Source organism: Lithobates pipiens, unplaced genomic scaffold (genome assembly GCF_037356315.1).
Source record: "Lithobates pipiens isolate NorthernLeopardFrog02 unplaced genomic scaffold, aLitPip1_a1.2 Scaffold_1, whole genome shotgun sequence".
In the NCBI taxonomy this organism is placed as follows: domain Eukaryota; kingdom Metazoa; phylum Chordata; class Amphibia; order Anura; family Ranidae; genus Lithobates; species Lithobates pipiens.
The window spans coordinates 191,278,107-191,350,195 of record NW_027507685.1 but is presented as its reverse complement, the minus strand read 5'-3'; the positions used below and the strand labels follow the sequence as shown (position 1 = coordinate 191,350,195).

The window sequence follows — 72,089 nt, the reverse complement described above, 5'->3', positions numbered from 1 at the left end:
TATAGTTTCTACCCCATCTGGCAAGACTCTGGGCCTGGATGGCTTTACCCCTAAACTCTATAAACTTTTTGGCCCCTTCCTCACTCCCTTTCTAACTAAAATGTTTAATTCTTTGTCCAAGGCCTCCGTATTCCCTCCACAAACCATGGAAGCCTATATATATATATATATATATATATATATATATATATATATATATATATATATATATTATAATATAATCTATCATTCCAAAACCGGATAAGGACCTATCCCTATGCTCAAATTATAGGCCTATTTCCCCTGATAGGAGTTGACTTAAAAGTATTTGCCAAGGTACTCGCCAATAAACTGCAGCCCCTATTGCCCATCTTGATACACTTGGATTAGGTTGGGTTTTGAGTGGCGTGAGGTTAAATGCTTTGTCAAGCATGTGGTACCCAAATGGCTCGTGTTTTTTTCCACGCTTGATCTGCCTGAGGCAATGTTTGTAAATTACAATTTGCTGCACTTGTGCTAAAAAAATATAAATAAGACAAAAAGGCTCACGAAGTTGAGCTATGTGAAGAAGGTCACGGGATAACTGCTCCATAATCTTATGGAATAGAGTGGCTGATCTGTGCTCTTCCATGATGGCTGCCTCTGGGGGACATCCTGCCTCATTGGGGTTGTACTTTACTTCTCTGCTCTATCTTGCACCAGTGTTGCATCAGTGACCTCATCATCCGCATCACTGGAGCCAACTTGGCAATAAGCTGTGGCTTGGGGAACATGACTGCCAATTTGTTTATCAGTGTTCTCCTCTCTCTGTAAGCTGATGTTTCTACCTTCCTCAGTTTCAGAACCAACAACAAATTCAAGTAATGCCTGTGCATCATCAAGGAGCAAGTGCCTGATGCGGTTTTCAAATAATTCAGCTGACGCTTCCATGTTTGATGCTGGGACTATGGCAGGAGTAGCTGTGGACAAGGAGGCAAAATGAGCTGCACTGGCAGCTCCAGTGGATTGCACAGTAGCCTCTGCTTGGGTGACCGAGGATGGTTTAGTAAGCCAGTCCACCACCACCACCTCTGCATGCTGTGGCTGGATAGCATGGGCAACATCACTAAACAAAAAAAATGGTGCCCTATCTGACGGACGGACTACGTCCACCTTTGCCTGTGGACACATATCCTGCCCCTCCCCCAAACCCCCACAGTGACATGGGAATGTCTGCTTCTCCTTGTTGGCCCCTAGACATGTTGGGGTGCCTTATTACCGAAATGTAATAGAGATGGGGAAATGTGTAGTTAGATGCACTTTACTCAAAGGAAGGTGGTGTTTGGTGTATTTTAACTTAAGGACTGCTACTGACAGAAATGTAGAAAAAAAAACCCGGGGGCAGGCACTGGACAAAAAAAATAACGCGCAGCAACCAAAAAAAGCGGATGTATACAGCACTAAATGTAATGTAATGCAGTGGTAAACACTGCATTACACAGATACACGACACTATACTGACACTATAGTAGAACAGCATTGACATAGTGCAGTAAAACTGCCCTGACACACGACACTATACTGCATTAAAACTGCGCTGACATACTACAGTATATGGACACACTACAACTGTGCTGACATGCTACACTGAAGCTGCACTATCACTATGTTCACACTACACTCACAATAGAATCACTATAGCATACAATCTCTCTAGTAGCCCTGAAAAGGACCCTGCTATATCTTTTTACACTCCAACACAATGCAAATGGCTCCTCTGGGAAGGAACCTTTTTATAGTGTCTTGTTGGTCTATGAGCAATGTGCCATGATTGGGCAAAGTTGTCATGACTTTCTCCAATCATGGCTCTCTCATCTCTTCAGCCAATCAGGGCTTAGAATGTTCTGTGCTGTGTATTGTAGGGTGTTTGGCGTGCAGAAGAAACAGTTGAACGCCCTGCCAATTTGGGTGTTCGGTGAACAGCCAATGTTTGGGCTGAATTTTTGCTCTGCTCGAACTGTTTTCCCAACACTAAGTAACACATGGAATTCAGTGGTCAGAATTAAATAATGCTGAGGGGTCAGGGCTGGGTAATGCATACAGTTCAGGGGTTGGGAGTAAGTAACACAAATTTTTAAGTTCAGGACTAAGTAATGCACAGAGTTTAGGGGTTGGGATTAAGTAGCGCACAGAGTTCAGGGGTCTGAACTAGGTAGCGTACAAAGTTTAGGGGCCTGGGTAACGCACAAGGTTTGGGGGGGGGTCAGGACTAGCTAATGCATGGGGTTTAGGGGGTCAGGACTAGGTAACGCACAAGGTTTAGGGTGCCGGGACTTCTTAATGCACAGAGTTCATGTCTCATGATTAATACAGAAAGTTCAGGATTAAAGCGGGAGTCCACCGGGACTCCGCGTTTTTTTTTTTTTTTTTTTTTTTTTTAAAAGCCAGCAGCTACAAATACTGCAGCTGCTGACTTTTAAATAGTCACACTTACCTGTCCAGCGCGCCCGCGATGTCGGCACCCGAAGCCGATCGCTCGCTAGTCTGACGGGTCCTGCCGCCATCTTGGGTATGGGAATCAGGAAATGGAGCCTTTCGGCTTCATTTCCCGGTTCCCTACTGCGCATGCGCGAGCCGCGCGGCGCGAGCCGCGCGGCGCAATCCGGACGGTCCCCGCTGCCTCTGGGAGCTGTGCGTTTCCCAGCAGGCAGCGGGGCACTTGCTGAAGGGGGCGGGCGCTTGCGGAAAGGGGCGTAACGTACGCCCCTTTCCGCAGAGAGCTAGCCCGGAAGTGGGTGCAGTTACCTGGATTATCCAGGTAACTGCACCCCCCTGAAAGGTGCCGATCGTGGCACCGGAGGGGGGGGGGGGGGATTCCGATGAGCGGAGGTCCATTTTAGGGTGGACCTCCGCTTTAAGTAAAGCAAGGCAACAAATAATCCATATCCTTAGGTCCCATAAAAGTCTATACAAGCTGAGAGAATAGCCACTGGTTGGACCTTTTGATATCCACATGTTACACAATCAATCAACCCCGGATGCAGCCAAGGGCAGACACACCCCTTCCTTTCCTCCTGCTCCAGGCTAATTGCATAAATGTTTCTAAAATGGATTACCCCGTAGCTGTCTGGGCTAGGACACCTTTCTTGAAGCTGGATAGAAATCAGTGACCCATTCTTTTAACTGGAGACGCACAGTGCATGGCTGCCCAATCAGGGCACAGGGAATAACTGGTTGTTAAGGAGAAAGTCAATGATGTCATATGTGGGCGGTGCCACCAGGTAATATCACCAGGTGGCTCCGCCCCTTATCTAAGAACTGGCAGACGGCGGTAGCTTTTTTTCAACCCATGAATCCCCGTACGGGTAAAAACAGCCCTCACACGGCATGGATGCATACGCCCTGTGTGAAAGAGGCCTAAAATGACACAAACACTACAGCTTTGCTCACTGGAACACTGAGTGCACCAGGTAAATATGATAAACCGTTTTCTGTAAAAAAAAATTATATATATATATAATAAACCAGACCCTGGAAAAGGTCATAGTGAAATGGATATTTCTTCAGAACAGAAAAAGGTCGGAATCTGCAACAAAGTCCTTGAAACGTACATTCATCACCCAGAGGGGATTATTTTTTACATGTTGTTATTTCCCTGTTTTTTAGCTCTATTTTCTAGGCAATAATATTTACCATTTTTTGTTACCTGTTTTTTGTTTGTTAATATTTGTGTATCCTATAAATAAAACCCTCCTCTTTAATTTTTGTATGAAGCAAGCCCCATTATGTAAAAGCTAAAAAGAGCACAGTCATTTCAGGTATTTCCAAAAGTTTAGAGACGCATCACTCCTTGAACATTCCAAACAAACTGTTTGCAAAGCTGAAACCAAAGAGATTTACATTCTCTGGTTGGTTAAATAAAAGGATGGAGGAAGCCTGATATCTCTAATAAAAGTTGACACAAATACTCAACTGATTGTTCTCAAGATGAAATGCTCTCTTTAGAAAGAAACTATTTTGAAGGCTTTTAGTTGTTTAGAGTTGTTTATTCAGATGGGCACTGTCTAAATCAGGGGTGTCCAAACTTTTTTTCAAAGAGGGCCAGATTTGATGAAGTGAACATGTGTGAGGGCCGACCATTTTGCCTGACATTCTTTGAAAATTCAGTCTGTGTCCGTCCGAGCACTAATGCACTGCCCAACAAGAATTCTCTTGCCTTTGTCGCGCTTGTTCCTGACACACACACACTCGAATGCTCTGCACTTTAAGGTACCGTTGATTCTTAATGGTACCCCACACATTGAAAATGTTTTGGTGCAGTGCAATTTAAAAAAAAAAAAGCTTGGACTTCTTTCCCTGCATTTTTGTGGGTAGGGAAGCCCATTGAAATGAATGGGCTGCCTTACACGCAGCCACACAGATGTGTAACCAAAACCACATGGTTAAGCTGTTTTTACCACCCCCAACTTCTCTCCCTTTAGCTGAAGAGGGAGCAGATGGGGGTGCACCTATGCTGTGGCTGCAGCTGGAGGTATACCCAGGGTGAATGGGCCTGCAGTGCAACTACCCCGCAACTGTGTGGATTGCACAGTTGCGGTATAGTGATGCTGCATTTACGGGCTTAAAACAGGTGGTGAGGGGGCAACATAATGCCTCTTTACTGCCTTTCAAATGCCTCTGAAAAGCCATCTGTGTATGGGTTGCTTTTCAGAGGAGCAGCAGTCCTGGCTGCTATCACACACAAGCCCTACAAAAGCAGTTTTGATGGTACAAGAATGGGGGGAGGGGTCTGGATTAAGTGTAACACACACACACACACACACGCATACACATACATACATACAGACAACTGCATACATACAGACACATGCACACACAGACACAAGTATACAGAGACATGCACCTTGCATACAGACACATGCACACACATACAGGCACATATATACATGCACACACAGACACATGAATAAAGCCCTTTTAAAACGATCTAGCTTTTAGCACAGTACTCTACCTTTCCAGCTTCCTCATTCATCTGGGTACTGCACTGTAGGGGGAAGCAGAGAGCACAGCACACTCCCCTGCATTTTACTTTCACTTTTGAAGCCGATGGAGCTTCTCTGTGTCGGGATCATGTTCATCTGACAGCCCTGATCCCCCGGCACACGGGCCGTTCAAAACCGGAAAGAATAATCTAAAACAATATATCATTTCCATCTTCTCATTTGTATATACCATCTCTTACCTTACCCCCTTCTCTAACTCCCTTCCTCAATTCCCGTCGCTCCCCCCTCCACCCCCCCCCCCCCCCTTCCAAAGTGAGGAAAAAAATCCTCACTTTATTCAATCTCTGATACATGGAGCTCCCATTTTATAAATGTTTCCATAAACTCCTCCTTTCTATTTTGTACCGTATATATCTCAATCTTTCAGCCTCCTTTTATCCTATCTACTTCTTTTTTTCCATTCTGTCAAGGTTGGTCGTGTAGTCATTCTCCATAGTCTCGGTATTAATAGTTTTGCCGCATTTAATAGGTGGGGTCTTATACCCTCTTTGTATGTTTTAACTGATGTCATTGTCCCATGGAATAGAAAGTTTAAGGGCGTTGGTTCAGTTCTACCGGGGGTTAACTTCTCTACCCACGGGGCGATTTCCTGCCAGAAGCCCTTAATCAAAGGGCATGACCACCATATATGGAGAGGGTGCCCCTCTGCCCACACCCTCTCCAGCAATTAGCGACTACTGTTGGATAGATTTGTGCCATTTTCACTGGAGCTCAATACCACCTAGTTAGAAATTTATAGGACATTTCTTGAATTTGTGAGCTTATATATGTCTTATATGTAGATTCAATAAGATTTCTAGCTTGGTTCGGTGTGAAACTGCAATTTAGTTCCTGTTCCCATTCTATAATATAATATAGCTTTGTTTTTCTTAGTCCCGAGTACTAGTGTATGCATTTGTGATAATAGATAGGCGGCCCTGATTCAAATATAGTCAGCGTATTCATGGACCTTATCATAGCTTTAATTTTATTGTAAAAAACTACCATTTGGTGATACCTCCATTCGGCCATTGGTCTTGGTCCTAACTTCTGTACTAGTACTTCTAGTGGCAATAATGTACCATAAGGTGCAAATTTGTCCCATGACGTATCTCCATCCTTCCCCCATGGGCCCATTGATCCCTCATCTTCCCCCGGTATAAACCATGGGAACCCTGATTAAATTTGTCCCAGATTTTTAATGTGTTTTGGGTTAATGGTGACGTCCATTTTGAGAGCCCTCGATTTAACTTCGGAATCCAGGGTAGTCCTTTCAGTTTTCTTCCTGCCATTTTTTGTTCTAATGTTATCCAAATTTTATTGTGTTGGTCATGATGCCAGTTTAAAAAACGAACTAGGGCCATTGCCCTGTAGTATGACCTAACATCCGGTAGTCCCATACCACCTCCCGACCTCCCTTTGCATATAATTTGATATGCAAGTCTTGGTAGTTTATTATTCCAAACGAAAGAAACAAAGGCCCTCCTTATATTTTGGAAAAAACTCAATGGAAGTTAAATTGGCACTGTATATAAAGTGTAAATTATTTTGGGAAGTATGTTCATTTTTATTGCGTTCACCCTTCCGAACCAAGTTAGAAGCTGTCCTTTCCATCTATTCAGTTCCTCTATTACCCCTTCTATTAAGTTATTATAGTTCAAATCATACAAGAGGTTAAGGTCTGCTGAAATATGTATTCCCAAGTACTTCAAAGATTTTTTGTTCTATACAAAGGGGTAAGAGTTTTTTTGCAAAATCCTCATCATATCGGGGGGCACGCGACTTGGCAAGGTTACCGACTTTTCAAAGTTAATCTTAAAATTGGATAATGCTCCAAACTTAGTCATTTCTACCATTAATGCTGTCAAAGAGGTCTGTGGTGAAGACGGAACAATAAGTCATCCACGTATGCCGATACCTTATGTTCTTGTGTCCCTATAAATGTCCCTCGTATGTCTGAGTTCCTTATTTTACATAAGAAAAGTTCCAATATTATATCAAACAGTAGTGGGAACAGGGGACACCCCTGTCTCGTTCCATTATGTATCTGAAAGTATTTTGACAAGGTACCGTTTACTTTAACTCTGGCACTTGGAGCTGAATATAATGCCAATATCCAGCCCATCATATGCTCCCCCACCCTCATTAATTTCAAGACTTCAGTCATAAAACCCCAATTCACCCTGTCAAATGCCTTTTTGGCGTCCATTGAAATTATTACTTTAGATGTCTTATCCGGTCCATTTTCCATCTATGAAAGTATATTTAAGGCCCTTTATAGTGTTTTCTCTGGCTTCCCGGCCCTTCATGAAGCCTGTTTGATCAGGGTGGACTAGTCCCACGACATGGTCTTGTAGCCGCTGTGCCAAGATCTTTGCTAATACTTTGGTATCAGAGTTCAATAGGGATATTGGTCTATAATTGGAACAATATTGAGGGTCTTTCCCAGCTTTTAGGAGCACTGTAATATAGGCCAATAAGGCTTCAGAGGGTAGTGGATTTGATATGTTAATTGCATTGAAATAATTACACATTGGAGCACCCAGGACCGACACAAATCTCTTATAATATAAGTTTGTAAAACCGTCTGGCCCTGGGCTTTTCCCCATTGCCAAGTTCGCTATTACTCCATTCACCTCTTCACCTGTAATTGGCCTATTTATTTCCTCAGTTATTTCCATCGATAGTAATGGTAGTCCTGAAGGCATGATGTAATCTTTAATCTCACTCGCTCATTGTTCCTCGAGGGCGCTCGGTACACTAGACTGAATATTGTACAGAGATTCCTAAAATCTTTGAAACTCTGTCGCTATGGCTTGGGTTTCCATATTTTTCCTATTTTGTATTAAGTTGTGAACGTGCCTGGATTCCTGTTGTTTTTTTAAGCTGTCTAGCTAGCAGACGTCCACACTTATTACCCTGCTCATAGAACCGATGCACATTAAAATCTGGCCTTATTCTGAATTTTACAGTCCATGTTTTGTCAATCTTTCTCGTAAAATTGTCAATCTTTCAACATCTACTGAGTCTAGAGATCTTTTCTCTCTATATTGTTAATTAATTCCAACAAATCTGATTTCCTTCTGTTTTTCTTTTTTAATCCTGGACCCTAAAGCTATCAGGTCTCCTCTAATCACCGATTTGTGGGCTTCCCACACCGCCTGTTCAGAGGTTTCTCCGGGGACATTCAGTGCAAAATATGTTTTCATTTTAATTATTGCTTAGATTATATGGCTGTCATCCAACAAATTCTCATTTAACCGTCATGTTTGCTCTAGATGGTCTTTTGAAACGGGGTTTATGGTCATAGTTATGGGAGCGTGATCTGAGACTCTATCGTCCATTGTCTGATCCTTTCCAAGTAGAACTAGTCCACTAGAAAGAAATCTAAACGAGAGGTACATATTATGTACTCTGGAATAGTAACTGTAATCCCTAATTGCATTATGTGTAGCACGCCACCCATCTATCAGATGGAGGGATCTGTTTTAAATGCTTTATAGCTTTGAAAGATATGGGGGTTTTACCTGTCAAACTGTCCATATTTGGATTTAATACTAAATTAAAATACCCCCCCCCCCCCCCAAATCAAGAATCCCTCTCTATAGCCCTCCAGTAATTTCATAGTCTTTATCAGGAAGTTCACTGTTCCTGTGTTTGGCGCATAGATTGATGCAAAACAGTCATTCAGTCTTACTTTTACAAAAAGATAACGTCCTTCGGGGTCCACCTGAGAGGATACAACCTCTATTGGACATGAATTTAAGCCTCTTGCATTGTATGGTGTTACCTTAATGGATCCTGCCATAACTCTTTACATAACTCCATAAATATAATGATGGAATTAAGGGGGGCAGATGGAGGGAGAAGAAGAGGGAGAGAGAGAAAAAAAAAGGGGGGGAGTCCCAAATACCCACCCCTTCCCCCAACCCAGTGTTTCCATCTGGGTTATCTACCCATTGAGGGAGTCGTACAATAGGGGAGAAAACTCCCCTTCTCGATCTCTCCACCCTTCTGCATACTCGCAGAGTTTCAGTCCTATATATCGGACCTATCCTAATTGAGTGAATTATCTTTCCTACCCCCGCCCCTGCTGTCTCGGTACCCGGGTTTAATTTTAAAGATCATATGCTTCCTCTCTTCTCATATTTCTTCTATACTTAACTCTCCTATTCTCCCATCTCTTCCTTTAGAGGTTAGAAGTGTGAAAGGGTTAATCCTGTGTCTAGGGTGGTCCCTTCAACCTCTCAGACCTTAGATCCAATGTATTGTATAAATTCAGAGTACTCTGGAATCAATTCTCAAAGGACAAATAAAACCACACACACACACCATGGCGTCCTTCGAGAACTAATTGTATTGAGTTTTTACAAAGCAATTGATATAGTAAATTTCGCGTCACACACAATAAGACATGCGCAGTAGACATCAAGACGATTACAGCTGGTCAAGACAAAACGCTATTGTTCTTTGTTCTTCTAAGCTAGCTGAATTAATATAAGAAAAAGATAAGAGACGGTACATAATTTCTTCTGTAGCTAAAGGAATGCTGAGAAAATGTGTGAAAGTTATAGATAAGTGTGTGAGAACAAATGAGTTAGAAGTATCTCATGTTGAGACAGTTATCTGAGAAGTTAAAGGGGTGTTCAAACTGTACATATTGTATAATGGAAGTTTGTGAATATTAAGATGGCTGACAAAAACAAGATGGATGCTTAACATAACCTTTCAACCCCCTCCTAAGTCATGGAATGACTTTCTACAGATCCGCAGCCTCCTGAAATCTACGGTTCTTGCTACGTTTGTTATATTCATTTACATAAAGCTGCAGATATTGTGTATATGCGTGAGAAGGTTGGTCTGGTGTAGTACATTTGCTAATACAAAGTAGAATAAGCTTGAAAATCAGGTAGCCTATCAATCCTAACAATAGTACTATGATAATCATAATCACTATGTGCTTTAACCAATAAAAACATTCCACCTAAACCCAAACTAGAAAAGGGGTTCCATCCATAATTACCTATGTCCCTTGCTTGTTTCATTAATTCATTTACCTGTGTTCGGTGTTGACTAATAACATCATAGTAGTCTGGGATTTCCAGGCTGGTATTGTGAAACCATGTACAACATTCATAATCTTGGGTCATTTCGCATCAAACCTGTCAGAGCTGCACTCATGCTTTCAATAGCCAATTCGTGTAACTCTAGTTGTCTTCTAATTGCTTTGAGCTCGACATTGAGTAGTCCTATATCTTGGGAGTTTTTTTTCCATAACATCATTTATTAGACTAGTGTAGTTATTTAATTTGTCCATCATGGTTATGCCCCATCCTGTCCAGGATGGAAACCATGTCCATGACTTATCTGAAGTAGAAAACATAGGTGGGATTTCTCTCTTGTATTTATAAGTTAACCTATGTACTGGACTTGTAGTCACTTGTATGTTATGTTCCTGATTCTGGCCTAGGGCTGGCATGACTGGTACCAACTGTGCTAAATAACACCATCCTTTCACTCCTGCAGGGATCCATGGGTAACAAATTTTAGCACAGCATACGTATGTATTGTTTCCCAATGAAAAACTTCTTAGAGAACTACGTTGGGGCTCAGTTCCAGCCTCAAATGCAGCACTAACAAGTTTACTCACAAGTATCCCAGAGGTTGTGTTCCTGTATGTAGTAAGTTCACTAATGGTGTTGTTAAGGGATTGATTTTTGTAACTACACATATGACCTATGATAATGTTACTGGTGTGGAAGGGAATACCCTTTGAAATGTTAAATACAGACTTGGAACACATACCTATTCCGTTGGATGTATTGCCTAACTGAACACACCACTCAGGTTCATGTGTCTTTCCTAAAGTGTAAAACATAATACTCTGATTGCGGTACCCTTCCGAGACATTCTTAATACTTAAGACTAGAGAATTTTCCAATAATGACTTGAGGTTTAGAGGGACAGCTAAAAGTGGGATTTTAGCAGTTTCTGGGTGCAACTTACTACAAATCCAGCATTTTTCATATCCTGACTTTCTAGCATAAGCATATTTAAATTTTAACAGTAACATTTTTCCAGAAAAACTTGTTTCTTTGATCAATTCATTAGAGACATCTCTTTTACTGCGATTTCTGAGGTAAAGTCAGTATGGTTGGTGTGTATTTCGCTTTTACCACATATGAGTTTCAAGGCACCTAAGTCATCAGGATGAAAGATACAGTTAGTTATTATCCACACTGGGACAAAGATCAGAAGTAGAAACCTCACCAGAAGGCAAAAGGCTTTCCCAGAAGTCTGTGGTGAAATGAGTGACATCACTGTCCTTGTCTGTGCTTGTCTTTTGAGGACTTAAAACACCTGCTTCACCTCTTTTCAGCCTTTCTTGAATTCCTGGGCTTAGATCACCCTTCTTTACTCTGCTGGCATGGATCCAAGTAGGACTTTGCTCTGTAAGGATGGGGGGTCCTGGTGACGGCTACCACTTTGGTCACTGGTCCGAATGGAATCTCTTGCGGCTTTCGACCTTTCTGAAGCCTCTGGACCACAACTTGATCACCGACCTGGAACGGGTGGGTTGGTACCTGTGAAGAAGGAGAGGTGCGAGCAACTCTTCTTTCAACAATATCAAGAGTTTCAATCAGTTTTTTTACATATTCCTCCTGTATTTGTTCCAAATCACCTTTCTCTACCATCAAGGGATGATTAGCCCACGGTGTGGGGAATGGCCTACCCATGAGTACCTCAAAGGGGGAATAACCCGTCACACTGTGAGGGGTCATTCTGATTTCAGCTAATACAGCTGGGAGAACTTTTTTCCACTTGCCAAAATTCCCACCCGTAGCTTTCCTTATCCTGTCTTTAATTGTTCTATTCATTCTCTCTACAATTCCTGAACTCTGTGGATGGTAGGGGAGGTGAAATTTCCAGTCTATTTTTAGTACTTTTACAAGATCTTGGCAGATTTTAGCTGTGAAAGCTAGGCCATTGTCTGAATTTATTTGCAATGGACATCCCCATCTAGGAATAATTTCCTGTGTGAGGATCTTCACTACAGTTTGTGCGTTTTCATTGTTGGTGACAAAAATTTCTGGCCAGCGTGACATCATGTCCACTATAACCTAAAGGTATTGTTGTTTCTTTCCTTCTTTGGGCATATGTGTAAAGTCTATCTGTAAATGGGTAAACGGTGTTGTTGGGTACTCAAGATGTTCATGCTTTGATTTCTTTGGGTTTGTTGGATTGTTCCTAATGCAAGTGACACATCTCCTTACAAAAGCTTTGACTAGATTAGGTAATCCTGCAATGAAAAAATCTGCATCTAGAAGTTCACATGTGGCCTGCCATCCCTTGTGACCCAGTCCATGGTATTGCGCAATGAACAGGGGGGCGCTAGCAACAGGAATACACGGCTTCCCCTCTTTGCAGATTAATCCTGTTTTAGGATCCTTTTGTACCATCCCATCACAGTTCCATTGCGCAATATCATCAGGGGTGGCAAAAGCCTGTAGTTCCGTGAGCCAATGTGTCTCTTTCAGGGAATATGGCTGAGGTGTTGGCATGGGCATTTGAATGTTTGCCTTTTGTGTAGATGCAGCTTCTTTAGCTATTCTGTCAGCTAGTGCATTATCTTTGGCTATATCAGTCATTTGGCCTGTATGTGCCCTACAGTGCATGATAGCTAGTTTTGAAGGCAACTGAATTGCATCTAGTAATGCTGTGACTAGGTCAGAGTGTGAGATGCTCTTTCCATCTGCTGCCACATATCCTCTGCAAAGCCATATTACACCATGGTCCCAAACCACACCATGACCATACCTGGAATCAGTGTAAATGTTTACCTCTTTTCCTGCAAACAGCTGGCATGCACGGGTTAATGCCATCAATTCAGCAGCTTGTGCAGACTGATAGGGTATTGGATTGGCCTCGAGAACAGTATCCGGCAGTTGGACAACAGCATATCTTGCATGATAGACATTATCACTTGGTCTGCTGCAAGAGCCAGCAACAAAAACTGTTTGTGCAGTAGGAATTGGTACTGAAAGCATATCTGCTCTAGGTGAAGTGTCCTGATGTATTGATTGCGTACAGTCATGAGGTGGTGGTAAGTCATCCTGTTCTCCTTTAAGACCTAATAAGGCATTCAAAATTGGAGCTGGGACAGAGTTTTTGAACTTTTTATTTTCAGGTTTGGATTGGACAGGAGGATGACTTCATACCCACTCAATCTTTGTGCTGACATATGCCGAGTATGTAAAGTTTTGAGGAGTGTGGTAACGTTGTGTGAGGTGTGTAAAGTAGTGTTATGGCCCAAGGTAAATGGTGCTGCCAACTCTACAACCATAGAACAAGAAGCCAACGCTCTGAGACAAGCAGGCATGCCTTGCACCTGTACTGGAACCACCTTTGAGAAAAAAGTTACAGAGCGCAGTCTCCCACCATGTTCCTGGGCCAGTACTCCTGCCATGGTTCTGCAATTTTCCCTAGCAAACAAGTGAAACATTTTGCTAAAATCAGGGAGGCCGAGGCTCGGGCTGGTAACCATTGCACTTTTCAACATGGTAAAAGCATTTAACATTTCATCAGACCATTTTACAATATCAGACATTTCAGAGAGGGTTGCTTATCTCAATATATTGTCATAGAAAGAACAGTCAGGTATCCATTGGCGGCAGTAACCAATCATTCCAAGAAAGGTTAGCAGGTCTTTCTTGGTAAGTGGGCGGGGCAGATCCACTATAGCAACAGTTCTTTTGTGACTGACTTTCCTAACTCCCGGAGACAGCACAAACCCTAGGTACTCAACCTCCTGTTTACACCATTGTAATTTTTTCTTAGACACTTTGTGACCACACGTATGTAACCATTTCAATAAGGATAGGCTATCAGCTCGGCAGTCCTCCTCTGAAGAACTACAAATCAAAAGATCATCAACATATTGCAACAGTACAGAACCATGAGGGGCAGTCCAAGGCCTGAGGGTGGCTTGGAGTACTATAGAATAGACCACAGGTGAGTCTATATATCCCTGGGGCATTCTATACCAGGTAAACTAGCGATTGTGTTGGTCAATCGACACAGTAAAAGCAAAGAGTGGCCTTTTCTCCTTGTCTACAAGGACAGAGAAAAAAAGCATTCTTTAAATCAATTACAGTAAAACATTTGGCTGTTGCTGGAATGGAGGACAGTAGTGATGGAACATCAGGTACAATGGGTGCTATTGGGACTATGAGGTCATTTATGGCTCTCAAGTCCTGTACAAATCTGAAGGAGCCATCCGGCTTCTTTACAGGGTTAACAGGTGTGTTGTATGGAGAAATAATTTCCTCCAGGATTCCATCCTGCAGAAAACTTTTCACCATTGGCACTATGCCATCCATCTTTTCTTTGGAGAGTGGATACTGTTTGTGATAGATAGGAAATGCACCTTCTTTGAGAGTGGCCTTGTATGGTGTGCATGAAACAAGTCCTACATCCAGATCTGATGTAGACCAGACCTGGGGGTCTATATCCTCAAAATCTTCTTCACTATTTTGTTGTGACAGCATCAATAAACCTGGTTTGCATGCTACTATAGTGATTTTATCTGAGGAAATGTCTAGACCTCCTTCTGAGTTGGTTCTAATTGTGATTCCTAGTGGCCCAAACAAGTCTCTTCCCAACAAATTTACAGGACACCTTGGTATTATCCTAAAAGAATGTGTGCATATGGTGTACCCTTCATCATCTGCTATTGGTAGGGGTGGAGTCCTATATGTTTTTGTCAGTATCCTATTAATTCCCAAAGAGGGTTCCGCTGGTTCCCATTTGCCTCTGAAATGATCTTCACAAATAGTACTCCTAGTGGCCCCGCTATCAACGAGATAGGGGAGGAGTCTCCCATTTATTGAAATAGCAACCATTGGACTGTCAGTGAAATCATCTGAGACAAAAGGAAAAGCTGGGACACTACCCTCCGGGCCCCATCATTGTTGTTGATTTCCCCATTTGATTGGAAATGTTGGACCTTGTTGGATGGATGCCTGTGGTTGTTGTGTCTGGTTAGGGACAGAGCTGGAATCAGGAGTCTGAATAGCGGTGGGGTGAGGACACTGACTCACCCAGTGATCCTCAGCACCGCAATTGAAACATCCATTTTTTCTAGAGCGACTCATCCCTCTTCCATTTCTGCCTTTAAATCTGCCTCTAAAATTTCCTCTGCCTCTAAAATTTCCTTTCGTATTCCGTTGGAAATATGTGGAGACAGGCGACGGCTTTGGTATATCAAAACAACCTGCTGCATCTTTCTGTGAAAGAGCTTTGCCAAAGTCAGTTCTAGAAAGTGTTGACCATTCAGTAATCATTTGTTTGACTGGGACCACTGAATGGGGTTTGAGATTACTCAGGAAAGTCTGGATCAATAATGGATCCAAAGTTGTCAGAATACCCAAACCGGCTTTCTGTCCATCCTGCCATATGATCCACCCAAGGGTTAACTAGGTATTGCTCCGTACATTTCATTTTCCTATGAAAACAAAACTATTTACCATGCTTGACTGCCACCTAGCTGTGCAGACAATCAGACAACAGTGTGAATCAGACAATCAGACAATACCTCAACTTAGATTCCTTTAACAAAAAATATCAGCACTGTCCGTGATACTTTTTTATACTAATACAGCTACAATCACTTCAAGTCTGTAACAGAATAAATTTGGAACAAGTTCAAGAGTATTTCAGACATACAATAAACACACAATTTTGCTCATGGAGCTGCTGTTTTGTTTTTGTTGCAATGTACATTCATTTGTTTACCTTTCCCAAAATAGTTTTACCCAAATTGTAACTTTATAACCTCCGGGAATACTACTCACCAAGTATGCCTTTTGGTTCTGGAAACAAAATAGCAGTTCACATATACACACTCAGCGCAATTCATTCAGCGTGATACTTTTAAAGCAAAGCAGTTATACAATCATACACAAAGTTTACACAATACATTGATCATCAGTCACCAGTTCTGTCCCGAACAGAACTAAAACTCTAGAGTACTCTGTAAATTTTTTCTAAGGTTACCAAAACCTATTCTTCTAAGGTCACCAAAACCTTTTCAAGTGTCCCCAAAACACTATATAACCCCTAAGGTCATGACCGGTCAACTTATCTATACTTGAGAGGTTCTATAACCCAACAGCAATCTCTGTGGGATGGAAGCCAAGTCACACACCTGGACCCCGGCAAGTCAATTTCACTCAATAAGAATAGAATCCAGCCGTTAAAAGTAGCTTTCCAAGTCCGTTAAGGGTAAATAAACATCCATCCCGGGACAAGCCCCCAGTGCAGAAAGGGTTAATCCTGTGTCTAGGGTGGTCCCTTCAACCTCTCAGACCTTAGATCCAATGTATTGTATAAATTCAGAGTACTCTGGAATCAATTCTCAAAGGACAACTAAAACCACACACACACCATGGCGTCCTTCGAGAACTAATTGTATTGCGTTTTTACAAAGCGATTGATATAGTAAATTTTGCGTCACACACAATAAGACATGCGCAGTAGACATCAAGACGATTACAGCTGGTCAAGACAAAACGCTATTGTTCTTTGTTCTTCTAAGCTAGCTGAATTAATATAAGAAAAAGATAAGAGACAGTACATAATTTCTTCTGTAGCTAAAGGAATGCTGAGAAAATGTGTGAAAGTTATAGATAAGTGTGTGAGAACAAATGAGTTAGAAGAATCTCATGTTGAGACAGTTATCTGAGAAGTTAAAGGGGTGTTCAAACTGTACATATTGTAAAATGGAAGTTTGTGAATATTAAGATTTGCTGACAAAAACAAGATGGATGCTTAACATAACCTTTCAAAGTGGGGGATATAGAGGAGAGGAAAAAATAAAACAAAACCCTTTTTCATTGTTTCAACGTGTGTGTGTGTGTGTATATATATATATATATATATATAATATACGTACATGAAAATCCCTTAAAACGTCATTCAAAACATGGGTTCGAATAAACCTCGTCCTAATTCCAAATGTATAATACACCCTTCACATCAGAAACAGGGGGACACACACAGCGCTTCTGAGGGAGGTGGAACCCATAATGATTTGGGCTGAAAGGAATCTGGTGGCCCTCAGATTTTGTGATAACGAGTTGAGATTTTGTGACGAGTGGTCACTCCACCCCATGTGTTCGATCAGATTTCCCATCTATGGCAGACCCCACAAGTGGACCTCTTTGCTTCCCAGGAGAATTCCAAATTCAGGAGATTCTTTTCTCGACTGCCACACCGACAAGCAGAGGGAGTATTTTTTATTTTTTTTGGGGGGGAAAAAGACCAAAGGAATTCATACATGGAACATCATAACCATGGTTCGCCTTAAAGTCACCCAATAGATTGATGGACTGTCTTGATACCAAGTTTATATAAAAAATACAAATATTTATTATTACTTATAAAAGAGTTTTGTTACAAAAAAAAGGGAAAATTTATACATACAAAAGTAAATACATATTATGACTATAACATAGACAAAATTTGTTACGACAATATTTTGTGTCCAATACGGTCTTTGGTTTCTCTACTAGTTTCGCGACTACTCTGTCGCTTCTTCAGGAGACCTTTTTTGTCTAGAACGAAATTTATCACATATTACTTAACAAACAACAATATTTATTTCAAAGTATTTGATGTATTGTTTATAGTCAGTTTAATAAGAGAAGGGAAAAGATATGAACGCGAAGCATGTAGCTCACCACCATGCAGATATCGGAGGACAACTGGAGTTCGGGTAGTCCTTACCGAGTTAGGCAATTGACCACCCTTTGAGGCGGACACGGGAGGTTCAAAATCGGCTACAAAACAATAGTAGGACATTTTTAAATAATAGATATATATATGTAAACGACTTACACAGCTTCAACGTGGACATTTATGTCACAGTTTGGGTATAAAGATTACATACCAATATAGCCAGGAGCTTTGAAAGAAGCAGCATGGGTAAAAGTGAGGCAGTGCGGCAGTTCCGATGGACATTGAAGTCCGGGTACAATTATCGGTATGCCAGGAAAGCCCAGAAGGATATATCTATTGGATCTAATGCACGGTGGACATTGTGTCTATGTCAAAGGGAGAGTCCAAATCTTTGCCCAAACTGTCGTCGGTGTGCGGTGTTGACCTAGTAAAAATTTTGTTCGGTCAACCGAGTATATAGATTTAATTCGGGGTACATAATGTATAAGGGAATTCATACCGATCGACAGCGTCTCTCCTGCACCTCCTTCGTCCGAACGACGGTTTTGGCCTGAAAGCTCCCCGTTCTTCGTTTCGCACGCTGTAAAGGAGCGCCATGATTGCGCGCCTTTAACCTCCAACCCGGCGGCGTCACGAAAACGGCGCGAGCGCCGGGCTATGACGTCGCCGGGTCCGCCGCGCCTACTGCGCATGCACCAATACGTGGCGACGCATATCAGCCATAGTCACCTAGGAAACCATCGGTGACTACTTGCTGAGGCGGACCTGTTGCCACCCACTGTGTGGGGGCCTATCAGGACCGCCGGAGAGGCGCATGCCCGCCCCTGGGAGTCTCCTCCCATACTCCATACTAGGTCCTACAATAGCATGATTAGAGCATTACATGCCTCGTTTTACACTGTGAATAGACATTAAGAAAAAGGGGGATAAGCCAAAAAAGCATTACAACTATTACAATGGCAACATTTTGTTACAAATTGTTATATATGCAATTCTCACCAATACGTTAACTTGGTCTGTGGAAAGATAATGCGAAATCATAATTAGATAAATGACTGAATTAGAGTATTAAAACAAAACAAAATAGACACCTTTGTCCACATGGTGCACTGATGACCAGACACCGGAAATTTGTGGTGGTGTCAGAGGAAAAAACAGTGGGTCAGGCCGTCAAGATACCATACAGACTGAGGGACTGGGGTAAACAAGAAGAAACAACTGATAAATAAAAGTATAGATTTTTCATTTGAGAAAATACTTATATGTTTTTGTTTCGTTCAAGCCTGGCGGGACCAGAGCGTCTAAACGTTCTATCCATAGGGTTTCTCGTTTTAAAGTCTCTCTGTCCCAGTCCCCCCCACGGGTGTCTTCGCGAACTACTTCGAGGACAAAGAATTTAACCACTTGGGGCTGATACCGATGATGAATGCCTATGTGGCGACCCACTGCAGTGAGCTTACCGCCCGATGAGTAGTAAAGATGGTCTCCTATACGTTGGCGAAATTCCCTAATAGTTTTACCTACGTAAAACGCTCCGCAAACACATATCATTAAATAGACAACACCTTTTGTGTAACAACTGGCATAGAAAGATGGAAGAAAAACTTCTCCATTTGGGAGATTATAGGTGGTTCCCTCTGATATCCACGGACATCGAGGGCAGCTCCCACAAGGGTGAGTGCCGCGAGGACCTTGCCGATCTAATTCGGAAATTTGATAGTGGCTTCTGGTAAGTTTGTCACCAAGGGTAGCTGCTCGTTTGAAAACCAATTCAGGAGTTTGTCTAATATATTTATTTAAAGTATGATGGTCTGTTAGAAGATGCCAATGTTGTGATAGAATGTTTCTAAGGATATTTTGGTGTGCAGAGTATTTTGTGATGATCTTAACTGTGGGGGGGTGGGCTGGTCTGGAGGGGCCGTAGAGTAGAGATTCTCGCGTGCGCCCATAGGCTTTATTGAATGCTTTTCTCAAATTTGATCGTGAGTAACCTCTATTAAGGAGGCGCTCCTGTAAATTCTTTGCTTGAATCAGAAATTTCTGGTCTGTGGTGCAGTTTCTTCTTGTGCGTAGGTATTGGGCGTATGGTATGCTGCGTATTAGGGGGCGGGGATGCGAGCTTTTGGCATGTAGTAAGGTATTTCCAGATGATGGCTTACGGTAAAGATCAGTAATTAGTTTACCCGAATTGTCTTTAATGATGTTGAGATCCAAAAAGGCAATTTGGGTTAAATGATATGTATATGTGAATTTAAGGTTGAACGTATTTACGTTAAATTTTTCAAACAAATTCTTCTAAAGCCTGGGCAGTACCTGTCCAAACAGTCAGAAGGTCATCTATGAATCTATACCAAAGAAGAATGCAATCAAGATACATCTGTAAAGATTCATTGGTGAATACAAATCGCTCCCAACCCCCCAAATATAGATTTGCATAGGAGGGTGCGCAAGCTGTCCCCATCGCCACGCCCTGAGTTTGTAAATAAATTTGGTCCATAAATGTAAAGAAGTTTTTACTTAGGATGAAATCTAAAAGTTGCAATATGAAGTCATTTAGAGGCCAGGTTGTATGGTCTTGTTTTTTGAGGAAAGTGCTGGCCGTCCGGATGCCCTGCTCGTGGGGGATGCTAGAGTACAGAGCCTCAACATCTAAAGCCACGAGGAGGGCGTCCGGAGGGACCTGCACATCCTCAAGATGTCGCAGAAGATCAGTAGTGTCTTTTATGTATGAGGGTAGACTTGTAACGTGAGGAATCAAGTATGAGTCAACTAACCTACTTGCGTTCTCTGTTAAGGAGCCCATTCCCGAGACTATTGGGCGCCCCGGAGGATTTTTTTCGTCCTTATGTATTTTTGGGAGTGCATAAAATGTCGGCATCCGAGGTTTTGCGGTATTTATATATTTCAGGGTTTCACCATCTATCAGCCCTTTTTCGTAAGCCCCCATGACTAGGGATCTAAACTCTATTGTAAAGGTTTCTACTTTTGAGAGATCTAATGGAGTATACCATGCCCGATTCCTTAAGATTTTTTGGCACATTAGTTGGTATTGCTGGTGAGTCATTATGACTAGGTTGCCCCCTTTGTCCGATTTTTTGATAACAATATCAGGATTTTTTTGTAGCTTTAAAAGTGCCCGTTTTTGTTTATAGTTTAAATTGACATAGGTATTAGGCCAATCCTGTTTTTTCAATGATTTCATTACTACAGTCAAAAAGGCCCAGATAGTGGGACATGTCATAAGGTCAGGGAATGCTCGCGAGCTTAATTTAAAGGTATTTTTTTGTGACTGAGTACTTTTCATTGAAGGTTGGGGCTCAGGTGCCGGGGTCGATAGAACCTCCGGGGTTGCCTCAACTTCAACCTGTCCCTCATCATATAGTAGCATGAGGTCGCGTAGAGCCCTGAATTCTTGCATGGAATAGTCCTTAGTTCTCTCTGCTAGTTCTTTTTCTAGATTTAGATTTCGTCTGTCTTTATCATACATAAATTTGTAAGTTAAATTGCGGGCAAAGAGGTATATGTCTTTGATTGTTTCATAAACATTTATGGGCTCAGAAGGACTGAACCCAAGTCCCAATTGAAGAACTGATTGTTCATCATACGTCAGGGGGTAGGGAGTAAGGTTAACAATGTTTAGGTTGTCCATCTGAGAATTGATCTTAGCAAAATTTGCATCTAATGGGGTAGAGGGGTCCTTAGCATAAATGCGTCTAGACTCCCTCGTCGGTGTGGATCGGGTGTGGCCGGTGGAAAAAAACCACTGGGATTTGAAGGTGGAGCCTGTGTATTGGCATGTAATATTTTCGGGATAATGTTATGCAAGGTCGAAATTTGTGTACTAGTGCTTTGGCCTTGTGAGTCTGAGTGTGCTGGTGAGGTGGTTTTAGCGGTTTTACCCGTTTTCTTGCCTTTTTTGGAGTCCTTCGCTGGGTGGTCTCCACCAGTAAGTGATCTTTTACGGGGGGGACCCGGTGCGCGTGAATTCACATAGGTGACCTGTGAAGAAAGGGATGAGATTGAGGAATCAGATTCAGTGTAGTCTGTAGTAACAAGTGCTTCTTTAGGTGCTCGTGTACGTGGAAATTTTCTTCTTATCAATTTGTTACCCCATTTGTAGGCATAGCCTTCAGAAAAGGCAAGTTTGTCTTGGACAAATTTGCCTTGTTTTTTGACAATGATTTCTTTGTTTAGTATTTCTATGCGCTCCCTGACCTCTTTCCATTTTTCCCTAAAAATGGGAGATTCCATAGTTTTAGAAAATTGATCATTAAGACGTTCGATCTCCCCATCTAAAGAGGCCATATCTGCATGGTATTGTATTGTTAATTTAGTCATTAATTCCAAACTACATTTGGTTAATATATTCTCCCAATCCTTTTTAAATTCAAGAGAGGGATCTTTGATAGTTGGAAAAATTTGAATCCGAAGGCCTAGTGGGCAAATTTCTTCCCTAATATATTGTTCGAAATACTGTGTATGCCAATGCAGATGTGACTTTTTCTTAAGCAGACCAAACATCCTTTCTAAGAATATTTTAGTTTCATCCTCAATTTTGTAATTTGTTAAACAACCTGTTTTAATGGACAGCATAAAATCCGACCAATCAGACCCTAACATGTCCATCACTCTGCTGGTTCTGTGAGCTCAAGACCGAACCGTCAGCCCTGACACCACCACAAGGAAAGCAAATAGAAAGGGGAGGAAAAGAAGAGAAAGAAAAGGAAAAAAAAGGGGGGAGAAGAGGGGAAAAAAGGAAAGGGAGAAAGGAAAAAGAAAAACAGAAGGGGACAGAAGGGAAATATCTATTAAGTGATATCACGTATTGGTGAATTTTAAACATATGTGAGAGTTTATATCTCACTGGTTGCCAAATGATTATTATAACCATACATATGAGGCACCAAAAAAAATGCCGGAAAAACCGGACAAAAAATCGGACAAAGAAAGTTGTCCTGGGTGTGTTATCCACCCTACGCAAATAGTTATGAGATTGTGCCTAATTATAAAAGAAAAGTATATGGTATCCTCATCCTTGTATATTGAAGATTTTTTTGGGGGGAAAAAGACCAAAGGAATTCATACATGGAACATCATAACCATGGTTCGCCTTAAAGTCACCCAATAGATTGATGGACTGTCTTGATACCAAGTTTATATAAAAAATACAAATATTTATTATTACTTATAAAAGAGTTTTGTTACAAAAAAAAGGGAAAATTTATACATACAAAAGTAAATACATATTATGACTATAACATAGACAAAATTTGTTACGACAATATTTTGTGTCCAATACGGTCTTTGGTTTCTCTACTAGTTTCGCGACTACTCTGTCGCTTCTTCAGGAGACCTTTTTTGTCTAGAACGAAATTTATCACATATTACTTATCAAACTTAACTAACTCGGTAAGGACTACCCGAACTCCAGTTGTCCTCCGATATCTGCATGGTGGTGAGCTACATGCTTTGCGTTCATATCTTTTCCCTTCTCTTATTAAACTGACTATAAACAATACATCAAATACTTTGAAATAAATATTGTTGTTTGTTAAGTAATATGTGATAAATTTCGTTCTAGACAAAAAAGGTCTCCTGAAGAAGCGACAGAGTAGTCGCGAAACTAGTAGAGAAACCAAAGACCGTATTGGGCACAAAATATTGTCGTAACAAATTTTGTCTATGTTATAGTCATAATATGTATTTACTTTTGTATGTATAAATTTTCCCTTTTTTTTTGTAACAAAACTCTTTTATAAGTAATAATAAATATTTGTATTTTTTATATAAACTTGGTATCCAGACAGTCCATCAATCTATTGGGTGACTTTAAGGCGAACCATGGTTATGATGTTCCATGTATGAATTCCTTTGGTCTTTTTCCCCCCAAAAAAATTTTCAATATACAAGGATGAGGATACCATATACTTTTCTTTTATAATTAGGCACAATCTCATAACTATAAGCAGAGGGAGTAGACGCATTATCATGCCCTTGGGACTTCAAGATGGCTTACGCCTGTCCTCCTCATCTGCTCGTATCGAACTTTCTCCTCGGACTCCTAAGTTCTGGCAGTATTACCTTACTGGCCGTAGGGGCCTTGGTTTCCCCCTAGCCTTGCACCTTATTGTGAATCCTATAAAGATTTACCCCTTCCCACAGTTGTTAACCCAGGGCAGGCTAATCCATCCAGACTCACAAAAGCTGAGTCTTTGAGTATGGAGGTTGAAAGGAGGAAGTTATATCCACCTTGGTGAAAACCCAGAAACCAGCAACCAGTGCAATATATGCTAAGGTTTGGGACAAGTTCCTAACTTATGCCACAGGAAAGGGTTTTGATCAAGTCTCTCGGACAACTGTTGATATTTTGAGTTTTTCTTCAAACAGGTTTCGATTTGGGCCTCAGCCACAGTTCCCTTAAAATTCAAGTGTCGGCAATCTCAGCAGCAGAAAGTGGGCTAAAGATCCTCTAATGGTCAACTTTCTCAAGGGTGTACTGAAGATGCACCCTCCAACCAGGTGTTTCTTTCCAAAATGGCATCTTCCCCTGATACTAGAGTTATTGTCTGCTCACAATTTTGCACCGGTAGATAAAAATCTCAATTTGGATCCTAACCCTGAAAACAACCTTTCTCCTGGCTATCACATCCAGCAGGAGGATTTCAGAGTTTCACTCCCTGGGAGTGGGAGATGAACACATTTCTTTTCTTCCGGACAGAGTAGAACTTCACCCTGTCCGAGTCTTCTCTGACCTAGAATCAAGTTCCTGTCGTGAGTTAGATCTCTCCAAAGTTCACAGGGCCTACTTGGAAGCCACCGCGAGTTTTAGGAATGCCAACAGACTTCTCACCATCCCATGGGGCAAGAACAGAGGAAGGGAGGTGTACCCCAGAACCTTGGCCTTTGGGTTCGTTAAATGAATATAGAAAGCATACAGGGGGAGGAACCTAGATCCTCCAGCTCAGGTGAATGCTCATTCAACAAGAGCAGTATCAGCATCTTGGGCAGCTTAGAAACATTATGCAGGGCCGCTTGGTCTTCCCGGCGCACATTTCTCAAACATTATCATATCGATCCTGGGGCTCTTACAACAGTAGAGTTCGGGAGAAAAGCATTTCATGCCGATAAAGCATTAAACCCACCCATGTGAGCTAGTTATTTATCACATGTATGCTGCCATGGAGGCACCAGGAAAATGGAAAATTGTATCATACCATAATTTTCCTTTCCTGGTGCCAATCCATGACAGCATAAGCTCCCATCCTCACTATTCTATATTACGAAGAATGTTGGGGGAGGGGCTGTGCCCTTTAATTTATGCTATTCACTAGTCTTGAAGGCAGAGTAGAGGCGGAGCTCCATCACATGTATGCTGCCATGGATTGGCACCAGGAAAGGAAAATTACAGTAAGTACGATACCATTTTCCATTTTTCAGCTAGTGGTGCTCAGATAGTTAGTTTCTGTTTACTGCTTAGAGGTTTACAAAGAATGTGAATGTGGAAACTGGCCCATCAGTCACACTGGGTTGTGACTCCGCCCCCACAACCTGACAGGATTGGTTAACTATAAATTTGAAGGGGAAACACCCCCCCGCTGCATTCTCTGTAAATATCATCGAAATAAAACGGGTGAGCATTGTGTGGTGCCATGAAGATGCGTCAGGAAAGGAAAATTACGGAAAGGTGAGTATACAATTTTCAGTTTTCCTGACGCCTTTATGGCAGCACACACTGGGAAATAACTCGCCAGACGGGTGGGTAAATGCAAATAATATTTAATTCCTATAATGTCGAAGAATTGGCTCTTATAACAGATCTGCCAAGGACAAATGGGCAGAATTCACTCTATAGTGAGAAATGAAAGTGTGTTCGGAAGACCAAGTTGCTGCCCTACAAATCGTCTACGGAGAAACCCTGCAATATGCTGCACAGGAGGTAGCCACTGCCCTAGTAGAATGAGCCCTGATGTCTTCTGTAATCCCCAAATGTTGAGTGGAATATGCCTTTTTAATGGCTCTCACCAACCAGGATGCAATAGTGCGTGAGGAAGCTGCCTGCCCGAGCCTGGTTCCATGAGGAATGACCAAGAGAGAGTCCATCTTCCTAAAGGAGATGGTGGCTGACAAGTAGTTGGTGATGGTGGTTTTAATGTCCAGTGGATGAGGCTCTCCCTGATCATCAGTGAAGGATGGAAGGACAATGTATTGGTTATAGTGAAAGGAAGTAGCCACTTTGGGTATAAAACGATCTGAGGGTCTAAGAACTACCCTATGCGGAAAGAAGACCAAATAAGGTTCTGAAATAACCAGAGCCTAAATTTCTGACACTCTCTTGGCTGATGTTATAGCAACAAGAAATGAAAGTTTCAAAGTCAAGTCCCATAGTGAAACAGACTCCAAAGGAATAAACGGTGGATTGGAAAAAGCATGGAGGACTACTGACAGATCCCATGATGGGAAAATAGGTTTCCTAGGAGGTTTTATCTTCAGGCTAGCTCTAAGAAATTGTATGACCAGGGGATGGAAAGCCCATTTTGATCCTGTTTTAGCAGAAAGAACAGAAACTTGCACCTTGAGGGTACTTGAACTGAAGCCTTTGTTAATTCCCGACTGAAGAAATTCCAGAATTTGAGGCGGTTCTGGAGAAAGAGGACTCCAATCTCTCTCTTGGGCCATGAGGCAGAACTTTTCCCAAATCCTTGCGTAGATGGAATTAGTAGAAACCTTCCTAGCCTGCATTAAGGTAGAGATGACCTCCTGAGAACAGCCTTGCACCCTCAGTCTAGACCTCTCAATTTCCAGGCCATCAGATGCAACCTCTCGGGAGCTGGAAGGAAGAACTGTCCCTGTGAGAGAAGGTCTATTTTTAGTGGAAGAGGAATTGGCGATTGAAGACTGAGTTGCAGAAGGGTCGTAAACCACGGCCTCCTTGGCCAGAATGGAATCACTGCGATTGTTACTGAGGACCTCCGAAGTCTGGATAGGAACCTCGCAATCAATGGAGTAGGAGGGAATATGTACCCCAACTTGAAGTTCCATGGATGGACCAGACAGTCTAGTCCCCTCGGCTGACGGAAACGGATTCCTTGACAGGAACCTGCGACATTTTGGTGTTTATTGGTGTGGCTGCTAGGTCTATTTCTAGCATCCCCCAGGCTTCCGTCAGGAGAGAAAAAATTTGAGGATTCAAAGACCACTCATTGTTGAACAACGATCTCCGACTCAGATAGTCGGCCAATACATTGTGCTGCTGGGACATACACTGCTCTCAAGTCCGCCAGGTGTAACTGAGCCCATTCTAAAATAGGACAAACTTCCCTCATCAGAGTAACACTTCTGGTACGCCCCTGTACATAAGACACTGCCACCCTGTTGTCCATTCTCATAAGCACATTTTTCCCCGACAGTAGAGGCATAAATGCCGTCAAGGCATGAAAGGCCGCCTTGAGTTCCAATATATTGGAAACCACTCCTAGGGCTTGGAAATGCCATTGGCCCTGGGCTGCTAGATCCTGATAGTGGGCTCCCCAGCCGCTCTGGCAAGCATCCAAAGTCACTACCTCTGGGTCCGGAGGGACTATTAGCTTGTATCTTTCTAAATTGCTTTGGTGTGTCCACCACCATATTGATCGCTTCATCGACCTGGAAATGACAATGATCTGATGCATGGACACTCCATCCCACTGCTTGAGAAAGGAGTTTTGCAGGGTCCTCATGTGCCATTGGGACCATTGCACCATGGGTATGGTAGCCGACATGGATCCCAGCATACTCAGACAGACCCTGGCTGACAGATGATTCGCTGATAGCAGCCTCTGCATTTTTTGAATTAGAGGCTGAATCTTTGCCTGTGGGAGTTGCACTCTGTTCAGTTCGGTGTCCAAATGTGCTCCTAGGAACACCATCTTCTGAGTGGGTTGTAAACTGCTCTTCTTCCAATTGATGATCCATCCAAAGTTGTGGAGAGTTGAAAGAAGAATTTCTCGGTGCTGAAGCAATATCTCCTGACTTTTTGCCAACAGTAGGATGTCGTCCAGGTAATGATGAATTCGAAGACCTTTCCCTCTGAGGAATGCCACTAACGGTAATAGAACTTTGGTGAATGTCCTGGGACCTGACGAGATATGCCGAATGGAAGGCACCGAAACTGAAAATAGCAATGATTGATGGCGAATCGAAGAAATTTTTGAAAAGCCGGATGGATTGGGATGTGAAGATAGGCGTCTGACAAATCTACTGACAGCATCCAATCGCCCAGACTTATCGCTAGGAGTATGGATTGGAGATTCTCCATCTTGAAGGCTTCCACTCTGATGTTCATGTTGAGCCTTTTGAGATCCAATACTGGATGGAAATCTCCTGTCCTTTTCTTCACCAAAAATAAAGGGGAGTAGAATCCTCTCCCTCTTTGAGCCGATGGAACCTCTACAATAGCCCCTTTTTGTTTTAATTCCGCTACATATTCTACAAGGATATTTCTCCTGAATAGTGTGGATGGTAGTCTGGTAGCCTGGAAGTGGTTTCCTGGAAACCTGTTCACGAACTCCCACTTGTGCCCATACTTGATTGTGGACAGTGCCCAAATGTCCTGTATATGTCTTGTCCAGATCTGAAGAAAAACCCTTAGCCTGGCGCCCACCTGGGATGGGTGGGCGGGCAAACTTTCAAAATGATTTTGGGTGCTCCCCTGCGGGTGTAGCCTTGGTCTTCTGCATTCTCAGGAAGGAAGGTTTAGTATTCTTCCAATCTCTTCTGAACTCTCTACCGGGATGGTAGGATCTGGACTCCCTATACTTATCTGGGAGATTGCATCTAAAAGAAAGCCCCCTGTATATGTCTTGTCCAGATCTGAAGAAAAACCCTTAGCCTGGCGCCCACCTGGGATGGGTGGGCGGGCAAACTTTCAAAATGATTTTGGGTGCTCCCCTGCGGGTGTAGCCTTGGTCTTCTGCATTCTCAGGAAGGAAGGTTTAGTATTCTTCCAATCTCTTCTGAACTCTCTACCGGGATGGTAGGATCTGGACTCCCTATACTTATCTGGGAGATTGCGTCTAAAAGAAAGCCCCCTCTGAGCCTTGGGTCTTCTATCGGCGGGAATCAGCCCAGATTTTCCTCCCGTGACCTTGGAAATGGCCGAGTCTAGTTTGGCACCAAAGAGAGCCATCATAAGGAATTTTGCACCAATTAATTTTAGATGCTGTATCGGCCATCCATGGTTTCAGCCATAAGGCCCTCCTTGCTGTCACCGACGCCAACATTGTTCTGGCTGAGGACCTTATGATGTCCACTGAGGCCTCTGCTACAAAGTCACCCGCCAGCCTGATCTCTTGCAGGGAAGAAACTATTTTCTCCATCTCTGTGCCATCCAGAAGATACTTCTCTATCTTAGTCGCCCATCCCGAAACGGCTCTTGCCTCCGCTGCCGTGGTAATAGCCGGCCAGCAGGAACCCCCTGCCATGGAATATGCCTTTTTAAATTCTAAGTCCATTTTACGATCAAGTACGTCCTTAAGAGACTGCATCCTCGATAGGTAAGGTGACACGACGGGTCAGACGCATCAGAGAGGAGTTCACTATGGGAGCATTAATTAAAGGTTTTACCTTTTGATTCGTCTAGAGGATACATTTTCGCTAGCCTGTTAGCAATGCTTGACCGTTTGTCTGATTCCCACTCGTCCTTAATGAGATCTCCGAGTTCTTCAATAAACGGAAAGGACTCTGGACGTCTCTTTAAATTGGGGAAATACTTGCGAGTTTTCTGAGGCTCAGTAATAATGTCTTCCCAGCCAATAGCCTCTTTGACTGATCTTGCAAAGGGCTCCACCAAAGAAAAATCAAACCCTGCAGACATTTTCTGACCGTCATTATCAGAGGATGATTCTGAAGCCTGGGAGTGATAGGGTTGCACAGCGGATGTACTAGGGACTGCCACATCCATAGCGGGTACTGTTGTCTCCAAAATAGATTCCCATACTGATTCCCTTATAAGATCAGTAGCTATTCTTCCGTCTGCCTCCTTCTCTTTAGTCGCTTTGTTGAAGCAAGAAAGGCAGGCAAGTTTGTCTGGCAGGGCTGGTGCGCCGCATATCCAACAGGCGTTTGCTGTGGGTCAGGAGTGACTGACGGCTGTGACGTGAGGAAGGAGACCTCCTATGGTCAGACCGGCTATGCCGGGGGTGACTGTGGTGCGAATGGCTGTGATGAGAGCGACCAGGTCTCTGATGAGATGAGGACCTTGAGCGACTTCTGTGTGATCTTCTACTAGAAGTGCGACTTGATCCCCTTCCATATCTGGAACTTACTACTCTTGCTCTGGTAGGGCTGCCAAAAAAATGCAGCATTTTAGCAGTCGGCACTCTTTTTTTTTCCCTCCCCTTCTTCAATACTTACCTACAGCGGTAGAGCCTCTTACCTTTCTTGCTGTCGGTGGTCTGCGTGGGCAGTGGACTCCATGGAAAAAGGTAGACAGTATAGACTGAAGGGAAAATAAAAAAGAATTTTCTCGCAAACCAATAAACAGGAAAACAAAAAACAATAATTAATATTTTTTTTTTTGCCTGCCCCTTTAAGACCTAGAACCCTCAGAGACTGCAGATGCCAGAAGCAAGAGAGAAACAATATAATGTAGCAGAAAGAAAAATGTTCTTACCTTATCCAGCAGAAAAAAGAGGATACAGGATTAGGCAATAAACAGTATGCAGAAGCACACAACTGGATTTTAAAAAGGGCGCCATAGCGGTGGCTGAATGGAGCTCCGCGCATGCACAGAGCATCCTGAGGATACCGGCGCCATCTTGGATAAGGGAAAAGACCTCTCTTCAGAGAAGTAAACGATCCAGCTGCAAAACGAACATGCGCAGAACAGCAGGGACACTATTGGCGGCCATGACAGCTGTACTGGAGGACAGCAAGCCCCAGCAACCCCAGAAGAAGAAAAAAGGTAAAGCTACGAAAAAAAGTGATTTAGTATAGCAAGGGAGTCCACTGCAAAATGAAAGCTTATTTAAAGCTTATAAAAAAACAAGGCCAGATGTCCCCTGAGACCACCAGAACGGGGATTCCCTCCATTAAGCTCCTTTAGAGACTGTACAGGAGGGACTTCCAAACAGGAGAGGCTTGAACCTGCTGGAGTGATGGCGGTAAAAGGCTTATTCATCGGTAGATATCTTGAAACCTTGATCATCCAACCTGTCAGGTGAGGATAAAAAAAGAGAATGCAGCGGGGGGGGGGGGGGGGGTCTCCCCTCCAAATTTATAGTTAACCAATCCTGTCAGATTGTGGGGGTGGAGTCACAACCCAGTGTGTGCTGTCATGAAGGTGTCAGGAAAAGTATTTATACAAACTCCTCTAGGAGCTTGCTCCCTGATGGTGGCTTGCATGTGGATTTTGTGAACATAAGAGGACTTTGGACTTTTGAACTAAAGTGGAGAGTTAATAACCAGGAGTTGTGTTTTTGACTGCTTCTGCTAGCAAGGTGTACCTAATAAAGTGTAGTGGGGAACTAATTGATCAGTAGTATGTAGTGGGTTTGTTGGATGAAATTGGATTATGCAAAGGAAAACACAATCACAAGAGGAAGGAAACTGTGGGAACACCGTGTCCTTGTAAACTTTGATCCCAAAACTCATGTGTTATAAGGAAAGTCTGCTAACCACTAAGCTACTCTGCTGCCCAGTGAGTAGGAAAAAAATTAAAGGAGATCCTACAATTGCCTGGTATGGGCAATAAAGACGGTTCTTCACTAATCAATAAGGTGGGCTATTGCTACTGTAAAATGGGGGGGGGGGGCAAAATACTACATTTTATGTGATAGGAACACCAATTTAAACCAGTTGTGGGTAGTTCTCTTTGTGTTTAAACTCAAACGATGCAGCAGGAATCTTGTACATAAAAATAAGTAAAAAAAAAATATGGTCTACCACCTTCGAATCCTTATGCTTAAAAGAGGACCCGCAAAGCCACTTAATTTATCTCACCTACGCCTTACTATTTTCATATCAAAATTTCAAATTACACTGGGCCAACCAAAAATGGGAACAAAAAATGGTGCCCTCCCGCACCTTCCGCCGCTTACCGGAGCCGTCGGTTGCGGCGGAGGGTCCTTTTGCTAGCTGGGTATGGAGACGAGTGAGGCTAAGATGGCCCCCACTCGTCTCTATACCATAGGAGGGCGGAAGCGACGTCAAAACGTCACTTCCGCCCATACCTCTTAAAGGTATATTTTTTTTAAATGTCCTTTTTTCTTTTTTCTTTTTTTTGTTGCATTTTAGTCCAAATATGAGATCTGAGGACTTTTTGACCCCAGATCTCATATTCAAGAGGACCTGTCATGCTTTTTTCTATTACAAGGGATATTTACATTCCTTGTAATAGGAATAAAAGTGATCCATTTTTCATTTTTTAAAACAGTGTAAAAATCAAATCAATTAAAATAAATAAGAAAAAAAAAAAGTTTTTTAAAAACACCCCGTCACGACGAGCTTGCGCACAGAAGCCAGCGCATACGTGAGTAGCGCCCGCATATGAAAACGGTGGTCAAACCACACATGTGAGGGATCGCGGCGATTGGTAGACCTCGTTTGTAACGCAAAAAATGCAACCTGTAGAATTTTTTAAATGTCGCTTATGGAGATTTTTGAGGCTAAAGTTTGACGCCATTCCACGAGCGGGCGCAATTTTGAAGCGTTACATGTTGGGTATCAATTTACTCGGCGTACCATTATCTTTCACAATACAGAAAAAAATTGGGCTAATTTTACTGTTTTATTTTTTTATTCAAAAAAGTGAATTTTTTCCAAAAAAAAGTGCGCTTGTAAGACCGCTGCGCAAATACGGTGTGAAAAAAAGTATTTCAATGACCGCCATTTTATTCTCTAGGGTGTTAGAAAAAAAAAAACAATATAAAATGTTTGGGGGTTCTAAGTAATTTTCTAGCAAAAAAACAGTTTTAAACATGTAAACACCAAATCTGAAAAAGAGGCTTGGTCCTTAAGTGGATATACTGTAAATGCCTTGCTGTATGGAACTGAACTTTGGATGAAGAATACTGCATTGTTTTAACTGTTGATTTCTCTGCATAAAAACACTTAACCCCTTAATGCCTAAGCCTTTTTCTGACATTTGTTGCGTACAGGTTAAAATCTGTATTTTTTTTGCTAGCAAATTACTTAGATTCCCCACACAATATATATATTTTTTTAGCACAGATGTCCATCTTTAAATGTTACCTAGAGCAGGGGCTGACCATTTTGCCTGACATTCTTTGAACCATTAAAATGTGGTCTGTGTGAACCTGACACATGCAGAGATCTGTGTGCAAGGGGGGCGTGACCGGACGTGAATGAGAGTGAGAACGAGTGAGGAGTGAGAGCATGGTGTAGCTCTCCCCCTCTCCACCCTGCCCAGTCCGAGCCTGCCGCTCTGACCCCGCATTACTTAGGCTGCTGGTCACTGGTGGAGGGCCTCCCTGCCTTGCTTCTGGGTGGCCCCTCTGCCTGTGTGGACGCCGTTCATCTGCTCAGGCCCCGCCGCTTTCTGGTCTCCAGGATTAGTCGGGCTGGAGTTGGTCTCACTGGCGTGGGTAAGCTATTGGAGGAGAAGGGGCTGTGAGTCTCGCAGAGGATAACACGAGATTTCGAATGACATCCGCATCCCCGCAACACTGCCTGTTGCTGCCACTGTGAGAGGAGGTCTCCTCACGCTGCCGTCCCTCCACGCCCCAGAGGTAATAACTTTAGCTATGAGACCTGCCGGCTGGTGCTCCAGGTCTATGCTGTGCTGAGGACTGTCCATCGAGAACGGAGGGAACCCCCTTAGCGGTGGGGTCTTGTAAATACTTGTACATTTTGATGAAACTTGCTGTCCTGTTTTAACTGACCAAATAATATACAGGAGAGTGGAATTAAATAGCTTGAGGGCATAGACCCCAGCGTTATCTCATTGCTATCCTTTTTTTGTTTTTTTTTGCTGGACTGCACCGCTTGCCTTGACTGTTATGCCCTTATAACATGAGCTTGCATATAATTATATCCTCCTTGCTGTTTGAGATATCCTGCCAGGGGTTAAAGTGATTGGGGACTACTCATTTATTTTCTCCTAAAGTGATTGTTTCTCCGCACATTTGTTCATAGGGTAACTTACTTTCGTACTGCTGTTCCCCTTTGTCTCGCTTTATAAAGCTTAAGTCTTACGAAGTCGCACACGGTGCTCCCTATGTAATTGTTTTATATTTTGCTTGCACTTTACGATCAAATAGTGCTGAGAAATTTTTCAGCTGGTAATACTGTAGGAGCTACGCCCCAGCTTATCGCTTTCTGCCTCCCCCCTTTGCAGGATTTGGTTACTTTCGGATATTTTCGGGTTGGCGTGACACGGTGGTCTATTGAGGCTCTAGTGGGAAAAACTCTAGTTGTTATTTAAAGCTAATCATGTCCAGGAAAAGATCTCCTGAAGAGCAGCCTCCTCCGGAGGGGTCTCAAATCACCCGTTCGGCTAAGGATAAAGCCAATCATATGGCTTTGACTGCGGCCGCAAAATTAGAGCGTTATGCTCAGCCGGGCCTGGTTTCACCCTCAAAGACAAGTAGCCAACAGAATATTCTACAGAATAAAGACTCTAAAAACTCGTCTGGAGATAGAAAGAGTCAAGGACATTCTGCGACTAACCCTTCCACCCCATTAGTTTCTAAATCTGGTGGTACTAAGGGATCAGGGGGAGGAAAAACTGTAATTGCCAATGCAAACACGGAAGCGATCGATACGTCAGCTAGTATTTATACATCTACACTTGCTACGCTGGAGGGAGAGCCTACACTAAGAGACATACTGAATGCGATTAAAGAATGTAAAGTTACAATATCTAGCTTTGATAGTCAGTTGAGATCTATTAAAGAAGAATTACTATCTATGAGACAAGAATTAAATAGGACTATATTAAGGACCTCTGATCTTGAGGAACGCGTAGGTGTGATTGAGGATGACTTGAGTCCTGTGAAGCGTGAAGTCGCATCTCTTAAAAATATGATTAACAGTCAAGCGGCTAAGTTGGATGAGATGGAGAACAGGAGCCGAAGAAATAATATTAGGGTGATAGGTCTCCCCGAGCATTGTGAGGGCACTAATTGAATAGGTTTTCTAGAGGGGTGGTTCCAGGATCTTTTTGGGGTTACTGCTCTCAGTCTCTTATTTGCAATAGAACGTGCACATCGAGCTCCAGCTAAAGTTCGCCATATGGGGGACCATCCTAGGCCTATATTGATCAAAGTTCTTAACTACCATGATAAAGTGTCCTTACTCCGAGAAGCCAGGGAGAAGGGTGACATTAAATTTGAGGGGACTAGGGTCTCTTTATATCCTGATTTCTTGCCAGATCTTCAGAAACGAAGAGCCGAATTCATTCCAGTCAAGCGGAGTATGATTAAGTATAAGATAGATTACGCTCTCCTCTACCCAGCCCGCCTGAGGGTAATAGCACTCGGTAGGATGCTTTTTTTCAATACACCAAGGGAGGCAGCCCAATGGCTAGAGGAAAATAAAAAAGAGTTATAGACCTACATAATTGGGTTGGTTTTCACGATTTAATAATCTTATGGTTTGTGATGTGGGGGGTGAGGGGGGGTGAAGATTGGGATGAGATATTAATAATTTTTAGCACGCTTATTTTACGTATAAAAAGGAGTAGGGGGGGTTGCACTGTGAGGGATTGAGGTTAAAAGAATGTATACGGGTGATTGTGGAGGGGCGCATCTGTGCTCCTCATTTTGGGTTTGGTTTTCTATTGTAGTATCAATTAGAAATAGCGTAAGTAAGTGGTGGATGGGGTGTAGGAAGGTCACGGGTCAACCCCTAGTGGGGAGCCCTGTAGGGCAAGATAGGAGGGTGGGGAGGGGGGGGGGTCTGAGTTTAGGATTTGGGAGGGATAGGGAGGGAAGGGTGGAAAATATTGCACTAATACATGTATACACAAGATTGAAGATCCACCTCCTGGGAGGAGGTGGGAGAAGGCACCACAACTGGGGGGGTAAAAATGTAATTAATGTATTTGGGAATGGCACGATTGTAATTGAGTGGGAAAGGGAAGGTATCTTATTCTTCTTTTTTCTTTCTTCTACTTTTTTTTTTTCTCTGTTTTAATTCGCCCATTATATAGGTTGCTAAGATGTGATGCAGGCAAAAAAAATTAGGGTAATGTCATGGAATGTCCGGGGTTTGGGAGATCCGACCAAGAGAGCTGTGGTATTATCAGCATTAGAGGGCATGGGGCCCGGATTGCTATGTTTGCAGGAGACACACCTGACTGCTGAGACGGTTCTGCTCCTCCGTGGTCGGAAATTCCAAACTCAATTCCATTCGGTATTTTCTTCATATGCAAGAGGGGTGAGCATTTTGATCGATGGGGAGATTTTGTTTTCCTGTTATAACAGTCGCATAGACAGAAAGGGTCGCTACATTTTTTTATATTGCTGTATCGAAAATAATCCATATGTGATAGCAAATATATATGTTCCGCCTCCATTTAAGTTGGAGATTTTACATGAGTTAATATCATTCATAATAGATAAACCTGATATCCCCGTTAGAGCAGTGGGGGATTTTAACGAAGTTCTGGACAAGTCCTTAGATAGATTTCCAACGGTAACTCCAATAACCGCGGGAAACGAGACGAGGCTATCTTGCTTCCAATGGGAAGTAGGGTTATGCGACTCGTGGCGTACTCGGTATCCGTTGGAGTGACAATACTCCTGTTTTTCAATGTCTTATTTTACTTTATCTCGACTTGATATGGCCCTGGTGAACACCCAAGCTTTGGCTTTGGTGGAGGCAGTACAATATGGCCCAAGGGGGATATCAGATCATTCCCCCCCTAACATTGACGCTTATTGTGGGGAAAAAGCAGTATTTTGGGCAATGGAAAATTGATCATTCGTGGTTAGAGATATTGGGTGATCCAGAGCGATTAATATCTCAACTGAAATATTTTATCCATATTAATGTGGGTACTGCATCGGCGGGCGTGGTTTGGGATTCATTAAAAGCTTTTTTTAAGGGGACACTTTATCCAGCAAATTGCTGGCAACAAAGCTGGGATGAAGAATCGGGAGGAGGAGGCTAGGAAGACTGTGCAAAGGGCAGAACAGCAGTATATTATCAACCCAACCCCATTCAGTCAGAAGGTATGGTTGGAAAAGCAGCAAGAGTACAAGATGACCATTAGGAGAAAGATAGATAATAGACGTATAGTTCAGAGACAAGTGAATTTTGGGGAAGGAGAAAAAGTGGGTCGTTTACTGTCTCTATTGGTTAAAACAAACACTGCCCCTTTAACGGTATTAGCGGTTAGGACGCTACAGGGAGAGATGACTTCTGAACCCACTATTATTAAAAACATATTTCATCACTACTATAGCTCTCTATATAAATCCCAGAGGGGGGGAGAGGGGGGAACGACCCCTGCTTTTATCGGAAACATAAGCATACCAACTTTATTAGCAGAAGATTCTACGTTAATGGAGGCTCCAATAACTATTGATGAACTTCGTAAAGCCATGGCTGAGATGCCCAACCTAAAATCACCAGGACCTGACGGGATACCTATTGAGGTTTACAAAAAATATGGTGAGGTTCTGCTGCCAGAACTGCTGGAGGCATTGACTCAGGCATTGGCGGTGGGGACGTTGCCTTCCTCAATGTTAGAGGCCACTATAGTAGTTGTCCCCAAGGAGGGAAAAGATCCTATGGAACCTGCTTCGTATCGTCCGATTTCGCTGTTATGCACTGACGTAAAGATCTTAGCGAAAATACTGGCAACACGTTTAAAAAAGTGTATTTATAAGCTCATCCATTCTGACCAGTCGGGATTTATCCCGAACAGGTCTACCAGTTTTAATATACGTAGAGCCCATTTGAATATCCAGATCCCGGCAGATAATGGAGGTTCCAGGGCCATATTAGCCCTGGATGCAGCCAAGGCCTTTGATTGCCTTGAGTGGGAATATTTATTTGCAGCTCTTGTTAGATTCGGGTTTGGGACAAATTTTATCAAATGGATAAAGATGCTCTACACCAATCCAAGCGCGAAAATTAAAATCAATGAGTACTCTGATGTGCTCCAATTGGTACGAGGTACGAGGCAGGGATGCCCTCTTTCCCCTCTTCTTTTCGTTCTAGCAATGGAACCATTGGCCATAGCTATCAGGGCTAACCCTGCTATACAGGGATTTAGGAGAGGTCAGATGGAGGAAAAGATCGCATTATTTGCCGATGATGTTTTGCTTTTTTTGGGAGAGGTTCAAACCTCGTTAAAAGCGGCAATGGGAATGATTAGGGAATTTGGCCAAATATCCGGATTCACTATCAACTGGAATAAATCTGCATTACTTCCGATAGACACGGGGGTCACTGATGTACTACGGGATACCTTTAACCTGAAGTTGGTGGAGAAAATTAAGTACTTGGGGGTCTGGATGGCAAGGGATGTAAATGGGTACCTGGAGGATAACTTAGCCCCACTCCTGTTGAAGCTCAAATATAAGGCGGATATTTGGAGCCGCCTCCCCTTATCGATGGCGGGACGTTGGTGTGGCTCCCCCAAATTTTATATTTTGTCCATAACTCGCCGATATGGATCGGTTCGAGGTGGTTTAAGAAAATAGAATCTCTGTTTAGAGATTTTATATGGAGAAAGGGGCCGCCTAGGATTAGTCTACGGACGTTGCAGCTACCGCTGGAGGAAGGGGGGAGGGCGGTCCCACATCCTAGACTTTATTATTTGGCAGCACAGTTGCAGCACCTAGCAGGAGCAGGAATACTGAGCGAGGGTATGCCTCGCCACAGCCTGTTGATAGGATGCCCACACAATACACTTATTGAGGCCCTTGAGGCAAACTCGTTTGGTATATGCTGTCCAACGATTAACCTGATTGTTAAACTCTGGAAAACAGCTAAGGTTTTACTAGGATACCAGGGGATATCGGTATTGGCCCCTTTATGGAATAATAGAAACTTGGCCGAATTAGCTAAAGTTGAAAGATGCAGAGAATGGGCGAACCAAGGGATAAACCAACTAACGCAAATATTTCAGGGTTCAGATATTAAATCATTCACTAGTTTAAAATTGGAGTTCTCGCTGTCGAACCGTTCGTTTTACAAATATCTCCAGGTCAGACATGCAGACCAGTCACAATTCGGACCCCAAAAGGTACAGTGGATTCAGATTCGGGTGTTATCACAAATTATGTCCCAGGACACGCTTAAGGGACTGATTTCTTATATGTACGCTAGACTAGGGGATAAAATGCTAGACCATGAAGCCCCGCTTAAAAGTAGGAAAAGATGGGAGAATGATGTGGGTCCGCTGTCTAACTCCGACTGGGACAAGATAATCGATCATGGAACTAGAGTTTCGATTTCCCCTTCCCAGAAAGCTTCCCACCTTTTCTTTTTTTATCGGGTATATCATACCCCCAAGAAAATGTTTAAATTAGGCTGGAGAAATAATGACCACTGTCCCAGATGCGGCTTAACCGGCGATTTCATTCACATGTTCTGGAGGTGTCTGAAATTATTTAGGTATTGGACGCAGGTTATAGATCAAATTAACAGAACCTTTAACCTAACATTGAAAGCAACGGTTAGGACTTATCTCCTGACTATACCTGAGGGTCTTACAATTCCCAACGTCACTATAATTCCAGTGATTAGGTGTCTCTTCCAGGCAAGGAAGGTAATTGCGCAACAATGGCATTCACACTCGGGCCCGTCATTTGAAACTTGGCTGGCAACCATAAAAACGACAATTTGTAACGAAAGGGTCTTTTTCATCGAACAGGGCAACAATAAGAAGTTCACAAACTTATGGGGGTCTTGCTTGCGGAAGTTGGGGATTTTACCATAAGTAGACGGGCTTTAATAGCTTATGTCACAGAAAATAGACTCTCCCCACGGGCGATTGGTGTCTCTCTCCCTTTCGCTGTGATTCCCTTAATATCTCTTTGTATCTCTCTCTCTCTCTATGAGTGTCTTTCCCACTTCACAAAGGGTGGACCCTTCGTTTCCCAGGGCTTTCTTGCTGGCCTCTTCATGACTCTGCTCGTTAACCAGAGAATGATATTGCCATAGAACTGGGGAGAGGAGAGAGGAGGCTATAATCCAATTAGGTAGACGATGGTGTCTTATGGTGATGGGGGGGAGCTGGGGGGAGGAAAATTCAATACAGGTATGAGATGCCAGGGTAATGGATATAGTAACTGTGTACACTTTAAGAACACCAAGGGTGCGGAGCTTTATTCCTATCTTGTTCTCTTTTGTCTTTTTTCTGTATTTCTTAAATGCTATGAATTTTTGATATGAGTATAAGGAATCTTTGGGAAAATTTTTGATATGAAATAAGCCACGATGATGTGGAATAGAGAATGAGACATGAATGAGTGGCAGGCTGAATCTAGTCTCTGGTATATAAACACTGATGTGGCAAAAACGAAAATTTTGCCTGACATTCTTTGAACCATTAAAATGTGGTCTGTGTGTTAGTTTGAGCTCTAATACACTGCCCAACAAGGATTCTCTTGCCTTTGTGGCTGTGTGTGAGTAAATAGATGGGCTTGGGTGTGTTATTTGGATATACCATATTTATATATACCATATATACCGCCCAGAATGCAGCACCCACCTTTGCCAGGAATGCAGCACCCCCATTGCCTAGAATGCAGCACCCAGTATTGCCAGAAATGCAGCACCCCCATTGCCAGCAATGCAGTACCCAGTATGGCCAGGAATGCAGCACCCACCATTGCTAGAAATGCAGCCCCACCGTTGCCAGGAATGCAGCACCCAACATTGTCAGGAATGCAGCCCCCATCATTGCTAGGAATGCAGCCCCCACCATTGCCATGAATGCAGCACCCACCATTGCTAGGAATGCAGCACCCAGTATTTCAAGGAATGCAGAACCCCAATTTCCAGGAATACAGCACCCAGTATGGCCAGGAATGCAGCACCCACCATTGCCAGGAATGCAGCCCCCATCACTAGCAAAAATGCAGCACCCACCATTGCCAGGAATTGGAGACTGCCTGGCATTCGGGGAAAGTATGTTTACCAATGTTCCAGCTTCCATTGGTCTGGCACATATCTGCATTCCACTCTGATACCACAGCATCCTTTTGGGAAGGTCTCCTCTAAGATGCCTCAAGGGTACACGTTTAAGGAAGCATTTCCTGAGCAGCCTCCCATATGTAAGCTCTGCATTATTGTTCTGCCCTAAGTGATATATATACTGTAAATGCCTTGCTGTATGGAACTGAACTTTGGATGAAGAATACTGCATTGTTGTAACTGCTGATTTCTCTGCATAAAAACACTTAATCCCTTAATGCCTAAGCCTTTTTCTGACATTTGTTGCGTACAGGTTAAAATCTGTATTTTTTTGCTAGCAAATTACTTAGTTTCCCCACACAATATATATATTTTTTTAGCACAGATGTCCATCTTTAAATGTTACCTATAGCAGGGGCCGACCATTTTGCCTGACATTCTTTGAACCATTAAAATGCGGTCTGTGTGTTAGTTTGAGCTCTAATACACTGCCCAACAAGGATTCTCTTGCCTTTGTGGCTGTGTGTGAGTAAATAGATGGGCTTGGGTGTGTTATTTGGATATACCATATTTATATATACCATATATACCACCCGGAATGCAACGCCCACCTTTGCCAGGAATGCAGCACCCAGTATGGCCAGGAATGCAGCACCCCCATTGCCAGCAATGTAGTACCCAGTATGGCCAGGAATGCAGCCCCCACCGTTGCCAGGAATGCAGCCCCCATCATTGTCAGGAATGCAGCACCCACCATTGTCAGGAATGCAGCCCCCATCATTGCCAGGAATGCAGCCCCACCATTGCCATGAATGCAGCACCCACCATTGCTAGGAATGCAGCACCCCAATTGCCAGGAATACAGCACCCAGTATGGCCAGGAATGCAGCACCCACCATTGCCAGGAATGCAGCCCCCATCACTAGCAAAATGCAGCACCCACCATTGCCAGGAATTTAGACTCACAATTGCAATCAGTGCAGCCTGACTGATCTCCATCCATCTGCAGCCTCGGAGGGGACAGGGAGGTGGCGGGGTGAGTACCAAAAGATTAGACACAGGAATAACTCCTGTTTTCTCTGCAACTTCTTTAATAGAAATCCCCGTCTCCTTTGATGGACAGAACAGTTGTCCAATGGCAGCACTGGAAAAGGGACTTCCTATTACAGAGGCAGCTGTGTAAACAGGAAATACTTCTATGTGTACGGCTCTCGTCCCACCTCCTCCCTGTCCCCTCCAAGGCAGCCAGATATATATCTTTTGTGGCCAGGGTGCTGGGAGATCATTGGGGGCCACAAAAGATAAAGGGTTACTAGATCCGAGACCCAATCGAAAGGCAGTTCTGGCTTAATTCGGGCCTCCAGCCAGCCGGACATGCCGGCTGGTTGCTTGGGCCTCCCAGTGGTCACTCGGGCCTCCTGCTGCTTGCTATAACAGCCAATCAGCTTTCAACTATATCGGTTGTTATCATAAGAAAGCCGACCGTCGGAATCACCCCCGTACAGCCTTCAAGCCGAGCCCGCATGTTTGTGCTACATAGGCGTGAAGGGGTTAAATTAGAGCTTCCCTTTAAAGATCTACCTCATGGGTAGCCCTGCCCATAAATACTTGCTACATGTCAAGCAGCAAACAAGGATGAGAGAGATCAACTGAATTCTTAATGAGAAAATATACAATATTAACGTGTATCTAAACCCAAAAACAAAAGTCTAATATATTACAGCCTACCAGTCTATAAATATAGAGGCTGCATTTGTTTTATTTTTTCTGGTTTAATAATTGTTATTGCAAATATGTCAGAAAACTTACAGTAATATACAAAGACTTGTTTCCTTTTTTCAGCCCCCCCCCCCCTTTATTTTTATTTGGTGATCCTGCCAGTAACACACTTCCTGTCCTAAGGTGAAAGTGCTATAGAACACTGCCCATTATCGTCAACTCCATAACATAGGAGAAAGTGTTCTGTAGTTCACAGAAAGTACTGGATATCACTGCTTGAAATGACACCGCATAGTATACAGAGCACAGGACAATACTGGATTTTTGGCAGGATTTTTTTTTCAACATTTTTGGACATCTAAAGTCTTTTAGTATACCTGTGCTCTTGGTGCTCAAAATTGTCACTGCCATCAAATAGCAGGCATCTCAAGGTGCCTTTGGGTAGATTCAGATCTGTACTTCTTAACCTATGCAATCAGTTCTGCATATATAGGAGCTTTCATTACAGATGTGATCCTTCATCTGCTTCTACCTCCACTAGTATTAGTTCTGTTGCACAGGGGGCTGCAAAAAGCTAATTTCAATTAAAATTCAGGTACATCACAGAATGTTTAATGATTTTTTTTTAGTTGATTTCAACGGTTAGTGTCAGCTGCTGTCCTAACCATAGCTTTTTTTCTTTCTTTTTTTTTGCTGCAAGTCTTCCCATTGCACACAAATTGAGTTTGTGGGTCAGTATTTTGTGGGGTTTTATTTGGGGGGGGGGGGGGGGAACTGGGTATTGCTTTCTCTTTTAGGTTGATATGGTCTGTATTTTAGGATTAAACTGCTATTTTTTTGCTGCAAGGTTTTTTTTTAGAGGTGGTGTTTTGGGGTTCATTGAATTAGCATTTTTTTAATTAATTTTGATAGGGCCTTTTTTAAGTTGGGGTACTCCAAGCAGAGCATTTACTTGTTACTGACCATCTGTTCTTAGCGCTGCCTTTTGTTCACAGTACATTGCTGCTTTCTTTGAAAGGAGAAAAAAAAGCTGAGTGCTAGAACAGTGTGCACAGTGCACCCAAACTACTTCATAATATATTACTTAGGACACTATACGCCGCAGAGGCTCACGAAGACCTGGCATTCCTGAATGTATCTTACATGGTTGCACAAATGCACACCCACTTGCTCACAGCCGAGCATGTTTCCGGCCCGGATTGGTTTCAAAAGGCCTTTATAAGGGAGCCAGTCACCCTCTGTGATTGCTGGTTGATCTTTGGCTCTCCAGTGTATTTGTTCCTGTGTTCCTGTGTTACCTTGCATCTGTGGATATCGGTTACCAACTCGGCTTGCCCTTGGACCTGTCTTCTGCCTGCCCCTTGATCTGACCCCAGCTTGTTTAACAGACTGTCTTTTCCTGATCTCTTGTGTATGACCCTGGCTATCCTCCAGACTATGCTCATGTCCACACCTGGTACCTGACTTTGGCTTTGAACTGGCTTCTCGCCTGGACATCTCACCTAACTCCAATCAGAAGATCTCTGCAAGCCATTCCAGCAGGCGACCCATGTTTCTTTGAGCCTGACTCTCTTGTTTAAGCTTCAGGGGAGACCGGAACTTAGTAGCAAGGGAAGCCCCTCTCCATTGGCCTCCAGCACCAGGTATGTGATACCTGCTATCCCAGATTAAAGCCCAACTCTGCAAAATCTGAAAATTCTTTGCTGTAAACTGTACATTTGGATTTATATGAAAGTAAAAGGACTTTTACTTGACAATCTGCTTCCCTGACAAAAGACATTTCCCTATGCTCTGGAGGTGAACTGCCCCTGAGCCTCCTAATATCTGATACAGGGCTATGGGCCCTGCGGTAGTCATGATGATGTTGGGTACTTAGACCAGTCTAGCAGTGAGGAGGAGCAGGAAAGCAAATAACTTTTCCATGCCTCTAGACCTAAACGAGCGGTGAGCACAGACCCACTACAAGGGAGAATTTTCAACTTTCCTGGGGCTGAGCTTTAAAACTGTCCTGCTGCTGGATATTTCATCTGCAGTCTCTTATCGTCTAATGAGAGCTTGATAGTAGTTGGCCAGTGGCAAGACAGTTTTGCATAAGTGAAAACAGGGGTAACCACAGCAAACTACTGTCCAATTTATTTTCGTCAGTCAACGCAGGTCTATTATTGTTGTTGCAAAAGTGGTCTATTATGGATGATGAAAAAGACATGTGTCGCCACCACACCCGCTACAACAACTTTTCTCAACCTTTTTACCCTTGAGGAACCCTTAAAGTTATTTTCACACCTCAGGGAACCCCATGCTAAAAAAAATATGTCTACAGCTTACAGTACATTTGCCTCATTAGTTGGATATTGTAGATATAATAAATAAAAGAATAACGAATGTGGTAATTTGCCTCCTACCCCCATTGCAATGGTGGCTAGTAAAGGGAAGAATGTCCCATTATATTGGCAGTCATTGGGAAAAAGGCCACCCTTGGAGACAGCTAAAAGGAACCACTAGACTTAGGCCATTGGCTCTGCCCAGTGATATTGGCCCCATAAGTATGCAGGCACTGTAAGGTGGGAAGTCAATCAATTGCTGCTTATTGATCAAGGAACCCCAAGCAATCTCTGAAGGAACCATAGGGTTCAACAGAACCCTGGTTGAAAAGGGCTGTACTAGAAAAAAGGCTTTTTTTTTTCCAGACTTGAAAGAATCACATTGAGATGAAGAAGGGGACGTAGGACATTTGGCCAAACCTTACTGAGATTGTTCAATTTAGTTTGTAAATTGCACTGATAATTTTCTTGTTGTTCGATTTACATCACTTTTTTATTTGCTTAAGCTTATATGTTTAAACAAACATGGTAGACAATTGCTATTCATAATGTAATTAGTTGGGAAACATTACTCTAAACATACTTGCTAAGACAAGCCAAAGAATATTATGTTCACATAAATATCATTACAGTTAAACTGTTTTATATAGCAGCAAAACATCAAGGGGGTATCTAAAGCAACCTCCCCTTCTCAAATATCATTCTTACATTGTATGTATGCTTCTTCACTACATTTATTTTCACAAAACCACCCACTTGACTTAAAGGAGTAAAACAATAAGGTTACCATTGCTGAGCTCCTATTCTGAAAATGCAACATGCTCGATTCTCATGCTGACCTCTGGCTTTAATATCTTGTGCCTCTTACTTAGTATAAGCCTGCAGGACTTCTGACTTTTTCCTGGACTGCAAAATTCCTTGTCAGGGATTCAGAAAGTACTTAACCCAAGGGTTTACCGGAGCAACTGGGCAACTTGCATTTTCAGAAGGCAGTCAGCAATGGGATTCCCCATATTTTTTTTAAGAATAGGCTTACTTATGTTCCAGTTCCTAGTACAACAAGTACTGTTCAGTTATAGAAGTCACACTTTGGACAGTCCCGCTGCCCATAATACTTCTTTGATTTATATTTTAATAAACAATATTCAGACCAGTTACTAGAATATTATAATAATGAAAAAAAATATTACAATCACAGTATGAAGTGACAATATGTAGTGAAAATGGACATATAGATACAAATAATGATCATGCATGTGTAGGTAGGAGAGTTACTTATAGCTGCTCCTGTAATCAAATATATACAATATGTGCAGAAATATGGGACTAGGAAATTCGAGGAGAGATGTCCCTGAGAAGTTATGCAGGTGACACGGTAGAATTGGAAACTGAGGATACTTCCGTCCGAGATGTAGAAGAAAGTTCTGAGGCATCTTCAACTTTTTTGCCAAGTAATTGATAGATGCAGTTCCGGAACTAAAGGAAGTAACATAAACAGGTCTTCATTAGATATCACAGTTTTTTTTTTTGTTTTTTTTTTTTGTTTTTTTTTTGTTAAAATTTGTTTCAAGTTTGTGTATATATCTCTTCGGGAGAAATGTTCCCCCTGTGAAACTAAGGCAAGAAATAGGGCAAGTGTCAACATTAAATGAAGACACAGACCGCAATAGTAAACATTGCCAGAAGTTCTAATGCTAGCCACACACCAGTCAAAAAATTGCTAACGTGTTTTTGAACACGCGGTCGTGAGAGCAAACCATATTGCCATCGAATTTTGAACAATAAATTGTTCAGTGGACATAAATGAGTCAGTTTCTCATTTCTGATTTTTTTTTTTTTATAAATTCTTTATTTTCACAGAAACTGCATTACAATTCCATGGATCAACAGTTCACAACCATGACATAACATTCAATATGAAGTGAGTTAATCACATGGTTTCCTTCGATTTTTCTGACTCAAAAAATTCATAACCAGATCTCGATTTGTGCCCATTAACTGGACGAAAAACAAACAAACTGTCCAAATGACAGATTTTTCAAACTATTTTTGGTCTAGTGTATGGGCACCATTACTCTCCCTTACTCAACTAAAATTGTGTTTTTGTCTATACCCCCATTTGGAGAGGTTTTCCCATCACCTTCCTGAGTTTCTGGGAGGGTAGATCCTTTGAGCCACTTTGCTGAGCAACAGAGCAAAGATTCCATGAACAGGCACCAGGGCAGGTAAATATAACGGGTTAATTTACTAAAAGCAACTAGACTGTCCATTTTTCAAAGTGCAATTGCACTCTGCAAATGCAATTGCTCCAGAGCTTAATAAATGAGGTAAAGCTTCACTTTGCAAAGAATACTCAATCACATGCAAGGAAAAAACAGCATTTTTGCTTGCACATAATTGGATGATGGAACTTAGCAGAGCTTCTCATTTACTAAGCGATGGAGCAACTACTCTTGCAGGGTGCAACTGCACCTTGCAAAGTGCAGAGTCAATTTGAATTTAGTAAATCAGTTTTAAAGCGTCTTCTTTTTAAAGGATAACTTCACCTTTTGGAAAATGTTACATATTTAGAGTAGAAGATGTAACATGTTGCAGCTGCAGCTGCTCCACCTCCACCTCTCCCTCCCCCTCCGCAGTGGCAGGCATCTTCTCCGCCCACTCAGTCACATCATTAATTCACAGGCCTTTCCAGGTTCAAAGTCAAAAATAATAAATGCACATTTTTTTACCTGCAAAAAGATGTGCATTTATATATTTTTTTAAAAAGGAAACTTATCCTTTAAGTGACTGAGTAATTTCAAAAAGACACTGTCGTTTTGCCTATGGGGGAAAAGTAACAGTGTATCTGTAAAGGGTATCCCCAGACACCCGTATATACTCACTTTATCTGCACTCTTCACATCTCATTGCTCCATTGCAGCTGTTAAGAAAAGTCAGCACTTCTGGGTATGGAGGGGGCATGTGTCCTTTAACCCTATTTCAGCGTCCTTGCCTAGCAAGTGGCTGCTAGGTCCAGGCACTGGTACAGGAGACATTACCGTTTTCCAAAGTTACACCGATTTTCTGCTGTAGAGGAAGAATGACTTAACATATTTTCCTCAATTTTCCCCAATGCACCAACCTGTCTGTTCATGAACACGTAGATGACGGGGTTGTAAATGGTGGCACTCTTGGCAAAATAGGCAGGTAACGAGGCAGCCAATGGATGGAAACTGTAGCCTGGGTTGGCGGCAGCAAAGCAGGCAAAAACTGTGTACGGTCCCCAACAAAAGCAGTAAGCCATGATCATGACAACTACCATCCTTGAGACCTCACGTTCAGCCTTCTGGGTGGATTCAGACTCCTTCTGCTGCTGGGCTACCTAGAAGACGGGAAGAGTTTCGAAAACGTACTTGTGGTCGCAATAAAAGCTTGGCAGTGATGTTTTCAACTGTAAAACACTTTAAAGACTTTTGGCAGACATTTGTGTTTTGCTGCTGAATTGTACACATGAAGAATAATTGAAGGATCTGAAACATGTTCTAAATCAGGCTGTATAGATCAGTGTTGCATTTATTGCTGATTTTTTCCAGGCAATGTGTTGTGTTATGGTTTAGCAAACAAACCATGTCCTATTGTGTGCGGTTCAAACCTTTCTTATAAATGACTTGACCATGGAACTCATGAAGCTTCAAATATTAGGGTGTCCAAATGTTATGACTAGGTAACACTTCTTATCCTCCCTGGGTTCAATATTTTATTGCACTAGGACATAACTTTCACACTAGTCACCGTTTCCAACTTTGTCTCTTCAGTACCTAACGAGTTTCATGTTCTCTTAAGCATATATAGTGATGAAATAAACATATTCTATTGACAGCCAAGTATGCCTTAAATATTCATTAAGATTACTTTTTTGTGCTATATGGTTCTAATACTAGCTTTGCTCACCTTTCTAATGGCCCACCAAACATGTATGTAACAAAGGACGATGACTGTCAGAGGAATTATGCAACAAGTGATCATGAGCACCATCATGTAAGACTGAACTCCGGGATCACTGTTACCACTGAACACATCTGGACCACAAGATGTCTTCAAGCCATGGGGCCAGTATCTGTAGAAAAACATTAGAAGATGTGAAATAGGTTGGAGCCCATTTCTAAATACTGCTTCAATAACATGTGCACACTGCAGATGCAAGGTTGTTCTTTTGAAAAGTTCTATTACGTGAATGTTTATATCTTTATCTGTAATGCATATGAAGTGCTCTACACCAGGGGTTTATAAACAAAGGACCAGTTTAGGGGGGTCGGACTGTGGCCACTAGGAGAAGAAAAGCACATGTAGTGCACGGCCTATGCCAACCTGTACCTGGGGGGTGGGAACGATACATTTTTTTGAATGATGCCTTTTCGATGTACACCAGCCAAGCGCTTTGCTGGCTTCGGTACATCGATGACGTATTCATTATTTGGACAGATACGTTGGACAAGCTCAATTCATTTGTACAGATTTTGAACCATAACTCTTTCAATCTAAATTTTACAGTGTCCAGTCATGCTTCTCGCATCACTTTTTTAGATCTTACGATCTTTAAGGATAAGGCTGGTTGCATAGCCTCTACCTTATTCCGTAAGAAGACAGCCGGAAATACACTTTTGCAGCTAGCGCACACCCTGAAGGCCTGATATGTAGTATCCCATATGCACAATATGTAAGGCTATGTCGCAATTGTACACATACAGAAGAATTTTAGTTCCAGGCTAATCTCCTTCGGGATCACCTCAAAGCTAGAGGTTATAGCAAATCTATTTTACGCAGAGCATACAATAAAGCCTCACGTTAATCACGACATTCCTTGCTGTATAAAAACAAAAAAACTACTTAACAGAACTCTACTGTGAGGTTTATAACCAGATTTTCTAGTCATCATGCAGAAATATGTAAAATCCTTAGCCTATCCTCACTGAGGATCCTGTTTTGGATAAAAATGTTAATCTGTCTCCCAATATCACTTTCCACAGATCAATTTCTTTGCGTGATAAACTGACATCTAGCAACTTTTCCGCCACATCTGGGAGTCGCCCATTAAGGGGGACTCATAGGTACGGCAGATGTGCATTTTGCCCATGGGTCCAGACAGGGGAGCATTTCACACTACCTTATGATGAACACTTTACTCCCAATTATTACACTGATTGTGAAACACAGGGGGTGGTTTATTTAATGATATGCAAATGCTCGGCCTTCTATGTGGGTAAAACCATTAGACAATTCCGTGCCCGCATAAAGGATCATGTCTACTACTCCTTTGGGGAAAGATGATTACATCAGTTAGTAGACACCTTTATACCACAGATTTATACCACAAATTCGACACTTTGGTGGTCTCCTTTATTGTGCTTACAGTAGTCCCCCCCCCCCCAATCCACGTGGGGGTGATTGGGACAAACAGGTCCTTATAAAGGAGACGGTGTGGATTGAGCGACTTAATGCCCTTTTTGCCCCAGGTATTAATGAGGTTCATTCCTACAGACCTTTTTTATGATTTTTTTTAACTATATTTCTATGCACTTTCTATACCACAGTATAGTCAATTTGTTTTATAGTAATATCTATATTACTATAATATATTTCCATAGTATACAATCAGATAGTGGTATATATTTTTGTAAAAAGTGTGTTTTTTTTCCCCCGGATATTTAAGAAGTATTAAGATTATATGATATTGTTTCTTTGATTATATATGCAAACATTTTTTGTAATTGCATTGATTGGCGGCATGCCATTGCCGATGTATTTGGGCACTTGGGAAGCATCATGCGGCCACCCAGCGTCATTGGCTTTGTTTAAGCCTATTGACGCTGGGCCTGTCTGAGCGGGAGATGGGTTAATCCCACTCCCGCCGGTCAGTGCTTTATGTCGGTCCTTGTACCATTCGCTCCCTGCGTACTGTTCACGCACATGGTTGTGATGCGCAGGCTCGGGTAGCTGGTTCGGGCGCATGCGCTGTCACACTTGTGGCCGGCCCGGATGACATCACAACAGCGTATTGGCCAATTGGTTGACGACGGGCAGGACTTGTGCACATAAAGACACACCGCCGCCGTCTTTCCCTGTAGGACACGTATTTCGGTCTATGGTGGCTCACACGCTAGGCTGTTCAGAACTCTCGGGAGGTATTGTATTTGGATTTATTTGCCCTTATTGGCTTTTCCCCCCTTTTCAAGGGGGATACTATGTATTACCTTGGTCTTTTTTAATCTGTCGTCTTGGATTGCCGACTATCTGTGCTTTTGGTATTATTGGCTGGCGCTGGGGTGTTTTGACACCTTTACCTAAATTGTTCCATTATGGTATTAAGATGGTTCAATACTATCTCCATCGGCCCTCTTTTCTCGTGACTTATTGAGAATTGGTTCCATCTAGTATCTTATGGTGAGTTGTTGTGCATACTATTGTTTTTTTTTTATATAATTATTTATCAAATTAATTTTGTTATCTTTGGTGGTGATTAAATAATTAATTTTAATTGCTGTTCATATACCATCTCTATTTACATTTCAGAGTTATGTATCTTGTGCGATCTTCTAATACATTTAGACACTAGCCCTTTGGGTTTGGCTCTTATACATAGTATACACAGTCTTTAGTGGAGGTGCGCCATTTTGTCTTCCTTTGTTTTTTGGGATATCCATTCTGCGAATTCCCACGTCATTCAGTAAGTGACCTTTGGGTACTCTTTGGTCCATTGGGATAGTTCCTAATTAACCCTTGTAATTCTGGTATTAAGACTCTTTTTTATTTTTTTTATTATGTTACACATGCCCCCATGGTGTTTCTTCCTTTTTAGTGTCCTGTTGTACATCGGTGCTTGTCTGTCGTCTAACCAATGTCTCTACATATCTGTTTGATGTGTTATTGCACATATTTATTGATGAATCTTTTTAGATTATTTAATAATATTTTGTATTTTAATTCATTAGTCAGTTACATTAAGCTCCATAACAAGCGTTTGTTGAGAGACGCGAAACATGTCAAGCATAACATCACCACTCAACCCTCATTGATGTTCCACTATCCTTGGGTTATTTCTTATTCCATTTATTAGATAAGTATTTGGCTGTTCCACTAATATAGAGGATTTATATTATATTATTTAAGTGGTAAACACAATTGAGGAATATTTGGTGTGGATATCTAATGATGTTCTTTTTATGTACTGATTGTTTTGTCTTTGTAAAATATTTTTGTAAATAAAATGATTTTTTTAATTATTTAGTTGTTGTAATTCGTGTCTAAAAAGTCCATAGCCCATTTGCTCCTTTTTTTCTCTAAACTTAAATGTAGGATGCGGTATGCTTGGACTCTTTGTATCCACCTGACCACACAGTGTTTTGATACAATTCAATTCATCTAAAGGTCCTGACTTCAGTGAGAAAAAATAATTCCATATTGTTTGTTTCAACCATCGTTGGTGACACTGGAAGGAATTGTGCCCCATCATTGATGTCATTGGGCCCAATTGTTGGTGTCATTGGGAGAAATTGTGCCCCATTGTTGGTATTGTGAGGAATAGTGCCCCATCTTTGATGTAATTGGAAGGAATTGTGTCCCTTCATTTGTGTCAGTGGGGGAAATTGTGTCCCATTGTTTATCAGTGGATGAAACAGTGCCCCAAGGACTAGATAAATGCAAGCAGTGGGCTGCATCTGGCCCCGGGCTGCAGTTTGGAGACCTCTGCTCTACACCATACAGACATGGAGGATATGCTGTGCTTATGGTTTTATTTAGTGTGCACCCTTTAAAATACTGTAAACTATCCCCTGGAATAAATAACCTCTACAAATTTCTTCTCGATCCCCCCAAAATAATCAATTACTGAATAAAACTCTGTCCATGTTTGGGAATGTCCATCCACGGGGTCAATGAAGGCCGAATCACGATTAGTATAGTTTGAAAGTTAGAAACAGTATGCAGCAGCACAGCTCACAAATCTTAGGTTACAAAATCAATGTCAGCATTCCCTAGATCAGCCTTTCTAAACCTGGGTTACCTTGGAACCCTAGAGTTCTTCCAAAGGTTGCTAGAGGTTCCTTGGGCAATGAGCAATTTCCATATGTCAGATAATTAGCTACTAACAACTATGAACTTTTTATCTATTTGTAGGAGAGACATTTCAAAATGGCCACAAATGTAAGGAGCATTCTCCCCAGTGGCCATCACACTAATGTAGTGAGCTGTAGATATAGTCATTATTAGCAGGGATTCCTTGAGACCAGAATGTTATGTGAAGGGTTCCTCCACCTTACAACTTTTGAGAAAGACTTCCCTAGATACTTAGATATAATATGTGCAGATACCATCATCTTGCTATGATAAATGTGAAAGATCTGTAGTAAGGGTTGGTGCCAATTGAGCTACATCGGAGCAACCTCAAAAATGTCTGACATTTGTACTGCATTTGTGAAATATAAGTAAGTCAACACATCTGGGCAAATTGGGGTAGATTTACTAAAACTGGTGCACTCATAATCTGGTGAAAATCAGCTTCTAACTTCAGCTTGTTCAATTAAGCGTTGGCAATAAAACCTGGAAAAGATGTGCCAGATTTTACCCTCTCCAGTTTTAGCAAATAAACCCCATTAAGTCTGCAACATGAAGACAAGATATGCATCTTTTTAAAGCCCAATTAAACTTTCATCAGCCAAATACATTCCAGGTGTGTCAAAGAAAAAGGTGTTCAAAATTTTACACAAAATGATTAGAAAAGCGGATCCCCTGCTAGTATGGTGTAGAGAAGGACCTTTGCTCTCTGTGTGAAGGCAATAATCTTTCTGCAGATGTCAAGACAGCCACTGCTGTCTCTAAGGCCGCGTACACACGCGCGGACTGTTCGCCCAACTTTGTCCGTCCAACAGTTTCGGCAAACAGTCCGCTCAAACTTAGCATGGACGGACATGGCCACACACGACGGACGAACAGTTTGCTGAAACCGTGCGCGATGACGTGAACGGCACGTACGACGGGACGAAAAATACGACGTCCTATACACTGCATTATAGCTTTCGGCGTGAAAATCCTTTCTGAGCATGCGCGCAACTTTGTTTGACGAACAAGCCTACACACGGGCGGACTGTTCGCTTAAACAAGGTTTCAGCGGACAGTTTTTCGGAAATTCCGAAAAACCTTGTCCGTCCAACTGTCCGCTGAAACTGTCCGCTGAAAGCCCACACACGAGCGGACTGTCCGCCCAAACACTGTTCAGCGGACAAAGTTGGGCGAACAGTCCGCCCGTGTGTACGCGGCCTCAGATCTATAGTTTAGCTCTGCGATCAGCAAAGCTCATACTCCCTGCTGATTTGAGAGCTCTAGCTGTTACCAATTAGCATGCTGGACCTCTGCAGAGAGCCCACTGCTTCAATGCTGAGAGTAAGGATCCTTCTCTGCAAGTAAAATGTGATTCTTTTGCCTTTTAAAGAAAACAACTTGTAAAGCTTTGAATGCTTTTTTTGTTTTGATGCACCTAGAATGTATTTAACTGAGCTGGACTTGAAGCAAACAATGGGGTACATTTGTGTGTAGTGTTTACGTCTGAAGATATTACCTGCTCCAGCCAAATATTGGAGGTGCACACCAGCCTGCTGACCAAAGCCAAGAGAATGCTATTCCACCAGCAGCCAGTTTTCCATCAAACTTAATGTTACCGAAGGGTTTGCACACAACAAACCATCTCTCCCAAGCAATTACTGTTAATGACCATAGTCCAGTAATACCTGTAGAAAGATCAATAATTTAGACATAATTCTAGATATATCTACATTATGTTGTCAAAAGTATTGTGACGCCTGCCTTTTCACGCACATTTCACAAACTTTAATGGCATCCCAGTCTTAGTCCGTAGGGTTTAATATTGAGTTGGCCCAGCCTTTGCAGCTATAACAGCTTCAACTCTTTTGGGAAGGTTGTCTACAAGGTTTAGGAGTGCGCTTATGGGAATGTTCGACCATTCTTCCAGAAGCGCATTTGTGAGGTCAGTCAATGATGTTGGACAAGAAGGCCTGGCTCGCAGTCTCCACGCTAATTCATCCCAAAGGTGTTCTATTGGGTTGAGGTCAGGACTCTGTGCAGGCTAGTCAAGTTCTTCCACCCCAAACTCGCCCAGCCATGTCTATATGGACTTTGCTTTGGTCTAATTAATTTGGTGGAGGGGGGAATTATGCTGTGGGGTTGTTTTTCAGGGGTTGGGGTTGGCCCCTTAGTTCCAGTGAAGGGAACTCTTAAGGCGTCAGCATACCAAGACATTTTGGACAATGTCATGCACCTAACTTTGTGAGAACAGTTTGGGGATGGCCCATTTCTGTTCCAACATGACTGCACACCAGTGCACAAAACAAGGTCCATAAAGACATGGATGAGCAATTTTGGGGTGGAGGAACTTGATTGGCCTGCACAGAGTCCTGTCCATTCAGTCCCAAAAGACTTCCACAACCCCTGTAATACAGAAAAGAATGGTGGATGACAAGGCTTACAGTTAAAGCATAGCTGTACTTTTGGTTAAATCCCCATTCCTCTAAATTAAGACTCTCTAGTAGAATACATACCGTCCTTCAAAAATCTTCACTCTGCAGTCTTGCCCAGCCCTGCTGGGTCCCCTTCCCACTGCGCACATGCACCACAGATCTGTTCATTCCCATGGCAGCTTTCAGCCATTCAGTGAAGTATGGCTCATGCACAGAAATAATTAGCACAATACAAAGAGGACCTAGCCAGGGTACTTTCCTTGCAAATGATGTTCAATGCTGGGCATGACCGCACGGTGAAGTTTGCTGGAACAAGGAGAGTATTCTACCAGGCAGAATGCATTCAGGGAGGTTGGGGGCTTACTTAAAGCACAAGTGTACCAAAAGTTTTGTTATTCTTTAAGGAATGCAATGGTGTCTTCTCTCCATCCCCAGCCTGCTGACTGGACAGTACAAGAGTAGCTGTTAACTCTTGTCAGCATGTATTTTGCCAACGCATTTGCCTGGATTATGCTATATGGTCATTTCAGATACAATGAATATAGCCTTCATCTGTATACTCTATAACTTAAAGCAAACCTTCATTTTTTCATCTTTTTTCATCTTTCCAGCTATTAAATCTTCTCCTTGTTTTAAAATAGTAAAACGTTTTCTGAATTATTTGGATAGTAAAACATTTTTTTTTATGCCAGTAAATACCTTATACAGCCCACTTCCTGTTTGTTGTCTGGTCATTAGCCTAGGCTTATGAGATCATGCACAGCTCTCTCTCAGTCATGAGTCATAAAAGGGCCAATGAGAGCTGCAGAGCTGGAGATGTGCAGGCTGTGGAGGTGTGCAGGAAGTGAACAGGCAGCAGCTTCAGCTGCCCACAGTTAAAATGGTTGCAGCCAGATTCGGTAGAGGGAGATTTCTACAGCATACTTGGCAAATATAGAATCACAGCATATATAAAATAATATGCAAAGTGGTTGGAGGGAAGCTTCAGAATGACAAAGATGTTTTTATTACAAATTATGTGAGCAGACTGCAGTTCCTCTTTAAACTGCTGACAATCAGGTAATATTTATGTAAATTTGCAAACACCACATATACAAAAAAAAAACTAAACTACGAACAATCAGAGCAGCTCATCACTTTGCCAAGAACTGCACAACCTTTCATTGTAATACTCATTGAAGACTTACCACACACTGAAACAGTGTACCCTTCAATCACGCATAGGGGATGGCCAAGGACGAAGTAACCAAAGATTTGGTTGATGACACTAATGGTGCTGGCAATGATAGTCTCCCCAAGATCAGCAATAGCCAAGTTCATCAAGATCCAGTTCAGAGGGTGTCGAAGCTTTTTAAACTTAAATGTAGCTACTAAGACAATCCCATTGGTTAAAACAGATGCAATAACTACAAATATCATCCAGAGTGTGGTGACATTGTAGGCCCATCTAGGTGCAATGTGATAATTTGGACCTTCAAAGGGACCTGCAAATGATAAAGAAAATAGTTAAACTGGATAGACATTACAACCTCAACTCCTGGTATTTTATGAATATAAGAGAAAATATATTGTTTGCATTTTTTTTAGATATACATGTATATGTGAATGCAAATTGCCTTATCAAACAAGTTTATATATAAAAAAAAAACAAAAAAAAAAACTTTGTATACAAACACTTTAAAATAATCACATTCTGTTGCTTTGCAGCCTGAAATAGAGACAGGCACCATTTTTGTTTTATCTAACTATATTTACTTAATTAACATCCAAGTAAAATATATAACAACTACATATCAGAAAAAAATAAAACAAATTCAAAAACAGAATCACTGAGTAGGAAAAAGGACCACCTCCTCTTAAAAATGACTTGTAAACTCAATCAGGTGTAACTAATAACATTCTCTATGGCACACAAAGCCATTTGACTGGCCAGAGAGGCTACCAAGAGGCCTACAGCAACTCTGAATTTATGACATAGAGTGGTCGTTGTGTGCATGTGACAACAATATCACAAATTCTCCACAAATGTGGCTTGTATGGGAGGGTGCAAGAATAAAGCCACTCCTCAAGAAAGGCCACATGCAGTCATGACTGAGCTTTGCCAAAATGCACCTCAAAGACTCTAAGGCCACCTAGAAAATGTATGATCAGATGAGACAAAAATGTAATTATTTGGTCTCAACACAAAACGATATGTCTGGCGAAAATTTCACCATCCAAATACAGAGGTGGTAATATCCTGTTATGGGGGTGTTTCTCTGCAGCAGGGACTGGAGCACTTGTCAGGATATAAGGAAAAATGGATGGGGCAAAATGCTGTCAAATTATTGATGAAAATCTACTGCCCTCTGCCAGAAAGTTTACCTTCCAACATGACAATGACCCAATGCACACAGCAAAAATGACCACACAGTGGTTGAAGGAGAAAAGGGTGAATGTCCTTGCATGGCTTAGTCAGAGCCCAGACTTACACCCCATTAAAAATCTGTGGATCGACTAGAAGACTGCAGTCTACAAACAGTCACCATCCTAACTGAACTTGAGCAGTTCTGCATAGAAAAGTAGGCAAATATTACAAAGTCTCTATGTGCTGCACATCGAGACTTTGTAATATTTTCCTACTTTTCTATGCAGAACTGCTCAAGTTCAGTTAGGATGGTGACTGTTTGTAGAGTAGAGACAAATCCCAACAAACTAAAGGCTGTAATTAAAGCAAAAAGTGGTTTAAAACACTAACACAAGGGGGGTGATCCTTTATCCAACGCAGTGATTCCGTTTTTGAATTTTCCTTATTTGTTTCTGACCCGTTGGTGTTATATCTTTCAGTTGGATGTTATAAGTAATATGTACAATAAGACTGCCTGATTATTGTGGGAGAAGAGGATCTAACCAAAATAAAATTAAAAATGTGAAACATGATAAAGCTATTTGAGCTTATCATACTTACAACCTTCCGAAATACAGTAACAGCCACTATGGAGAGCATTTTCAATTTTGTATATGAGATATAATAGGCAGAAAGGCAAAGAACAGGATAGCAAGTAAGTAAAATGTGAAAGTCACATTAAACATTTCTTTTAGACAAAAGCAGTGGCTTAGCGGTTAGCACCTCTGCCTGGCAGCATTAGCCCTTGTACACACGGTCGGAGAATCTGTCGGAATGAGTCTTATCGGACCGTGTCGTCAGATAATCCAACTGTGTGTGGTATGCATCGGACTGATTCCGTCCGAATCTCCGTCCGACCCAATTTTCCAACATTTTGGAAATATTTCCCGACCAACTGGGCCGGACAGACCTAATCCGATCATGTGTAGAGCATTTTCATCTGACCAAGTGCCATGCATGCTCAGATCAAATTCCTACATCAAAGATATTGGCTACTAGCCTGAATATAGTCCCATCGTAACTAAATTACATCATCACGTTCTGAAAGATCGGATTTTTTGCCAACTTGGCCCGACCGTGTGTATGCAACAGTTTCGGACACAATCCGTCGGACTAAATCCGACGGGCAAAATCCGATGGTTTTGGTTGGCAAAATCTCCGACCGTGTGTACGTGGGCTTTGAGTTGTCGGTTTGAAAAAGACATTACCTACCTAAAGTTTTCATGGGTTTCACCTAACCCTAAATGAAAAGAGATGTCCAATGCTAGCTCCACCCTATTGCAGTAACTACATCAAATTGCAGAATGGCACGGGCCTATTGATGAGCGTTATGGTGCATTATTTTTAAAAAGAGTTTCACCCAAAATAAATACACTGGATATACTGGAGAAAATTGTGAATTCTGTATACACTTTAGCTTTTCTCTGTGGATTTGCTGCAGTAAAATATCCCAAATTGTTTTTTTTTTTTGTTCCTAGTCTCTGAATTGCCTGCACTGGTTGCTGGGTGGCAAAAGATTTCCTGCTGAATGGGGCTGAACACACACTGAAACAGATGGCAGCATTAACATAAGCAGAAAGTGCAGGAGGTCATCAGGGGAGAGACAGATCGTGAAGAATTAGAGATGTATCTAACAAAGAAAAGTATAATGCACTAGGTAGCGCACTAGGTAACCAATCAGAATTTATCTTTCCTTGGTCTAACTTCTCTTCGGTGATAAAAAGTGACAAATGACTGGTGGATATAGGTAGTGTTTGCATTATTATTATTATTTTTTTCACTCGTTTTGTAATGGGATTAGTCTGACTGATATTTCTGTTTTTGCTGGATGTTGAACAGTTAAAAACAACTTGAATCTGAAGATTAAAGTGCCATGCCAAAGTATTAGAGTACAAAATATAGTTTGGTTTGGAAGAACTCGGCAATGTAGCTGGTAACTTAAACCAGCTGCTGAACGTCATCAAGTTCTTCCAATACAGAGTTTAAATTACAGTTTGATTTTATTCTAGCTGATTCTATATCTTTTTAAGTCCTGGCGAAGGGTGTGATGGGTGCCCCCCAAAATGCATTATTTATTGCGCTTATTATAGGCATAAAATGAAAATCCTAATACTTTGGTGTGGCACTTTGATCTTTAGATTCATGTACTACTTTCACATCCCAAGGTTTCTTTGGCAGTTCCAACATTGATGGAAGCAGCCTACATGCAACCCAGGTGGCCCATTGTGATACCATCAGTATAGTTTCAATTAACCAAAGTATAAAAGCATTATCTACTTAAGGTTCTAGCACCAGCCATCTACTATTTCAAGATAAAACCAACTGGCAGTCATTTCATCTCTCTATTACTTCATTAGTGAGATCTGTGCACTGAGTTCCTGGGTCATTTGCTCTGGTTATTATGAGGGGTCCCCACTTTCTTTAAAGGATTTTTATTTATTTTACATTATGAAGAATGCAACAGGTGGAGCAGGGACACTGAAAACTGATCACCCCTCAGGATCTTGTCAAGATACACATCTCAGATACCCTTCATTGTGGTTTATTTGCTTATCACCCACTTTCATTACTGTGCACAGTTTTTAGTGCACACTGTATGTACTTTTGTACTAACTGTTTCTAACTATGTCTGTTCTTTAATAAATTGTAATTTTTTTTTTAAACTGGCTTAATCCTTAGTTACCCAGGTAGTGCTCTGCTTTTTAGTGCTGAGGGGCATGTTTGGAGCAGCTCCAGTCACTTTCCTCTCCAATATCCAATAACTAAGGATGATGATACCTACCCCTATCCCCAGATTACACTGAATGAGGCTCCATTTACTAAAGCTTTAACAAGAATATTCTGCTCAACAGGACGTTCATGATCATGTGATTGGAGAGAAAAAATATGAACAGCATGGGTACTGGAACATACCTAGCAATCAAACTGCATGTTAGTGGTTGACCCAAACACTCAACATTGCCCTTTAGAATACTTTGTCTAAACTTTCCCAAACAGACCCATATTCCCTAGAAAATATATGAACTAAAATGAGTATCTGAAGGGTATTCAGTGTTGGTTTAGGCAAACCTCAACGTTCCCTGCAAATTCTAAACATTCAGTACTTTTCCGATTCAGCTTATAAATGTGGAAAGGTGTGATTTATACTTCCAGAGAACACTGCTAAAGTGGTATTATTAGCCATTACTTCCTCAATGTGGAAACAAAAGACAAGGTCACTAGCTCTTCATCAGTAGCATGTAAAGGGTGCCAAAGTGGACTCTCAAGTCATGTGATATTGAGGGGTCACTTTTACACACACCTTAACCACTTGCCGACCGCCGCACGCCGATGTACGTCGGCAGAATGGCACGGGCAGGCATAAGCACATACATGTACGTCCTTTGCCTCCCGCGGGTCGGGGGCCCGATCGGGCCCCCGCCCGGTGCCTGCGGCGGTCGGTTTTCGTTCGGGAGCGATCCCGGACGAGGGGACGGCCATTCATTCATGGCCACCCCCTCGCGATCGCTCCCGACGAATGGAAATCCCCGGTGACATCACTTCCTCTCCTGTAATGTAAACACAGGAGAGGAAGTGATGTATTCTCTCCTCCGTGTCGGTATTTTTCGTTCCGACACGGAGGAGAGCGGATCAGTGAGTTGCACCAACACATCCCACACACAGTAGAACATGCCAGGCACACTCACACCCCCCCTTTACCCCCCGATCACCCCCCCAATTACCCCTGCCCCCCAGTCACAGTGACACCAATGTCATTTTTTTTTTTTTTTTTTTTTTTTTGCATTGGTGTCATTTGTGACTGTAATAACTGTTAGGGCAGTTAGGGTTAGCCCCCTTTAGTTCTAATGTACCCCCCTAACCCCCCCAATAAAGGTTTAACCCCGTGATCACCCCCCGTCGCCAGTGTCACTAAGGCTGGGTTCACATTGCAGCGGTTTATGAGAACGAATGTGATTCGCACCGCACTGCAGTGCAAATCACATCCGATCTCTGTGCGATTCGAGTTCAGCCATTCGCCGCACCCGCCGCACCCGCCACACCCGCCGCACCCGCCGCAAATTCGCACGGGACCCTTTTTTTGGCCCGCAGCAGAATCGGATCGCATGGGTGTTCACACCATGCGATCCGAGTTTGCAGATCGCACTGCGATATGCGAACTGATCTGGGGGTGTCAGTAACATTTCACTGACACTCCCAGCAGTTCGCATAGGGCAGTGTGAACTGCCGCCGGGAGGCATGCGATGCGGGAACCCGCCGCGGATTCGTGGCGTTCCCGCATCGCTCCAGTGTGAACCCAGCCTAATAAGCGATCATTTTTCTGATCGCCGTATTAGTGTCACAGGTGACGCTAGTTAGGCAGGTAGGTATTTAGGTTCGCCGCAGCTTTTTATAGCGCTAGGGACCCCCATATACTACCGCATAAAGCCCCCTGATTGCCCCCTAGTTAACCCTTTCACCAGTGATCACCATATAACTGTTACAGGTGACACTGGTTGGTTAGTTATTTTTTTATAGTTTCAGGGCACCCGCCATTTATTACCTAATAAAGGTTTAACCCCCTGATCACCCGGCAGGTGTCATTTGTGACTAATAACTGTTAGGGCAGTTAGGGTTAGCCCCCTTTAGTTCTAAGGTACCCCCCTAACCCCCCCAATAAAGGTTTAACCCCGTGATCACCCCCCGTCGCCAGTGTCACTAAGGCTGGGTTCACATTGCAGCGGTTTATGAGAACGGATGTGATTCGCACCGCACTGCAGTGCAAATCACATCCGATCTCTGTGCGATTCGAGTTCAGCTATACAGATAGTATGGCTGAATTCGTGTCGCACCCGCCGCAAACTCGCACGGGACCCTTTTTTTGGTCCGCAGCAGAATCGGATCGCATGGGTGTTCACACCATGCGATCCAAGTTTGCAGATCGCACTGCGATATGCGAACTGATCTGGGGGTGTCATTAACATTTCACTGACACTCCCAGCAGTTCGCATAGGGCAGTGTGAACTGCCGCCGGGAGGCATGCGATGCGGGAACCCGCCGCGCATTCGTGGCGTTCCCGCATCGCTCCAGTGTGAACCCAGCCTAATAAGCGATCGTTTTTCTGATCGCTGTATTAGTGTCACAGGTGACGCTAGTTAGGCAGGTAGGTATTTAGGTTCGCCGCAGCTTTTTATAGCGCCAGGGACCCCCATATACTACCGCATAAAGCCCCCTGATTGCCCCCTAGTTAACCCTTTCACCAGTGATCACCATATAACTGTTACAGGTGACGCTGGTTGGTTAGTTATTTTTTTATAGTTTCAGGGCACCCGCCATTTATTACCTAGTCTCACTAGTGTACCCCTAAATTTAGGGGTGTCTACTTTCTAAAATGGGGTCATTTGGGGGGGGGGGGGTTTGTGCCATCTTGGCATTTTATGGCCTTCAAAACTGTAACGCCCTTAGAAAGCCTGAAGGCGGTGCTTGGTTTTTGGGGCCCCGTACGCGGCTAGGCTCCCAAAAAGTCCCACATATGTGGTATCCCCGTACTCAGGAGAAGCAGCAGAATTTATTTTGGGGTGTCATTTCACATATGCCCATGGCATGCGTGAGCAATATATCATTTAGTGACAACTTTGTGAAAAAAAAAAAAGTTTGTAATTTTCCCGCAACTTGTGGCAAAATATAAAATATTCCATGGACTCAACATGCCTCTCAGCAAATAGCTTGGGGTGTCTACTTTCTAAAATGGGGTCATTTGTGGGGGTTTTGTGCCATCTTGGCATTTTATGGCCTTCAAAACTGTAATAGGTAGTGAGAAGTGAACTCAAAAAATTACGCCCTTAGAAAGCCTGAAGGCGGTGCTTGGTTTTCGGGGCCCCGTACGCGGCTAGGCTCCCAAAAAGTCCCACATATGTGGTATCCCCGTACTCAGGAGAAGCAGCAGAATTTATTTTGGGGTGTCATTTCACATATGCCCATGGCATGCATGAGCAATATATCATTTAGTGACAACTTTGTGAAAAAAAAAAAAAAAAAAAAAAAGTTTGTAATTTTCCCGCAACTTGTGGCAAAATATAAAATATTCCATGGACTCAACATGCCTCTCAGCAAATAGCTTGGGGTGTCTACTTTCTAAAATGGGGTCATTTGTGGGGGTTTTGTGCCATCTTGGCATTTTATGGCCTTCAAAACTGTAATAGGTAGTGAGGCGTGAAATCAAAAATTTACGCCCTTAGAAAGCCTGAAGGCGGTGCTTGGTTTTCGGGGCCCTGTACGCGGCTAGGCTCCCAAAAAGTCCCACATATGTGGTATCCCCGTACTCAGGAGAAGCAGCAGAATTTATTTTGGGGTGTCATTTCACATACGCCCATAGCATGTGTGAGCAATATATCATTTAGTGACAACTTTGTGTAAAAAAAAAAAAAAAATTTTTTTTTTGTCATTATTCAATCGCTTGAGGCAAAAAAATAAAATATTCAATGGGCTCAACATGCCTCTTATCAATTTCCTTAGGGGGTCTACTTTCCAAAATGGGGTCATTTGGGGGGGTTTTGTACTGCCCTGTCATTTTAGCACCTCAAGAAATGAGATAGGCAGTCGTAAACTAAAAGCTGCGTAAATTCCAGAAAACGTACCTTAGTTTGTAGATGTGACAACTTTTGCGCAAACCAATAAATATACAATTATTGACTTTTTTTTTACCAAAGACATGTGGCTGAATACATTTTGGCCTAAATGTATGACTAAAATTGAGTTTATTGGATTTTTCTAATAACAAAAAGTAGAAAATATCATTTTTTTTCAAAATTTGCGGTCTTTTTACGTTTATATCGCAAAAAATAAAAATCGCAGAGGCAATCAAATACCATCAAAAGAAAGCTCTATTTGTGGGAAGAAAAGGACGCAAATTTTGTTTGGGTACAACATTGCATGACCGCGCAATTACCAGTTAAAGCAGCGCAGTGCCAAAGTGTAAAAAGACCTCTGGTCATTTACCAGCAAAATGGTCCGGTCTGAAAGTGGTTAAATGCTATCTCAGCTTGACAGATCAGAGCCTTCAAAAATTGATCAAAAAGTGTCTTTGGCGCATGCAGGAAAGTATAAGTAGGCACTCTTCCATGTTTACTCAAAAACATGCTTACTTTCATTATGAGTACTCATTTCTATTTGTGAAATGTTGAAGGCTGTCTGCTTTCTGAAGTCTTATAAATACTGTTTTACATAATAAAGCACAGAACATTAGCACTCTCCCAAAAATATGGTAGGCTTTGTAGATTAAGTCTAGCCTTACTCAAGTGCTGTATGCAAAGAGCTCTTTTTTGTTCCCAGTCTGGTAATTCACAATTCCTAACACCTAAACCGCACTGCGTTCTGTACTTCAGGGAGTATTTCTATTTAAAGTCAACTCAACAAATGTTTTACAAAGAAATAGCTTGTAGTACTGTTCATACACTCATGTTATTCACTCAGCACCTATCACATTGCAAAAATCATGCAGATGACACTTAAGCCTCGTACACACGATGAGATTATCAGACAAATTATCATCAGTTTTTTTGGGGTTTTTTTGCATGCTAGTCTCCATATCAAAAATGAAGAAGTTACTAAAATTACAAGTTACTAACGTAGTAACTAAAGTTACTAAAAATACGAAAATTCTCGTACGACACAATAAAAATTCAGAGTGATGTAATGTATTTGTATGGTATTTTCAAACTGTACTGATTAAATGAAAATTGCATTATCTGGTATTGTATGAAGAAAATATTTGTGTCTGTACCTTCAGATAATTTCAGATGAATTAACGATCGATTCGAAAGCAGTATTTTTTGTACGATTTTCTGATTGGGTGTGCTAGGCTTTACTCCTGGTTAAGCTTTACAACTTCTTTAAAACAGGGATACATACAAATGTAAAGGGTTATAGAAAAGGATTTTACCCATGAAATGGGAACTTCAGAAAAGCAAACTATACATTAGGCTTTTATAAACAGATATATAGCTTAGTGAATAACCTCCCCTTTCCCAAGTAATTTTTTACACCTTTTGGATGGTCATATCTAGCCTAATTTATATAAACCAGGAAAAGTTGAGTCCTCTAATAAAGTACCAGAAAAAAAGAGCATAGGGTATATACAATGGTACATCAATATCTCAGAAAGAAGATTAGAAATCAAGAGTTAATGAAAGATATTGAGGGCATTTACTTGCATTACATTTACTTGCATTAAATTAGGCTTTTATAAACAGATATATAGCTTGGTGAAGCTGAGAATAACTTCCCCTTTCCCAAGTAATTTTCTACAACTTTTGGATGGTCATATCTCACCTAATTCATATAGACCAGGAAAAGCTGAGTCCTCTAATAAAGGACCAGAAAAAAAGAGCATAGGGTATATACAATGGTACATCAATATCTCAGAAAGAAGATTAGAAATCAAGAATTAATGAAAGATATAGAGGGCATTTACTTGCATTAAATCAGCTGCCTTACTACTTAAGTAGGCAGCCAACTATCTGATTAATATACAAATGCCCAATGTAGACCTTTTCAAAGGACCTGGTAGCACTTAATGAGGAATAAAGGGCTCAGAGACCAGCTTGTTGGATCCCTAAAAGGGATGACAGGGCAAGAATAGAATGTTTGATTCTTCCTAAAATCTCTGTGTGCCAAGAAGTGGTCAGAATATAACACAAAAAGCATTTGCTCGCCATTAAAATTTAGGTTTCTTAATCCATCCGCAGTTTTATTCCGGAGTTCCCCTGATCACAGCCGTCTAGCTGCTTTATAAGTAGTTGCATTATGTGATTGTCTTTTAACATTCGCATTAACATTTGTAATATCCAGGTTATACTCAGTAAGTAATACTCATCTTCAAAATGAAAAACTGTAGTGGGTTTAAGGATGTAACACTAATAACTTAATACTCTAAAGTAACCTAAAGAGAGTAATCTTCACAGATACACATATAAATTTCCCCATAGACATTAGAGAAAGTTTTTAGGACAAAAATGATTTGCATCAGATATTATAAACAGACTGATATCTGCCCAACAGTCAATCGGTAAAGCTATTTTTTATTGGTTGTTCGTCTTGGAGTGTTGCATGTTCATGTGAATGCTGGTTGATAATAAAAGATATTTTGTGTGACCTATGCCCTGGCAAACATTTTAAGAAGGATATTTTAAAATGATGAAGCATTATTGGACATTACATATCTTCAGAAGTTTGTGCATTTGAAGATGCATAGGCTGACATTACTGGTAGATATTGTTTTCTGGTATGTTCATTTAGGCATCAGCTACACAAAGTTTCCAGAATGAATAGTTGTCCAGTAGACAACTGATCTTTCTCTAATGTCTAATGGCTACCTTTAGTTTTCTCCTGCCCCCCATTCCCCCCACCCCATTACTCACCCCGCGTATTGTTGCTGTTTGTATATGTGAAAACGCTACTTCTTGTGGTTTCTTCCTCATCATGTTTTCTTCGAGCGGCAAATACAGCTTCATTCCATGTTGCAGCCATAACCTGTATATCCCTTTTGCCACCAAACTTACACCTCTGGTATGAAATACCCCTGATTCCTTCCCACCACCTCTCCCTTTCTCCCACAAAATCTCTCTTTCTTGCTTTATACTCCTGGCTGTCACTTGGATGGGTAATTTGTTGACCTCTCTCCAGTTATATACTAAGCTGAGATGGATTAGCCTAGACACCCACAGCCCAGCTCAAACCACCTTAAACTTTTTATCTCTTAATTGGAGCAGGAGTTTTAACTTCACCCCTCCTCTCCACAGTCAATCTTTCTTGCTGCTTGCTATGGTTTTACGTCACTTGATCAGGTTAAGGTTGACTTTTCTGGACACTTTGGGTGACAGGATAAGAGCTTGCTTAAATGAAAGACAAAGGAGGAGGGGAAAGGCTTGGGCTTTCTTAGCCACCAAATCTAATCTCATCTTCTCCATGTCAGTCAATTTGCTAATACCCTTCACTTTGTGAAATTGGGGTCACTGTGTTAATTAGAGGAAGTGAAAATTGTGTATAAAATAAAGATCACTGTATTGTGAATTGATGTTGAGCTCTACACTCTCGTCTCTTTGGGCTATGTACCTTCTCCACAGAACATGTGCACATTATTATTGTAATTTGGCCAATAGACAATCAGGACATCATCTCCATTCAGAGAAAGTTTGGGAGGTACTATTATCTCTCCTACCATCTGTTACTGGAATCTCTCTTCTAGCAATTATATACCATGCACTGTGATGGAGAACATCTAGACAGAGGATTATCATTTGATGTTTTACTTAATAACTTGCAATGGTTGGTGTTCATACTGATCCTTCAGAAATTTTGTTAAAACCAAAAAAGATTTCCAGTAAGAGGAGGTTAGACTATAGATTTACCCCGGTCAGTGAGGCTGGTTTGCTTGAGTTGGGATTATGGCTTTAAGATGAACAGATGTAATGTGTAGCCTAGTTGGGTGGCCTACATACACCAAAAATAGGCCTTTGTCTAAATCTCTGTATCTCTGTTGGATAAACTTGAAGACAGGAGGAATTCAGGATATTGTACTAGATATTTATAGGAATGGTCTAAGGGAAGCTTGAGCAATGAGAGATGATATGAGACTTTTACAAGGTCAAACACTTAGTTTAATGTTCTCATGCATTAGCTCCATCTAAATATTTAACATTACTGATTTTGCCAATTACAAGTAGACACATTTGCAGAGTGGAGTGCTATGCTATGCAAACAGTGTCTCAATATTGGTTGGTAAGGCATCAATTGTAGCACCCTGGAGGAGCCAGTGACCAGAGACCAGAGTAATTGGTCAGTTTTTTTGCATATAAAGGCACCCTCGTTTTTAGGACTCTAAAGAGTGACACATGAAGTGTGACTAGATCTGTAGTGGTGGAAGTTCCGCACTTTGAAATAATTTTTGAACATTACTTATGTGTGCGCTTTGGATGGTGGCATCACTATAGGAACATTAATCTTTGCACTGAAGTTTTTTACACAGAGTACTTTAACACTGTACTGGAATTGTTTATGCAGAATTTTTTTTGCACAGAGTGCTTTTTGTATTTCATTGAAATTGTGTACAGTATACAGATAACAGACACTTTGAGTATTTGCAATATATTCTTTACACGTATATTTATTTATCTATTATAGTTTATTCACTTCAATGTATTTATTGTATTGAGGAAGCGCCACATTTTTTTGATATATTGTCATTGTGTGGGAACACTTATTTCATGTTGGCAGCTACTCATTGAATACACACCACACTGGTTTGCGCATTCGTTTGTTTACACTTTTATATAATTACATGGTGCCGAGTTGGGCTAATGTAAAGCTGGCCATACATGGATTGAAATATGTCTGGTTCAGCAGGGCCAAGATTGGATACATTAGATACAACTTAACAACCGGGGTAACTGGCGCTACCTATTTAACAACAAAAAAGAATATTAATTCTCAATACTAAAAAGAATGTATTTTTAGAGGAAAAACTCAAAGAATGCCAGCAGGTCCAATAAAAACACCGACCTATTTCATGCACTTTTATATATATATTTTTTCAAGAGATTTTGTAATTTCATATCAGATTTATTTATTATTTTAGCTGATAAATTGTTGGATATAATCACATTTTAGCACTGATGCGATTTTAAGGTTAAAGTCGCATCAAGGATCACTTTCTTTGTTATTCAGTTTTTTCTTCACAGGACTTATGTATGATTTTTTCTGGTAATTTATATTGAGTTTTCGAATACGGTTATAAATATATTAGATAATAATTACACTTGCCATAATCTCGTTCGAGTCACAATAGGCCAACCCATGCGACTGTACACGATTCTGGCAGAGGTTGCTTATTGTTTGTTTTTTTCTTGGACTGAACTGAAGTGAGTGGGTTCCAAAGGATTGCATTGTCATCTGTTAAAGAGCAATTATCTACATCTGGTTGTAATTGAATATATGAGACTACTAGTTGTGAAATAGGTCGGTGTTTTTATTGGACCTGCTGGCATTCTTTGAGTTTTTCCTCTAAAAATACATTCTTTTTAGTATTGAGAATTAATATTCTTTTTTGTTGTTAAATAGGTAGCGCCAGTTACCCCGGTTGTTAAGTTGTATCTATTGGAGAAACCCCAATTGGGGATTTTCTTTTTGTGGGGGGGCTGCAACCTATAAATATACATATATATACTTTCTTTTGAGCCCACCGCCTGGTTTTGTCTATTCAACACCCAGAGTTGATTAGCGCGGTTTCCTCAACTTCTAAGATTGGATACATGTATGGGTAGGCTGATTGTACCCAAGTCGATCCCTCGATTGACTTGGGTACAACCAGCCTGACAGATTTTTTATATACAATTACTGCTGATGGCTAAAGCCGCTAGCAGCAATCATGGTGCTCTGCTGGCCAGGAAGGGAACACAATAGTGTTGTGGGAGGCATTCCCTCATCAACACTGACTTTGTTGATGAGGGAATCAAGCGATTTTGTTTTCCTTCCACCAAAGGTGGAAGGAAAGAAACTCAAATCACTGATGGGCTGCCAAACTATACAATAAAAATCATTCCTGGAGTTCAGCTTTAAAAAAATTAAATATGTTCCTAGTTAAGCCTTTGTTAACTGTTAGTTACCCCTTATCAGTGCTAATAAATGACTCCATTCTCCAACTTTAGCTGTTATTTTTGTGGTCTATTTTTTCTGTTCTATTAACCCTGAATGGAAAAAAAAAGTGCAAAATTGATGAAACTGAGAAAAAAATTAATTTGATAAAAATAAAATATAAAAATAGCCTTGAAATGATTTGCACCAGAATGATAACTTTTGTGCCATTATAAAGGAATAAAATTATAACATTTGTCTCCTTTATAAGCACATTATCATTCATCATTTCAAACATCACCAGAGAGATAGTGTAGGACACAGTAGTATTGCTTAGGACTTCTAAGTGAGCCCTAGGGCTCTGGACCATTTGCGTCGATCCATTGTGACCAAACCTTATTGAATTTTCTGGGGCAATTTCTACTCTCATATGTCAGTTTATATTAATAGTAGAACAGAGTTAATTGTGGCCGCCCACATGTGGTGTGTAGAAGGGGTGGGTTGCCTTCACTTGAGGAGGCTCTCTCTTCTAGCATGGCATAAAATAGAAACAGTTTTCCATGCCTAGAGGCCTCAATACTCTCCATATTACCAAGCAATGTCATGGCAGGATCTAAACTAAGAGACCAATAACCAAAGGACCCTAGGGCATCCAATATGTTCTCTCAGAAGAGACGTATTAGAGGGCATGACCATACCATGTGAAAGAACGTGCCTGGGAAGGAGCTACATCTGGGACAAAGGGCATCTGTCTGTTGTGACTGAGATAAGCCCTGTTTGTATGGTGTGAATTGAAACATATATCATCCCAATGGGTAACGGAATGCGCCCTTAACTCGTAAGAGTACTTTGGGGGTCCGACACTTAAGTTTGATATACGCTTTTTGATTCATGAGCCTAAAAACGGGTTGAAAGTATAAGTCCTGACTGCCTCAATAAAGCAGGAATAAGAAACGAATGCTGAGAGATTCCATGGTAATGGGAAGGAAATAAGGTCTCCACAAGTCCCGGAGACCTAGCCATATGTGTTTGGCCACCAAAAGGGAATGCTTGTATATGTTGTAGCTGTCAGTCTGGTCATAATATTTGTCAGTTGGCTAGCATATAAAGTAATTCGATTTCAGAAATCTCATCTAGGAGAGGTTTTTAGTATTTTGGCACCCTAGGAGGAGAAGGCAACGAGACACTTAGTAAGTGATCCAAACGCCACCTAGGCAGGACTGTCAAAATGGGCCAGACACATGGTAAACCCCAGGAGGAATCTCAGAAATGTTATGCTGTTAAAGACATAATTACAATGTTGTATGGGAAGGATAAGGCACAGGGCACGAATAGGATTCTCAAGAAATTGGGGATGGATGGAGAAAATGGATTAAGTGTAGAAGGTTGGGAAGAAATAAAGAAAGACAGACAGGGAGAGATATTGCAGAACAGATGGGTATCACAAATACAATGTTTAATTAAGGTTTCCAACAGGGCTAAAGAGGAGGGATGGGAGTATTGTCAGGAAAAGGGTGGATGGGATATGAAGGTCCGACACAAAAGTCTTCCTTCTGCTCCCGGCGATAGGGTAAATACGGGAGATACTCCACCTCCTTATAACACTACCACACCAGGTAATGAAAGACCAAAACTTTATCCTTCCTTAAGAGGAAGAGGATGGGTATGCCGAGTATGCGGTACCCAGAACCCAGACTGGGCACAGGAATGTGTATATTGCGGC

At 41.9% G+C, this 72,089-nt stretch overlaps 1 protein-coding gene across 1 annotated transcript; it reads right to left on the bottom strand.

Moving 5' to 3' along the window:
• Positions 1-45,490: 45,490 nt before the first annotated feature.
• LOC143981323 (red-sensitive opsin) lies at positions 45,491-67,406 on the bottom strand. The gene is made up of 6 exons (XM_077479115.1): positions 67,156-67,406; positions 56,562-56,858; positions 54,459-54,627; positions 48,800-48,965; positions 47,991-48,230; positions 45,491-46,345 (listed from the first exon to the last, which is right to left on the bottom strand). Exons 1-6 carry the CDS (start codon positions 67,262-67,264, stop codon positions 46,229-46,231), a joined length of 1,098 nt encoding a protein of 365 aa, XP_077335241.1. The 5' UTR covers positions 67,265-67,406; the 3' UTR covers positions 45,491-46,228.
• Positions 67,407-72,089: the final 4,683 nt, after the last annotated feature.

Excerpts from the sequence above, each read along its gene's own strand:
- LOC143981323 (XM_077479115.1), bottom strand. The coding sequence starts at position 67,264 with ATGGCTGCAACATGGAATGAAGCTGTATTTGCCGCTCGAAGAAAACAT. Across the intron at positions 54,628-56,561 it reads GTACACTGTTTCAGTGTGTG|GTATTACTGGACTATGGTCA; the intron begins GTAAGTCTTCAA and ends ATCTTTCTACAG. Across the intron at positions 46,346-47,990 it reads ACGTGTTCATGAACAGACAG|TTCCGGAACTGCATCTATCA; the intron begins GTTGGTGCATTG and ends TACTTCCTTTAG.